Raw genomic sequence first — 72089 nt, 5'->3', positions numbered from 1 at the left:
CTGGCCTCATAAAATGAGTTAGAGAGGATTCCCTCTTTTTCTATTGTTTGGAATAGTTTCAGAAGGAATAGTATCAGCTCCTCTTTGTACCTATCATAGAATTCGGCTGTCTCAATTTCAGAATTTGTTATTGATCTATTCAGGGATTCGACTTCTTCCTGGTTTAATCTTGGGAGGGTATATGTTTCCAGGAATTTATCTATTTCTTCTAGATTTTCCAGTTTATTTGCATAAAGCTGTTTACACTATTCTTTGATGATAGTTTGTACTTCTGTGGGAACAGTGGTGATACCCCCTTTATCATTTTTTATTGTGTCTATTTGATTCTTCTCTCTTTTCTTCTTTATTAGTCTGGCTAGTGAGCTATCTATTTTGTCAATCTTTTCAAAAAACCAGCACCTGGATTCATTGAGTTTTTGAAGGATTTTTCGTGTCTCTGTCTCCTTCAGTTCTATTCTGATCTTAGTTATTTGTTGTCTTCTGCTGGCCTTTGAATTTGTTTGCTCTTGCTTTTCTAGTTATTTTAATTGTGATGTTAGGGTGTCGATTTTAGATCTTTCCCACTTCCTCCTGTGGGCATTTAATGTTATAAATTTCCCTCTAAACACTGCTTCAGCTGTGTCCCAGAGATTCTGATATGTTGTGTCTTTGTTCTCACTGGTTTCAAAGAACTTATTTATTTCTGCCTTAATTTCGTATTTTACCCAGTAGTTATTCAGGAGCAGGTTGTTCAGTTTCCATGTAGTTATAAGGTTTTGAGTGAGTTTCTTAATCTGGAGTTTTAATTTGATTGCACTGTGGTCTGAGAGACTGTTTGTTATGATTTCTGTTCTTTTGCATTTGCTAAGGAGTGTTTTACTTCCAATTATGTGGTCAATTTTAGAATAAGTGTGGTGTGTTGCTGAGAAGAATGTATATTCTGTTTATTTGGGGTGGAGAATTCTGTAGATGTCTGTTAGGTCCACTTGGTCCAGAGCTGAGTTCAAGTCCTGAAGATCCTTGTTAATTTTCTGTCTCATTGATCTGTCTAAAATTGACAGTGGGATGTTGAAGTCGCCCACTACTATTGTGTGTGAGTCTAAGTCTTTTTGTAGGTCTCTATGAGCTTGCTTTATGAATCTGGGTGCTCCTGTATTGGGTGCATATATATTTAGGATAGTTAGTTCTTTTTGTTCCATTGATCCCTTTACCATTATGTAATGCCCTTCTTTGTCTTTTTTTAATCTTTATTGGTTTAAAGTCTGTTTTATCAGAGACTAGGATTGAAACCCCTGCTTTTTTTTTTTTTTTTTTTTGCTTTGCATTTGCTTCATAAATATTCCTCTATCCCTTTATTTTGAGCCTATGTGTGCCTTTGCACATGAGATGGGTCTCCTGAATACAGCACACTGATGAGTCTTCACCATTTATCCAATTTGCCAGTCTGTGTCTTTTAATTGGGGCATTTAGCCCATTTACATTTAAGGTTAATATTGTTATGTGTGAATTTGATCCTGTAATTATGATGCTAGCTGATTATCTTGCCCATTAATTTATGCAGTGTCTTCATAGTGTCAATGGTCTTTACAATTTGGTATGTTTTTGCAGTGGCTGGTACCACTTTTTCCTTTCCATATTTAGCGCTTCCTTCAGGAGCTCTTGGAAGGCAGTCCTGGTGGTGACAAAATCTCTCATCATTTGCTTGTCTGTAAAGGATTTTATTTCTGCTCTGCTTATGAAGCTTAGTTTGGCTGGATATGAAATTCTGGGTTGAAAATTTTTTTCTTCAAGAATGTCAAATATTGGCCTCCACTCTCTTCTAGCTTGTAGGATTTCTGCTGAGAGACCCACTGTTAGTCTGATGGGCTTCCCTTTGTGGGTAACCCAATCTTTCTCTCTGGCTGCCCTTAACATTTTTTCCTTCATTTCAACCTCAGTGAATTTGTTAAGTATGTGTCTGGGGTTGCTCTTCTCAAGGAGTATCTTTGTGGCGTTCTCTGTATTTCCTGAATTTGAATGTTGCCCTGTCTTGCTAGGTTAGGGAAGTTCTGGATAATATCCTGAAGATTGTTTTCCAACGTGGTTCCATTCCCCCCATCACATTCAGGAACACCAATCATATGTAGGTTTGTTCTTTTCTCATAGTCCCATATTCCTTGGAGACTTTGTTCACTTCTTTTCATTCTTTTTTTCTCTAATCTTGTCTTCATGCTTTATTTCATTAAGTTGATCTCAATCTCTGATATCCGTTCTTCTTCTTGATCAATTTGGCTATTGATACTTCTGTATGCTTCATGAAATTCTCATGCTATGTTTTTCAGCTCCATCAGGTCATTTATGTTCTTCTCTAAACTGGTTATTCTAGTTAGCAATTCATCTAACCTTTTTTGAAGTTCTTAGCTTCCTTGCATTGGGTTAGAACATGCTCTTTTAGCTTGGAGGAGTTTGTTATTACCTACCTTCTGAAGCCTACTTCTGTCAATTTGTCAAACTCATTCTCTGTCCAGTTTTGTTCCCTTGCTGGTGAGGAGTTGTCATCCTTTGGAGGAGAAGAGACATTCTGGTTTTTGGAATTTTCAGCTTTTTGCACTGGTTTTTCCTCATCTTCGTGGATTTATCTACCTTTGATCTTCAATGTTGGTGTACTTCAGATGGGATTTCTGTGTATACATCCTTTTTGTTGATGTTGATGCTATTCCTTTCTGTTTGTTAGTTTTCCTTCTAACAGTGAGGCCCCTCTGCTGCAGATCTGCTGGAGTTTGCTGAAGGTCCACTCCAGACCCTGTTTTCCTGGGTATCACCAGTGGAGGCTGCAGAACAGCAAAGATTGCTCCCTGTTCCTTCCCCTGGAAGCTTCAGCCCAGAGGGGCACCTGCCAGACACCAGCCAGAGCTCTCCTGTGTGAGGTGTCTGTCGACCCCTGGTGGGAGACGTCTCCCAGTCAGGAGGCACTGGGCTCAGGGACCCACCTGAGGAGGCAGTCTGTCCGTTAGCAGAGCTCAAGCACTGTGCTGGGAGATTCATTGCTCTCTTCAGAGATGGGAGGCTGGAACATTGAAGTCTGCTGAAGCTGTGCCCACAGCTGCCCCTTCCCCAAGGTGCTCTGTACCAGGGAGATGGGAGTTTTATCTATAAGCTTCTGACTGGGACTGCTGCCTTTCTTTGAGGGATGCCCTGCCCAGAGAGGAGGAATCTAGAGAAGCAGTCTGGCTACAGCGGCTTTGCTGGACTATGGTGGGTTCTGCCCAGTTTGAACTTCCACGTGGCTTTGTTTACACTGTGGGGGGAAAACCTCCTACTCAAGCCTCAGTAATGGCTGACGCCCCTCCCCCCACCAAGCTCGAGCATCCCAGGTTGACTTCATACTGCTCTGCTGGCAGTGAGAATTTCAAGCCAGTAGATCTTAGCTTGCTTGGCTCCGTGGGGGTGGGATCCCCTGAGCTAGACTACTTGGCTCCCTGGCTTCAGCCCCCTTTCCAGGGGAGTGATTGGTTCTGTCTCCCTGGCGTTCCAGGTGCCACTGGGGTATGGGAAAAAAAAACTCCTGCAGCTAGCTCAGTGTCTGCTCAAACAGCCACCCAGTTTTTGCTTGAAACCCAGGGCCCTGGTGGTGTAAGCATCCAAGAGTATCTCCTGGTCTGTGAGTTGTGAAGACCATGGGAAAAGCATAGTATCTGGGCTGGAGTGTACCATTCCTCACGGCACGGTCCCTCACGGCTTCCCTTGGCTAGGGGAGGTAGTTTCCCAACCCCTTGAGCTTCCTGGGTGAGGCAATGCCCCCAACCTGCTTCATCTCACCGTCTGTGGGCTGCACCCACTCTCTAACCAGACCCAGTGAGATGAGCCCCATACCTCACTTGGAAATGCAGGAATCACCACTACCTTCTCTGCTGATCTCACTGGGAGCTGTAGACTGGAGCTGTTCCTATTCGGCCATCTTGCCAGCCACCCCGAATTTTCTTGTTCTTTAAAAATAAATTAGACTTATGAAAAATGAGTTTCTAAGATGGCTCAAAATTTAGATTATTATCATGTATAATATCATGATAATTATCATATATAATTCATTTGTGTACCTTTTATGACAATATTCTAATAGGTCTTAAGATGCCTTAGAGTACCTCCAACTTATGTGTTGCTAACACCTTGCATGACAGGTTCTCTTCTGAGCAGAGCTGACCGAGTGAGGAACGTGGAGCATATGTCTTCAAAGCCAACAAGAATACACTTTAGGACTAAGGATGAACCACTCAAGATCAGTATTTGTTGATTAGATTTGAAAGAAACTCATACAATAGTCTAGGGAGAGGTGTTTAAACACCTGAATTTACCTCAGATCTTTAAAGCAATAACCTAATTTTTAGCAACAGTAGCTCTTTCACAGGTGTACAAAGAATGTTTACTTCCATTGTACTAATTAGTTTTAAATTGAGAAAACATTTAGTAACTGGAAAAACAAAGAAGCTCCTATTTTTCTAGGACAGAAATAAAAGGAAGACTAACTACAATATTCAGCTTAACATTTCAAATTTTTTCATTGACTTCACTAAGCAATGTCTATTTGGTCTTGTTTTTCAAAAAGCACAATTCCCAGGTGTAACTAAGATAGTAAATATGTACACTTACTTTGCTAAGAAATAATTAAAGATGTCATTTGCCGTCAAAAACAAATGTATGCCTAATATTTAAATGTATGCTTGTTATTTTTGGTTAAATAAATATTTGTTCATGCCTTATTTTGGGATGTAGTTCTCTTCTAATACATCAGGAGAAAACTCTGAATTAAGGGATAACTCATCTTTTCTGCTAAAAAATTTAATAGCCTCTGCTTCAATTGATTTTAATAAGTTATAAAAAACTGCATTTTCTTTTTCAATTGCAACAATAACATGATAAAATAAATTACTACTTTAAAATGCATGGCACTGTATACCTTCTGAGCAAAAAAAAAAAAGGCATCTATTATACACAACATGCACTGACAGGAGTAGGTCTTTGATAAAAAAAAAACACACTGTAAAGTGCATTTTTTGCACCTAATGATTTAAATCAAAATTTAAGTAAAACTTACTGTGCTTACATTTTTCTTTTCCTCTCCCCAATTCCCATGGTACTTCTCTTCATGCTAAATAACCCAAATTTCTTTAGCTTTTCCTCAAAGGACCCATTTTCTAAACCAATCATTTTTAGTCATTCTCTTTGGACCTCTCTCCAAGATTTCTACAACTTGTTTCAAACAAAGATCCCACCGTTGGATCTTGTCCTCCCATAAAAACGTGATAAATGCTGATCATAGAAGGAACTCTTTAGGGTGGCTCCTTCTCATACATGGAAAAGTCTTGATCTGACAACTTCATTAACCATTAGCAAGCTGCTATGATTTCAATGTTCCACTCAAACTCATGTTGAAATTTAATTGTCATTGTAACGGTATTAAGAGGTGGGGTGTTTAAGAGGTGATTAGGCCATGAGGGCTCTACCCTCTTGAAGAGATTACTGCTGTTATCACAGGAATAGGTTAGTTATTGAAGGAGTGTGTTCTTGATAAAAAGGATTAGTTCAGATGAATGTTTCTCTCTAACTCATGGACTTACTTCTGCCTTCCATACTTCTGCCATGGGATGACACTTGCTGGATGCCAGTGCCATGCCCTTGGACTTCCCAGCCTCCAGAACTGTGAGCCACATAAGCATTTGTTTTTTTATAAATGACCCAGTCTGTGGTATTCTGTTACAGCAGTAGAAAACAGACAGGACACAAGCTAACACCTCCTCTGACTCGATTACTTGGTGATGGGGTAGAGTACCTAATTCTTTATTTCTCAAACACCTGTGTGTCAAGTCCTGTGCTAGACACTTTAACTGCCTTTTGAAATATTAAACAGTGCTATTATTCCTGTTATGAAAAGAGTTTAAGTAATCTCACCAAAGCCATAGAACCTATCAGTGGGAAAGTAGAGATGTGATTACAGGTTTAACTAAGTCTAAAGCTCACCATTACAACAAATATTCTTTATAGTCTCTGACGGGGTTCACACCATAACATGCCAGTCTGTCACAGAATTGTTTTGAGCTAAAGGTGACTGAGAAATATCAGACACAGAACAAGCTCTCTGCCCTCTGTCTCTCTATTAGGAAGGGCAAGATGATTGTTAATCACTGAAGACAATTCTATTCTCCTATCAGCCCAGAGGTGGGACCAGAGAAACCTATATAGCACATCTAAATAGTCCTTTGAGTTAGTTTCCCCATATATTTACCTTTCTGCAATTTACTGCCTCTAGAAGCTCAAAATTCCTTTCCTTTGTCTTGTTATTTCTCTACAAATTTATTATTTTTTACTAAGATGTTATATAAGCCCAAGTTTTAACCACCCCTTTGAGATACTTATCGCTGAGTTCTCCCACATGTGTGTGATGCATATGTTAATAAACTTCCGTTTGTTTTCTCTTGTTAATCTGTCTTTTGTCAGTCTGATTTGCAGGACCTTAGCTGGAGACACTAAAGGTAAAAAAAAAAACAACACATTTTTTCCCCTAAAATTCCCATGTTTAGTAACAGAGAAAATCCTACAGGAAATCCTCAACACTGAGAGCAAGTGCTGAAACTTTCCATGGTGAGAATGATTTCGTTGGGTTGGTCAGTGCTCACTGTTTTGCACCCCAAACACATCAGGAGAGGCACTGGCATAGAAGCAAAGTGCCTGAACCCTGGTGAGCATTTCCAAGGTAAGGATAAGCAAATGCTGCTCTGGTGCCCTCCCATGGACTGTACTATGTGAGGAGACACAGGCAGAAGGGCAACCACTTGAGTAGTGACTCAAGAGTTTAAATCCATGCACAACAAGACTGTGTGGTAATTTAGCGAAGGACAACAGATTAGCCGATTCATCTGGTCAACAAGTTAATGTACTGACATTTTTAAGTACATTCTATGATGTTTGCACAATGATGAAATTGTTGAACGACACATTTCTCAGAAGGTACCCTTGTCATTAAGTGATGCATGACTGTATATATCTTGCTGTCCATTATGTATTTTAGTAACATGTACTAAAACAATAAAAATAAAATAAAAAATGTGGAGAGTCTGTGAAACACTTCAAATGAATATTAGAAATCAAAATACTTCTTTTCAATAAAAAGGTGTTTGATCATTTAATCATTTGTGCTCTGCTGATCTGTTGCTCATGATATTTTGAATTGTTACATGATAAAGGTAAAAGGTATTGATAAACATAGGCTAATAGTATTTTGGATCAGAAAGACTACTATCAGCCACTCAATTTTACAAATAAGATAACTGAGGTTATAAGCTGTTAGACAGAATTTTTTTTATTCATTTTACTTAGAGACTTAGCCCAATATAAACAAGATGATACATAACTCAATTTTAAAAGAAACTCAACAAAATGCATACTTTTAATTACATTGTAAATGATTTCAAGATTATCATAAGGCATTTTTTTAAATAAAAATGTTGTAATCATTAGCCCTTAGTCCTTCTTTAATATCAAAATAAATTTCTGACTAACAGCATATACATTTGTAGGTACCTATCTCCCCTGATAGATGGAAGAATAATGCAGACATTTATGACATATCCACCTGGTTTTGTCTGCAGTATCATTGCAGTGAGGTCCATTTTATCTCAAAAAAAAAAAAAAAGAAAAAAAAAAGACTAAGCATCATTTTTCAAACTTTTGTCTCTCACTTAATTTCTTTAGCTATGTTAGTGTTCTTTAAATTACTAAATTTCTTGGACTCAAGATCTTTTTCTTGTATTATTCAAAATTAATAAAATTGATGATTCGTGATGGAAGCAGAAGCAACTTTCAGATTCAGTGTTTGGTTTACAAATTCCTCCTGATTTATAAACCATTCAGACTGAACCACTGCCTGGAGCTTTCCATTTTGTTGCTATTCTCCTCTGTCTTGCCCATGTTTGCTGCATCTTAGCTCTTGATATGCCCACTCTTCAAGTCTTTGCAGTCCTCTGAGTGTCCTTTTCCTACATCTTCTGTCCACTCTTTCATAGTACTCTTTTCCTGAGTTATGATTCTCTCTCTTCATGGCCAAACACCATGAAGCTCTCAGTGTTTAAAAGAGGGCCTTGGGAGTGAAACTGGATTTGAATTAGTCTGTACCATTTGCAAATGTGTGACTTGGAGAAATGTTTAACCTCTCTTTGCTTTTCTCATTTGAAAATAGCAATAAAAGTAGTACCTATTTCACATGATTGGGATAATTACATAAGTTGATCCATTTCTAGTTCATAGAAGAATGTTAGCATATATTCATTGCTCAGTAATCCATAAATTATCACCATTAGTATTATTTCTGATTATTGTTTCTTAACACAATCAGGAAGCAAATGAACCCTTACATAAATATTTACTTTTAATTCACTTTTATTCATCCCTTCAAACTTTTGTACCCCCAAATAAGTGTGGCCCCATGTGGTCTAATCTCTAAATGGTACAAATAAAAAAGATGCCATCTTCTAAGAGGGGGAAAAAAAAAAACCTTGAAAAGAATTTTGATTTTTACTTGAAAAACTTTTGGAGAATTTGAGTTTGGAAGAGGGAGTATGTTATTCCTATGGAGCCAAACATCTTGAAATTCCTTTCTCTCCACCTCTGCCATTCTCAATACTATTCCCATGGATGGCAGCTGCTCTTTCACATCTTTTGTTTTTATCACTGTATTTTTACAATCCTCAAGATTTCCTATGCCTAGACTGCCAGATTCTTTATTCCACCAGCCGAATACACCTTCTCTTATATATATTTATTTGCACTCTGCTTGTCCAGTTGTTCTTGAGCATAGCTGCAAACTGAAAAGACATGAGGTGTGTTTAAAATGCTGATATCTTAGCTCAAGTTTCAGAAATCTTGCAGTATGGTTATGTGCCACCATACTGTTTCAGTCATAATAATAATGTTTAAGTCAGCAACAGACAGCATTATATGTTGGTGGTCCCATAGGCTTATAATGCTGTATTTTGCTGTGCCTTTTTTTATGTCTAAATATATCTAGGTACACAAATACTTACCATTGCATTCCAATTGTCTACAGTATTGAGTACGGTAGTATGCTGCACAGCTTTGTAGCCCAGAAGCAATAGGCTAAACCACATAGCCTAGCTGTGTAGTAGGCTATACCATACTACATACTAGAGTTGTGTAAGTAGACACTGTCATGTTCACCCTTCAGTGAAATACCTAACAATGCATTTCTCAGAATATATACTCATCGCTGAGCGGCACCTGACTGTAATTGGCCTACGCACTGGAATTTTTCAAAGTTCTCTGGGTGATTTTAATATCCAGCCAGGGTTAAGAACCACTAGTTATTCTTTCTCCTCCTTTCGTCAGTGTAAATCTTCTAGTTTTTTCCTTTCTTCCCACACTAAAGCTCATGATAAAGTTCAGAAGCTGGGAGTGAGGAAATGTCAAGTGTTCAATGCCAGAATTTTCCTTAGGGAGACTGAGACAGGAAACAAACGCTGGATATTTATTCGTGTGAGATTTTGTCACTATTATACTTTCCCTCTTTTCTTTGATCCCTGAGGACCTAGGCCCTTTCTCCCCCTTATCTCTGCCACCTCTATTCATTGGCTGGAGCTCTCACACAACCATTGATTAGCTGAAGCACTGTTCAGATTCCCTCAGGAAACCTTATTCTGGTTGCCTCTATGGGTAAGTGACCCACATTCATAATGATGCTCGGATTTTGTAAAGGTCTTTATATAAAACCAAAGTATATGTTTTGAAAAGCAGCTAAGGTGCAAGTTTGAATAGTCTGTACTGGGGTGTGGCCAGGATAGGGACTCACTGTCTTCCATCTATTATCTGTGTAAGTTTGGGCATCACCTGCAAAATAGGGTTGATGACTTTTTATCTACTATACCACTGTATGGTAGAGATAAATAAATCATCATTTCATGTCTATTTCACTTTTTTGTTTTTTGAGACAGAGTTTCTCTCTTGTTGCCCAGGCTGGAGTGCAATGGTGTGATCTCAGCTCACTGCAACCTCCACCTCCTGGGTTCAAACAATTCTCCTGCCTCAGCCTCCTAAGTAGCTGGGATTACAGGCATGCACCACCATGACCGGCTAATTTTGTATTTTTAGTAGAGATGGGGTTTCTCCATGTTGGTCAGGCTGGTCTCAAACTCCCAACCTCAGGTGATCCGCCTGCCTTGGCCTCCCATACTGCTGGGATTACAGGCATGAGCCACCGTGCCCAGCATCTATTTCAGTTTTTATTGTGTATTACTTAGAGTCTTCCACAATAATTTACTGCAAACTTAGATTGTCATTTACTGTAAATTCACAGATTTGAATTTGCATCAGGTAAACTTTTTAAAAAAGACTCTTTTGCACAGGATTGTAATTTTCTAACACATTTCTTAAGGAAAATATGGACACCACATGGGACTCTGTGCTATTTTAGTTCCTAAGCACTCAGAACAGAGGCGGTGGGGGGATTCAGAGAAATGGCATAGAGTTCTAGAAACAGCTGTGTCATGTCTGTGTCATGCTGCCATAATGCCATAACACCCCCCAACACGCACACACACACACACACACACACACACGCACACTGCTTCCAACTTTTATATTCTTTCCTATTCTCTAGGAAATGTTGGGCACACATAGTTTGACTCTGCTCAAGTGTCACCTTCTCAAAGAGGACTCCCATGACCATCTATGCAAAACAAAGACTTCTTTCACTGCCCATCCCCTTCTCCTACTTCGTTTTTCTTCATAGGCCTTATTACTACCTGAGTGCATACACAATATTGATTAATGTTTCCTTCCATGCAAGATAAAGTCCAAGAGAACAGGCTGTTCTGTTGTCCTCACCTCTTGTTGCATCTCAACATTGGAGCAATGCCTCATGCTTAATAAGCATCCAATAAATATTTTTGAGTTAAAAAAGCTTCAAATTATAATCATTATAATAGTCTGAGTGTTTACCTATTATTTTAAACATAGAATCTAAGACCTAAGAAAGCTTCTGAAAGAAAATGGTGGAGCTATAATTGTATCCCTGATTACCTGCTTCAAAATCTACTGCTCTTGCAACAATAGCAGGCTGTCACCTTTACCCCTCAAACCTATCCTCCATTAGAGTTCCTGTTTATTTATCTTCTTTCTGTGGATTTCATCCTATGAGCTATGAAGGGGTGCCTAATAGTATTTGAGTCTAAAAAATGTGTATTACTTGGAAATTTTAACTGAAAACAATCTCTGAATAAAATGAAATTTAATATAATTAAATGTCTACAAAATGGAACATGTAAACTACTTAGTCAACTCGTTATTCTGTTCCTCAAATCTATTCTGTTACATAGAAATTAGGTTGAGCATGGGATATAAGCACATTAAAATACATATGATATGATCCGGGAAAACCTCCAAAAGTAAAAATGCCTAAAACCACCCATACTTCCTTGCCTGGTAATTGGAAGGGTCACACCTATTGCTAGATTTTACATCAAAATAACTCTGAGTAAAGGTTTTTCTTTGTTTGTTTTGTGTTTTCTATATGTGTGGATGCATGCATTTTGCTTTTGTTTTTTTTGTTTTTGTTTTTTGCTTTTTTTTTAGCTTTTAAGCATAATCTGATGCTTGGGCTTCTAATTCCTTGCATAAATCTTTTTATTAGAGGTTTTTTTTTTTTTTTTAACAAAATCCTTCTTTGGACTAATTAGGTGGAGTGGTGTATTAGTCCATTTTCACGCTGCTATAAAGAAATACCTGAGACTAGGTAGTTTATAAAGAAAAGAGGCTTAATCGACTCACAGTTCTGCATGGTTGGGGAGGCCTCAGAAAACTTAATATTATGGCAGAAGGCAGAGGGGAAGCAGGCACCTCTAACATGGCAGCAGGAGAGAGAGCAAGTGAAGGGGAAGTACCACACTTTAAAACCATCACATCTTAAGCTCTGTCATGAGAACAGTAAGGGGAAAAGCAGTCCCCATGATCCAGTCATTTTCCACCAGGCCCTTCCTTCAACACTTGGAGATTACAATTCAAGATGAGATTTGGGTGGGGACTCAGAGTCAAACCATATTAAGTGGTTAGCATTGGCAAATGACAGCAGTAGTGCTTAGGAGCTCATGTTCTGTGGTGCAGTGACTTCAGTTTAAATCTTGGCTACATCAATTATTTAACTTTGACCTTGGGCAAGTATCTCGACTTCTCTAAACCACATTTTCTCTTTATAAAAAAGTGAAAGCTGAGAGCGGTGACTCATGCCTGTAATCCCAGCACTTTGGGAGGCCAAGGTGGGCGGATCATGAGGTCAAGAGATCGAGACTATCCTGTCCAACATGGTGAAACCCCGTCTCGACTAAAAATACAAAAATTGGCTGGGCGTGGTGGTGCGCGACTGTAGTCCCAGCTACTCGGTAGGCTGAGGCAGGGGAATAGCTTGAACCCGGGAGGCAGAGGTTACAATGAGCCAAGATGGTGCCACTGCACTCCAGCCTGGTGACAGAGTGAGACTCCATCTTAAAAAAAAAAAAAAATAAATAAAGCGGAGATTAAAATAGCCACTAATCTCATAATGTTATTGTGAGAATTATGTAAAATAATATGTAGTAAGTATTTAGCATTGTTACTGGCACCCAAAAGTATTCAATGGCGTTAACTATTACTGTTTTCAGTATTAGTTTTATTACTATTAGTTATCATTATTAGTATTATCATTCTTTAACGTAGCAGATCCTCTTCATCTCATGAGAGCAACTAACACACTTTCTATCCCATTTTCTACAAGAAAGTTCATGAATTTAGTACTAGCTGATGCCAACTCCCAATTCTAGGATGGAAGAATGGCCAATCCTCTTTTCTGTGAGAAAGTCCTGTGCTCTCAGAGCATCTACTTCAAGCATGTATTTGGAACAGGATAATCACTTGTCTGACTGTTTAAAGAACAACCCCTGTAGCAGTCTCATGCCCACCAGGGTGCTGGGGGAACAGGAAGAAAGAGAATAAAAAAAAAGAAGACTCTTTTCTCTCAAAGTCCCCAACACCATTTCTTTAATACTTTTTTAGTTTATGAGATTTGACAAGGAAATAAAGGCATTGCCTCAGGCCATTCCAATTTCACAATGTAAGTATTCTTTTAAAATTGCTACATCTAGGGGAGTCTTTATATCCATGTCATTACTCAAGGAAAATTGTGAGGATACAGGTAAGAGTGTAAGAGAAATCTTATTAAAACATCACATGCAAAAAAAAAAAAAGAAAAAGAAAAAAAACTCCTTCCTCTCCACTTGAAAGACATCTCTTTCTACTTACTTTCTATCAGTCTTCAAAAATTTCATGAGACGTTGAATGATTAGTATCCTTCCAAATGCTTTGAAAAGGTATGGTACATAAAGGGAAAGAAAATAGAGCACCTTGCCAGTGGTAGTGTAATAGTCATAAGATACATATTGAAATTGAATGCATAATAAACCCACAAGGGTACTTAGATGAAAGAATAGAAAATGAAGGCATGGATCTGATTTACAACGGTATGTGAAACCAAGAATAGGAATAGTCTCCTGGAACTAGATCTCACTAAAAGAAAACTTTACTGAAAGTTTTGTGCTAGTTGACAGAAATAATCATATAGATGTGTGTGCATGAGAGCATGTGTGTGTATGTATAACCCCTTCAAGATCCTTAAGCAAATGACACTTAAAAACACACAAAACATAAACATATTTAGAGATAAACAGAAAAATTACATTAGATGAAAATAGTATTAGGGTGGCGGGTGGGAAAGCAGAGGAAACAAGGCTTTTCAAAAAGGAATTGTTATATTGTCTTCAGATGTCTTATTAACAGTGATGAAGTAATGTCTTCACAGTTCTGAAGGAAAATTGTTTTGAGTTTGGATTTCATTCTCTTTCAAAATGTCAGTTAGAAGTGAGTCATGAAATAAGAAATGTTTATCTCTATGTATATATCCTGAAAATGGACTCCAGTAAAATGGAAAGAAAAATGAAACTATAGGAACAAAATGCAAAGTAAAAGCAAACCAACAGTGGGAACAAATGCAGAAGAACTTCAAACACAGTTCCGGGAGGAGCACTGTGCCATGCAGCACCCCTAGAAGGCAATGGGCCCAGTAAGAACCATAATATACTCATGAAGAACATAATGAATTCCATTCAACAGGTAATTTGTTTATAAAGTTGCAAAATGGACAGGTGCAGTGGCTCACGCTTGTAATCCCAGCACTTTGGGAGGCCAAGGTGGGTGGATCATGAGGTCAGGAGATCGAGACCATCCCGGCTAATACGGTGAAACCCCATCTCCACTAAAAATACAAAAAATTAGCCAGGACCTGTAGTCCCAGCTACTCGGGAGGCTGAGACGGGAGAATGGCGTGAACCCAGGAGGCAGAGCTTGTGGTGAGCTGAGATCGCACCACTGCACTCCAGCCTGGGCAACGGGGCAAGACTCCGTCTCAAAAAAAAAAAAAAGTTGCAAGATATTAGTGATAACTTGAGAACGGTGCATGCTCCTTTTGCCAACAAAAGAAGACAATTAAAAATTCCAGAGAAAACAAAAACAAAAATTTAACCAATAAAGTAATTTTCCAAATAGGAAGCAAATGTTACACGAATTGAAAAACTGACCAACAGAGAAAATGACCTTCCATTTAACTTGGATGATTCAAGAAACACGCTCCTTAAACAAACAAATTCCCATAACTAGGACAGGCTTAGCAGCAGTGACATCTCCTTCTCTAGGTGTCCAATCACTTACTGGAATAAAATGAATATTATTTATTTAATCATAATGTTGCAAATGCTGTTTACACGTTTTCCATGATTAGAATCAATGACTACACAAAGTATATTACACTGAATTTCAGGTATACAGAACAGAAAGTACACAACACTCACACATAGCTGGCAGCAGTCTGCAAGTGGCAGGAAGAGAAAAGGGAAAGGCACTGAAAGAGTACTAATCTCCACTATATGAATGTAATATTTTGTATATTCGAAGGTAAGAGATACTGCCTAGTGTTTACAATAGGTTATTATACAGGTATCGAAGTATACAGGTATCTAAGTATATTTTAACATATTTAAATATTTTATGTATTTATATATAAATATATATTACATTTAATATATTTAAAATATATGTTTATATATATTTAATATATTTAAAATATTTTAAATATATTAAAATGTTATTTTAAATAGGTATTAAGTAGGATTAAAACTCTTAGAACTACTAGTTAGTAGTAATTGTAAGTTAATAATTAGAGAAACTGTTAAAATAACTTAGAGTGTGAAGCACACCTGCCAAGAGACAGTTTGCTCTAAACTGATGGGTTTGCTGGGATTATAGGGAAGTCCCAGGCAAGTCTGGACAAGTTTGTCATCCTAGAAGCACATGCAAGTTAATTTCCTCAGATTTAGCAGCAGGGAGTCAATATAAAAATTATAAATCAAGAAATAGAGATATCAGCATATTGTTTAAATGTACAGTGACATTCATAGCAGTGGTTAGCATACTGCTCTTTGAAGTCATACATACGTACGTGGGATTGTAGACCCAGCTCTACCAATTACTGGCTCCATGATGTTGAACAAGTTACTAACCTCTCATAATCGTATCTATCTCAGTAGATCATTGTGAAGATGATGTTAACAATGCATGCAAAGGGATAAACCAGCACCTGACACAGAATAGAGCTTCGAGAACTGTGTGTAACTATTATAGTCATCACTGATATTCTTTATGGAAGCCATTCACTGCATGCGCAAAAAATACTATATGAAAAGCATATTGAATGTTCAGTTAGTTGTTACACCTGTAAATATCTATGGAATTAATGTTGGGGCTTACATTGGCTGGCCAATGCACTAAAACATATTTGAAGTTATTACATCTGGTGTTCAGGTGGGGAGAGAGGGTGAAAGGACAAGCAGTATATTCAGTGACGAAGTTGCATGGTAGTTCAATTTAACTCACAAACATTAACTTCACCAGAGAGAGACAAAGGGTGAGAGAGAGAAAGAGGAGGGAGGGAGAGAGAGAGAGAGAAAGAGAGAGAGATTCAAGTAATGCTGACAACTACGCCAGCCATTTCTCCCAATGGTTTCTTGCTTCTGGCAGTAGATGAAATTACACATGCTATAACTAACATTGCTTGTTGGAAATTTGTGAAAAACATATGTGCATGGTTTTAAATTTTCTCCTATGAACGAAACTTAAAATATTTCCATAACCATGCACACATATGTTTGTTGCGGCACTATTCACAATAGCAAAGACTTGGAACCAACCCAAATGTCCAACAACAATAGACGGGATTAAGAAAATGTGGCACATATACACCATGGAATACTATGCAGCCATAAAAAATGATGAGTTCATGTCCTTTGTAGGGACATAGATGAAACTGGAAAACATCATTCTCAGTAAACTATCGCAAGGACAAAAAACCAAACACCACATGTTCTCACTCATAGGTGAGAATTGAACAATGAGAACTCATGGACACAGGAAGGGGAACATCACACACCAGGGACTGTTGTGGGGTGGGGGAGAGGGGAGGGACAGCATTAGGAGATATACCTAATGCTAAATGACGAGTTAATGGGTGCAGCAAACCAACACGGCACATGGATACATATGTAACAAACCTGCACATTGTGCACAGGTACCCTAAAACCTAAAGTATAATTAAAAATATATATATTTCCATAACCAGATAAATAAGTAGTATGACTCTGTCAACATTTTTGAGAAGAAATTGAGAAGAATTGGGGTTATAGTTTTTCTGTCAATGTTTGTCATTGACAGAGAAGAAGTGAGGGTTTTGTATGCTCATTTTATAGTTGTTTAAAGAAATTCCAAGAATAATTCACCCAGAAGTAATTTTTGACTTGTATACTGGCTTTAGAATTTGAGCTTGTATAAGATATAACTTTAATTTACAACTATTTTGCACCATGTGCATTTTAGTAGATATAGGTTATAATTTTATAAGAATAATAAATAATAAAATGATGCTTACAATAGCTTAGATCATGTAATGTGAGAAACTATTTGTAATAAATGCTAAGTAAGAAGATAGGAAGATATAAATTTTTATGTACACAATGGCTACAGGTAAATTAAAAGAGTGAATAGAAAAAAAGACTTAAAAATATATATAACAAAAAAACTATTGGCCAAGGCTGTGTTAAGGTGATAGGATTATGGGTGCTTTTATTTTATTTACCTGAGTTTGTAAAATTTAGAAAAATGATTTTAGAAACCTGTAAAAAAGCAGACACAAATAAATAATGACAGAATATACACAGGTGCTTTAACCAAAATCTATCTATGGAAATGATTCAGATATCAGAATCGTGCAATAGTCACAAATTTTAATGATTGGTCTTCTCCTCAGGAATTCCAGGCAACATTGTTTCACTACATCATACAGTTTACCTAAACTAGAAAATAACAATAACTTATGTAAAACTATTTGTATTTGACTTTGAAATACTTCCAACAAGCATTTCAGCCAGACATGTCCCCAGACCAATAGTATGAGCTATGTGCCTGCCCCAACCCCCACTTCTCTATGCTAACCAAATGCCTTTGCTACTTGACTAGACCACTATGTCCAAGTTCAGTTGGATCACACCATTATTCCAAAGCCATGGCCGTACCAATACCCCATAGTTGGATCTGAGCAACAGAAATTTGGCTTCTCAGGCAGACTTTGGCAGGCTATAGAAACACGTTTGAGTTTTCATCCAGGTTATATGCTGATTACCACAAAAAGATCCATTATTATGTGAATTAATATATAAAGTACATCAAATCTTATCGCAGAAACAGAACAACTGCAGACACTGAAAAGCCTATTAAATATGATGAGCTCATAAATTCAGCACATCTTGCTCTTTTCTTCATCCCCAATTTTGTAAAATGGTTTGTTTCATCATGATTGTATTTTTGCATTCAATCAACATTAATAATAAGAACTAAAATACATTTGGTCCTTTATATTTGCTAGGCATTTAATTAAGAATTTGGCATTTAATCATTATCTTGCTGATAAAAAACTTGAGGCTTAGGAAGGTTAATTAACTTGCCCAAGAAACTATTGAGAATTAGTGGATTCAAGACTTAAAATCTCATTTGCCCATAAAGCCTCAGCTTTTTAACAATTATGCTATAAGGCGTTCTATTAATTGAAGACCTACTAACTTCCAGGCTTTTCTAGGTGACAGAGGACACAAAGATGAATAAGAACCCTGACATTCAGGAGTTAAAAAAACGTATTTTTCTTCTTTCAGGAGTTTACAGGCAACAGGAGTCCATGATATCTCTCTCCACTCAATTCCCAAGGTTTCAGCAGAACAAGACCGACAGTTAAATACAGAAAGGGCTATTTAAGCCAAGTCTCATTATCCAGCGTAGGATTTGACTTGATATTAAGCACTTTTAAATGGTAGGTTCAGGTTAAGCATCCCTAATCCAAAAATTCAAAATCCAAAGTGCTCTAAAATCTGAAACTTTCTGAGCACTGCCATGATACTCAAAGGAAATGCTCACTGAAGCAATTCCAATTTTGCATTTTCAGATTAGGGATGCTCAACTGGTCAGTATAGGATGCAAAAATTTCAAAATATGAAAAAATCCCAAATCCGAAACGCTTCTGTTCCCAAGCATTTCAGATAAGGGGTACTCCACCTGAACCATCAATTCCGGAATCTCCAAATGGCTGTTCATGTGTGACTCTAGTGGCTCAATGACACGGCCCAATTTCCTACGACATCTTCTCCAATAAACAATGCCAGGGCCTGGCAGATGAAGGATGCAGTCATGTGTATCAGGAAACCCAATTCTGAGATGTACCCACTTCCCCTCGTGGGGCTTCGAGACTTGGCTCCCAGCTATGGAGTTACCTTTAGAGCAAGAACCATATTACATATCGCTGAGGAAACTTGAACAGAAAGTCCTACCATACACACCCAGTCACAGGCATGTTCACAGAGACTGCCTGGATAAATCTGCTGCCTTGATGACCTACCCACCTTCACTTCTCCTTCACTCCTCCAAACAGTAGCCAGAACAACACTTTTAAATGAGCATAATGCAAACTTGCAACTCCTCTGCTGAAAACCTTCGGAAGCTTTCCATTTGTTTATGGATTAAATCTGCAAGACTTTGTTGCAAACGCAGCAAGGGCTTGAGTGATCAAGACTTGTTCAGCGAGTCAGCAATTGATTACGAAGGGGCATCACCAAGCCCTACCCCCTCTGACTTCACTCCTTACTCACCACTCTCCAAGGATAATACCCTTGTTTCCATTCTCTTTTGCGGGGCTTCTGTGCATGCTGTTCCTAAATTCATTTTGCCCAGCCACCATCCCTAAATTAATTCGTAGGCCTTTCTTGGAGAAGTCTTTACTGTCCCCACAGATCAGGTTGAACATATTAATAAAATATTTTCTTGGAATGAAGAAATGTGGCTCATGTATCTACAAAAACTAAAATTTGCAGCTTCTCAGGATACTCTGCATCTCCTTCACAACCTTTACCCCAATTGCCTGCAACTTAGCAGTCATTTGCTTGAGAATTTAATGTTTTTCACTCATGATCCATTTCAACTTGGTGAAGACAGATCACATATATCTTGTTTGTTATTGAATCCCCAGTGCCAGGCACATAGTGCTCAAAAATTATTTGCTAAACTAATAAAGATTCACTAAAAAAGAATTTAAAAAGATTCCCTAAAAAAGACAGTCATCTTGTGTCTTTTTACCAAGAGCCAGACATGATCCAGGATGATCGGGACCCTTTCTCTTGCAAGCCTGTTACCTCTTGCAGCTTTCTAGCCTCCAGGGGAATATTTTCTCCTAACAGCACTGACTTTGAAATATCTGAAGTTTGATGGCACAGAGCTTTCCCCAAGAGTAGAAAGAAAGGCAGCCCTACACACTCTGTAACGGAGGAAATTGCTTGTGAAAGGCTACACAGTTCTTTAGAACCCCTCATGCATTCATTTCATTCACTCAACAGAGAAGCTGAGAGCTCCCTTTGTGCCTGGCACTAGTGGAATTCTGAGCATTCACAAAGAAAAGGCGGTTCTTGTCTTGAAAGAGCTTCTTGTGAAGAAGGAGAGACGGAAAACTAAGTCAGTGATGGCCACACAGCATGGCAATTCTGAGAGAGGACCTCAGAAGAGGGACACCTAAACTACCAAGAAACACTGAGGAAGAGGTAATCTGGAACCACCGCTAAGAAGATTTGGGGCCCCAGAGAAGAATGAACCAGCCACTAGATAAACATGTGCCAGGAGAACCCATGGTATAAAGCAATGTAAACAACGGGAGCAGTTTGTGAACGAGCCAGGGGGTGAGGGAAGAAAATGCAAGTCAGAAAAATGCAAGTTTAAAGATGCATGCCGAGTGGTGGACAGACCTGGTCAAGGCCCAGAGCAGGGAGGACACTTGGGATCCTGTTTTAAAGGTGATAGAAAGCTGCGAAGGCTTTTAAACCTGGAAGTGTGGCTGGAGGAGTCAGATTTGCATTTTAGAAACAGCACCTCAAAACAGTGTTAAATAGAGGGGAAGGGGAGCTATAAATAGACAAACGTCCTAAGAGAACTTCAGGAAACATTTGCGTATTTTGAGATACGAGTTGGAATGAAAAAATAATGATTTGTATATATTGAAAAATGAATATACTCCCCCTTTTTTGAGAAAATGTTTACATACATCATTTCCCTGGAAGTAAATTAGGAAATGAGGATAACGGTTCTGTAAAACCTAAAGACTGTTGGTGACTCATTATCCAATTAATTGATATGAATAAATTGGGCAAATCAAGCTAAATGAGAGTCAGTCACTGCATGTAAGCAGAGAACGAGTGACTGTTTTTTATTTTTGGTTTTATTTTGGTTTTCCTTTTTTAAAAAAATTATAAAATCAGGGATCTTGAGCCCCACAGAGGAGCAGTGGGTTAGGAATGTCCACTGAGTCTCTGACCCTCAGAAACAGGACATGGGATGATGTGGATTACGTGGACCTTGGAGTGGAAGTGATTCAGCTAGGTCTGGAAGTCTCTCTCGTCACCTTGGAGCCCACCCACAGCTACCATGTCACAGCAACCAGCCCTGCTGGCAGCAAGTGACACCATTCAACCCACCCTGGAATGCATTTTTTCAGATTAGAAAAGAGGAATAGAACCATTATCAGAAATGGAAACAATTAGGAGTTGCTTGTTTATAATTTTGGTTTTTAATCGCTGTGAAGCTTGTATTTAAAAGAATATGCTTCCCTTCTCAGCAATAACAGCACCTAAATTCACCAGATTCCTCCAAACCTGATGAAGAGGGACCAGCCCTCTTTACGCTCCCGTGAGTTGGAATAATATGTGAGCACCTCTTAAGAGGCTGTGAAGGTAAAATTCAGGAGAAGTATGAGCAAATTCTCACTACCAAATTGGCAGCCTCTTAAGAAATTCATGCCTGATCAGATTATTTCAGAAGATGGGACAAGGCCAAATAAACTATTCCTGAAACTTCTTTGCAAAACTGCAAGCTGAGTCTGAACTTGAGCAATGGCTGCTGTACACTTTTTGCAACTGATTTGATATCCAATTGCAGCTCCAATTTCGCATTCTGAGTACACTTAAAGATTCGTTTTTATGAAACTTGAAAGATCTTGAAACTTTCAGCTTGACACAGTCATATCTCTCATTTATTCTCATCCATTAAAAGCCTTGCCTTACTCAGGCAGATTACCCAAACAAAAATGCCTACATGCCAGTAGCGATATATGCCTTCAGTGGTAAGCAGGAAAGTGTTTTTCTGAGTACGGTTTTGAAAGAAGTATGTTTGAATGTGTGTAAATGTATGTGTGCTTTAAGTTACTCCATTAATTGTGTAAATTGTAATTGAATTGACCTTAGGGAATCTGGCCTTGAATTTGATGTTCTATTACAGTTAGAAAATTTACTTTGTTTACAAAAGAGTATTGTTTTGTGAACATGTAAATTGCAATAGTGGATTCTTTTTATGACAGTACTAGTGTTAAATATAGGTCCTGGTTCCAGGAACATCCTATGAATCATGAGTTAGAAAGGACCAAAAAATGTGATTATAATGACATAGATAATGTTTGTAGTCCTAGGTCTACAAATGTGTGGTGTGGAATAAAAACACACTAGAAATGGATCATTTAATGCTGTCATGTTATGTTAGAAAAATGCCTTGACTCAGCCTTAGGATACCCATGTGGAGCATTAATAAGATTAAACTGATCCACACAATCAACATCTCCCTAGAAAAACGTCCTAAATAAGTTACTATTCAGACAGTTGTTCTTGATAAGGTGATGTTGACTATTAGCTACACACACACACACACACACACACACACACACACAAACCCACCAGAAAAACCTATTGGTTAAAAGAAAAACTAGCTGATTATATTAAAGCAGACTACTACCTTGACAGAATATTAATAGTGTCTCAAAAGGAAGACATCAAGGGAAAGTGTTTATGGGATTTCAGGGCCTGAAATGAGTCATTTTAAGGCAAGGTGGAGTTTCTTCATCTGTTCTGGCTGCTATAACAAAATACCCTAAGTTGGTGGCTTATAAACAAGAGAAATTCATTTCTCACAGTTCTATAGGTTGGAAAATCTAAGATCAAAGTGCCGGCATAATCTGTGTCTGGTGAGGGCCCATTTCCTGATTCACTAAAAACAAATTCTCACTGCATTCACACATAGTGGAGGAGAAAACACAGCTCTCTGCAGCCTCTTTTAGAAGAACACTAATCCCATTAATGAGAGTGAAAGGGAACTATTTTTCCTTTAAATCCAACTTTAAGACTGAATAGTTTATTTTCTCTCTTCCTACATTTTATTATAAGCAGCTAGAAAAATCCACAGTTCCTTGAGCATTCTGCGAGGAAATCTGCTTACTATACCATTGAGTTTATTGGCTGTGCCTCCTCTTTTCCATGTTACTGCAATGACAGTTTCTGCCACAACCTTCAGGTCTTTGTGCCCTCACTGGCCTCCTTGAGCCTTGCCAGGCTTCTGCCTGCCACCTAATCACAAAGTCAATGCCACATATTTCAGGATTTATTAAAGCACCACACTTCTTCCAGGGCACAACAAAAGTTACTGGCATAAAATTACAACAATTTATGTGTATTTGTGTTCTGCCATCTTTATTGCCTTTAGCTGTTTGTCACCCCCTGGGGAGTCAAAACAATACCTGGGTTCTTCCATTTTGGGGAAAAAATGCCAACTTTTAGTCCACCTCCCATCGCCTCATTTTTCTTTATTGATCTAGGTGGAAGTGTATGCTCAGCTCTGCACAGGATGGGGAGAGAATATTGACCAGCCTACTTCATGTGCATTGCATTGTTCAATGTTCTTGAACACTATAGGCTCAGCTCCCCACTGGGACCCACTGACACTGGGGTAGGCAGAGGAACCAGAGTGCCAACTAGCTCTGCTTCATACTGCCCTGTTCGGCCTCATTGCCTCCAGGTAGGTGTGGAAGTTTGGGCTCCATAGGGCTCCTGTGACACCAAAGGTGAGGTGACAGTGGAGTGCTGGTAGACTAGCCTCAACTCATACCACCTCGTATAGTCTCATGGATGCCAGGAGAACATGAAGGCTCAGCTCCTGGCTGGGCTCCATGGATCCTGAAGGTGAATGGTGAAGTATAGTGGTGACTATCTCCTTGCACCTCCTCATTATGTCTCATTGTTGTTGCGTGGGTATGAAGTCTCAGCTCACCATCAGACCCTGTTGGCACGGCTTGGGGGTAATATCAGAGCACTGTCTGCTTCCACCGGACAGATAGAAGGACTACCTGCAAGTAGGACTTCTACCTGGAAAGGGATAGATTAGGTCTCCACTTTGTCTGCTGACAGCAGAGGAATCTGCGTATCACAACTTGAACTTACTTCCACAGGGTAGGAAGATGTCAAGGGACACCAGCTTTCTGTTCAGTTCCACTGAAATGGCAGGGAGGAATGCAATGTATTTATTGGTGTTTATTTGGCATAGGGCAGGTATTGCCAAAATAGTTTTCTGTTGTTAGGCTACCTTTTTCTCAGTCCTTTAGCTATGGACAACAAACCTGTTGGTGGCTCTGGGATGGAGATCTTTGAAGCTCCCTTTAGGAAATATATGGGAGGCAACAATAAAAACCACAATGATCAGTTGCCAAGTCATTCCTCAAGTCAAGAGGTCCCTAAGCAATCTACCCTCTTTCTGCATTTTAGAATGTTTGTTTTGTTACATCCATGTTTTTTTAGTTGTAAGGAGGATGGAGGGCTAACTCATCTTTGCCAAAAATGAGAGAGCCCAGGTATATTTTCAACTCCCCAGGAAGAGGCAAACAGCTAAAGAAAATAAAGATGGCAGAACACAGATCTATAAATTTAAAAAAGAAAAAAAAATGTATCTTCAAGTAACACATAAATGGGTTCACAACCACAAGGAAGAGAAGAGAGAATGATTATTTTGTTTATGGCCTTGAAGTCCTGGATGAATCTATGTCCTTTTCTTTAGGGTTCGTTAACTGGGAGGTAAGGAAAATTACAAGAATGGTACTAGGTATAAAGAGACTTTTCTCTAGTAGTTTTTTAACTACTGGTTTTAGCCTTTTGAGTTTCTGGCTTTAAACAGTATCGTGCAAACTGGTACCAAGATTTGTGTGGATCAGTCTGAACCCTGATGCTTTGGGCACTGTCTTAGTCCTTTTGGGATGCCATAGCAAAATACCCTAAAATACGTAGCTGATAAACTATAGAAAATCATTTCTCCAGTTCAGGAGACTGGGAAATCCAAGATCAAGCTGCTGACAGACTTAGTGTCTGGTGAGGGCCTGTTTCCTGGTGCATAGAAGGCACCATCTCACCATGTTCTCCCATGGGAGAAGGGTTAAGGCAGGTCTAAGAGCCTCTTTTATCAGAGCACAGTCATGTCCCAAAGGCCCACCTTCTGATACCATCACCTTGGTGATTAGAATTCAGCATATGAATCTGAGAGGGACACAAACATCCAGAACATAGCAGGCAGCAATAATTTTGCCAAAATAAGTGGAATTTTTTTCCACAAGTAGTCTTATATATGGAGAAGATTTTCATATTGGACTTATTTAAGAAGCAAAGAAACCAGTATGTCAATATCTCAATTAGTTATTCTCTGATTATGACTAGGAGAATCCTCAGGATTTCAAGAGGTCAACAGTGGAACACTTAATCTAAACATTTCATTTGCCCACTAGATCCTTCCCTATTAAGTTCACAGATGTGGTATCACAGAGAAGGGGAAAAAATGTTATTTGGTTAAAAGTCCAAGAGTGGTGGTTATAGACTAAGATGAAGAAATACCTAGAGATTACTAGTTTCTTGATTCTAAGAGAAAGGTTGTGTACTGGTAGCAGAGTTTGTGGTATCAATAAACAATCTGGCAGGTTGTCCTTTAACATTTACAGAAATTTCTACTTGTAAATTTGAGGGTAAAAATGGGAAAATAAAGGCTGAATTTCCCTTTGGAGCATTTTCAGTGTCTACCCACTTCAATATTTTCCTTCAGTTTCTAACTACCACAGTGCAATTGTTTTACCATTTTTTTCCTGCTTACATTGTTTACAGGTGTCTTTATTAATACCTCTCTACCCGTGTTCTTGTGAGAGAGTAGGGGACGTGCAGTTTCTTTATGCGTGAGACCACCAATTCATACTACACCTTATTCTAATTGTGCTTTAAGGCTATTTCAAGATGTTGAGTGAATGACTAGAGACCAGGCAACAGAGCTACTTCCCATTCCTGTTTTTGCTTTCATATTAAATCCCCTGGTTCTGGCTTAAAGTTGTTCAAAGAAATTGAAGATAGAGTTAGGGTCACATCTGCTCCTGGATCTATTCCTGAATGCTGTCTAAAGGTGTTAAAAAGCCTACTCCTGAAGTCACCAGTAGATTCGTCCTTTCTTTGCCTGTAGAACAAGATTACAGTACAATCTATTTTTACAGAACAGACTTTGAGGATGGCATCTTACAGCTCTTGCTCTACATCTACAGCTTTTCTAACCCCTCTAATCTTCCCTACAATTCAAGGTCTATTAGGTCACTCAGAATCTCCCCATTCTGACTTTTCCATTCAATTTTTATTTCTCTTTTTTTGCCTATGAGATTCCTATTAATACACGAGCCAAATAATGTAAATCTGAGATTTCTAAATAATCTACTATTAGAACAACTCCAAATTCTCTTGTAAATTCTGCCTCTATTTTGTGTGTATGCTTTAGAAAGTAGCTAACAATCGCTTTCAATTCAGACAAAGATCAGGTCTTAAAGTCAACCACAATAGAACTTGATCTGTTCTGAAGTGGGTTTAACTCTAAAAAACATTTGAGATTTGGGAGTTTCTTCTTGGCTAGAAGGGAAAGGAGATGAGTCAAGAGAGGGAGTGGGAATAAGGGTAATGTAGGAACCTAGGAAGGGGGAAGAGTGGAATAAAGGCAGTTATATTCAGATGGAAGTTCAGAAGGGTCCAAGAAAAACAGTTTTAAGGTTTTTATATTTCTAATTTGCCATGGCTAAGGAATCTTTTGAAAGCATCAATTTGAGAAACTAAATTTCTTTTGCTAGGTTCTTATGTCAATGAAAATTGCAGACCATTCTTTTTCTAAAATATCTCTCAAATGAATAGTTTTGTTGAAATTAAATGTTTGTCAAAATGTCCACTGTAATTGTAAATTATCCTTGGTAAAACTATTCCACTTAAATGTATAAACAAACGAACTATAGTGAAACTACATGATAGAAGCAAATTTCCCAACACTCTTCTGAGGTCCAGGGCCTCAAGGACCTTTACATAAAAGGTAATTCTCCCCTGAGGTCCCATAAGCCTTTCACACTGGGATCTCCCCGGCTGCATTGGGGCATGGACTTGGACTGAGACAGCCCCATGAAAGCAATGGTATTCTGGATATGTTGCTTATGCCCATTGTTCCTTGTATTAAATTTCCAGAGAAATAGAACCTACAGAATATATGTAAATACATATAGGGAGATGTATTATGAGGAATTGGTTCACACAATGATAGAGGCTGGGAAATCCCATAATCTGTGCTCTGCTGGCTAGAAGACTCAGAAAGCTGGTGGTGTAGTTCCAGCCCAAATCCAAATCCCGGAGAAACTGGAGAGCCAATAGTAAATCTGAGTTTGAGGCTCTGAGAGCCAGGGGCCAATAGAATATGTTATTAGAGTCTGAAGGCCCAAGAACCAGTAGTGCTGATGTGCTGGGTCAAGAGAAGATGGATGTCTCAGCTCAAAAACAGAGAGAATTTGTCCTTCTTCTGCCTTTTTGTTCTATTCAGGCCCTCAAATAATTGGATGAGACTCACCCACACTGATGAGAGTGATCTCCTTTACTCAGTCTACTGATGCAAAGGTTAATCCCTTCCAGCAACACCCTCATATACAAACCCAGAAATATGTCTTATCAACTATCTCGGCATTTCTTAGCTCAATCAAACTAACATATAAAACTACCCATCACACCCTAACCTAATATTTAGCCACCTCCAATTTCAAATGGAAGATCTGGAGTACAAAACTTGCCTTGACCCAAATGCTCATGGATAAAATAAGACAAGACTGAGGAAAGGTCTCATAAGAGTTTAATAGGAAACCCAAGGTAAAGTTTGTCTTATAAGAAGCCTGACATAAGGAGAACCTTTGAACTACTCAGGAGATGAACTCCTCAAACCTACACCCATCTTCTTTTTTCGATCATCTTCTTACATACATTCAGCAGAAAGTGTTGAGGACAGACCGAAAGACAGCAGTGTTTTTAGTCACAAGACAGCTTTTCTCAAAGGAAAAAAGATTTCACTTCTCATCAGATAATCAAAGAATTCAGAAACAAAGATTTCTTATTCCTAGGAAATATTTGGGAGCTGATTTTTTTTTTTTTTAATCACAGCTCTGACACACTAAGGAATCTATTATCCATTGCAATCAGAGACACTGTAGACAGGAAGCTCAAGGGGTCTTTGGGGAGTATGCTAATCCAATTCCAGGGTCTTGAGACACTATATTTTGGTAGAATCTAGAGGATTTTTCAAATGTTTAATCCCTAAAAAAATCACCAGAAAAACTGTCTATCAAGAAAGACCAAATTTATTAGGTGTAACACAGTAAAGCAGATCTTTATCATGATAATACGGTCTTACTAGTGTCTGAGCTGAGAAGGAGGATTTCAGGGGAGGGTATTTACAGAATATAGAGGGTGATTTTAAGGCAAGTCTTGCAAAAAGGCATACTGACTGGGATTCTGCAGATTTTATGATAGAATAGACCTGGATTGGTGGGCACAATGAGGGGAGAGTCTTCAAAGAGTTCTTGATGAACAAGCTGTTAGTCTTGATAAGTAATCTCTTTAGTTGGTTCAAGTCTTATCTTCTAGGAGCAGGCATTTCCTGAAGCAAGAAGCTAAATTATTTTTGCCTGGCCCCAATATTGTTTAGCACGAAAATAGGAAAGTAAGCTTGGTCAAAGAATTGTTTTGCACAGGAGAGTGAGTATGTTTGGTATCAATATTCATTGTTGTAGAGAAAAGTTCTGGAATAATCTCATTTGAAGATTTTTTAAATAAATGTCTTTCACTTATGACCCAAACTGCAAGATATTTCTTTTTACATTGTTATTATATAGTGTTAAGAGGCTGATCTGCAAAAAAAAAAAATGCTTAAGTAGTTAAAACAACAATAACATTAGCAAAAAAAAAAAAAAACAAGTGCTCTCAATCTTAAGAATATACGATCATGTCAACTTTGTATTAGCAGCTCAATGAGTAGGAAGAGAAAGATATGCATTCAACTTGAAAAGGAAATAAGATCAGATTTTTAAAAGTCTGTATCACACAAATGTATTGTTTGATTTGGGAAGCATGTTCCAAAAAATCTGTATATGTGGGAGAGTGTGTATATATTTGGGTATATGCAGTATGTCTCATCACACAAGAGCAAATGCAATGTGTGAACACAAGCACTTCTCTACAGATGGAGAGTGGGTGTGAGTGTTCATTTTTCCCTCAAACACTTATGGAGGGCACAGGCTATAGGCCAGGCTCTGTGACAGGCATTAATAATACTGAGATGAATGAGGAATGCCTGGCCTCAAAGAGCTCACAGTAAAGAAGAAGGCTTGGACCCATGTAAATGGATAATCATAAGAAAACATGAAAAGTTTAGTGGGTCTCCTGAGGAGAGAGTGACTAAGTCTAGATTCAGGGATGAGAGAATACTGACATTGGGGCCAAACACTGAATGATGAAGAGGAGTGAACTAAACAGAAGAGAGGGAGGGAGCAGAGTTTTTCAGGCAGCTGTGAAGCCTCCATATAGCAGAAATGTGTGTGAGTATCAACAGGCCCTCCTCTAACATTTGCCATGCCTAAGACAAGGATGCATGGAGGCCCCTGTATCATGTCTAAATATTTAAAAACTATAAATCAAGCTAAAAAACATACCATCTCTTACTTTGCAAATGTATCTTTATAACAACAAAATCAGAAGATATATATAAAGGTATAGCTTTATATTACTAAAATTGGGCAAAAAACCACAGGTAATTAACTTTAATTACTATTGGACATTTCTGGGGATGGACCAGCAATGTTTGGATGAGTAATAAAGACAATTCATAAATTATTATATATTTATTTTATGGTATTTTCTTACTTTCAATTCAGCAAAATCATTGTGTTGTTATAAACAAGCTTTTACGTACTTGTTTTCCATTAATAACAACTTACAGAATAAACAAATAAAATATAATTATATTCAAAATATTAAATATTAGATGTATTTTCATCAACAGCACAAACTAAATCAATACAAAAATAAAAATTACTTAACAAACTTAAAGTTTAAAATATAAAAATATATTTTAAAATATTAAAAATTATCTATTAAAATTAAAAGATAAAATAAAATTGTAGTTGGTGAACAAGTCACGTTGCTATTCAACTATTTGATATTAAAAAATTCACTTTGATATTCATCAAATACATAATCAAATATTTAATATCGATATATTAAATATATTTAGTTTAAATATTTAGTATATCATTTATCAAATATATTTTATCAAATATTCAAATATTTAATCAAAATATTTAAAGTTGAAAATTGTATTTCAAGTTTAAAAGTATTTTAATGAAATATATTTCATTAAAATTAAAAGCTATAATTAAAATGAGCATTTTCATTATTTAATTTCAAAAAATTTAAATTTTAATAATATTATTAAATATTTTTCCAAAAATTGAATCTTATACAATTCTAGTTTTTGTTTCCACCTCTTTGCCAATAAAAAGAATTGGTATCATGCTTCATACATGTTACACCTAAACCTCTATATAACAAATATAAGAGTAAGTTGAATTGTTTAACCTCGAAAAATGCTCCTTGGCTGCTGTGTACAGCTGTGGTGAGCTCAGCACTACTTATGAGTGCTTCCAGAAGTACAAACTGGAAGGCAAAGAGAAGCAAAACAGATGCTCAGAACTCTTGGGAAACAATACTTTCTTATGAAAGCATCAACTGCATTCATGCTATCTGACAAATTTAACATGTGGGGTCCAAAGCAGGGGTCCAGGGCAGGGGTCCCCTTTACCTAGCATTCAAATTACAAATGAAGGATAATGGTGACCAGATTATCAAGGGCCTCATGATCAATGCTAGAGAGTCATCTGGCAGTTTGTCTACTAAACAGGGAAGAGACAAATATACGACAGCTCTCTTTCACCGTTTTCCTCTCTGCTGCAGTCACATCAGCTCCTCTCTGAAGCAGAAATCTAGATGTTAACCCTAAAAGACGTCAAAAATCTACTTTGGAAGTACTCTGTCAAGACCTGAGTCCTCATGAAAGACAGAAAGAAGTCAAATGATATGTTTATAATGTCTTTTGAGAGTCTTCTGTATCTCCAGAAAGAAAGCCTCATTTGGAAAAAAAAATACGTATTTATAATCACACATATAAATTCTGTTACGTATCCACAGTGTGCTGGAAAAATTTTCTGACAAGTGATTTTGTTTCCCTCAGTTCTCCATAACTTTAATAAAGTGATCTATCTAAACCCCAATTTATGTCACATAACCTCCCTGCTAAAATACTCTTTAGGAGCCTCTATCACTTGCAAAAGAAAGTTCAAGTTCCTTACTATGGCATCTGTTTCTTCACCATATTTCAGCTGGACCACTAACAAAGGCCTCCTGGAAGATCTCTCAGCTTCTGCTTGTGCCCTGCTTAATCCATTCTCTCCCCAAACAGCCTGAATGAGAAATGAGATGATGTAGTGACCCCGGCTTCAAAGCCTATCAATAACTCTCTAATGCACATAAGATAAATATAATCTCCTTACTATCACCTACAAGAGGCTGTAAAATTTGGCTCTGCCTATATCTCAGACATCCACTGCCACTTCTTGCTCACTGTGCTATACCCTCTTTGGCTTTCTTTCACTTTCCAGAACATATTAAACTCTTTCCTACGTTAGAGCTTTTACTCTTGCTGTGGCCTCTCATGTGGAGATCTGGTTTTCTCTGGATCTCCACATGAGTTGCTCCTAAACAGTCCTCACCCGAACACCTCACTTAAAACACATTCCCAGTTTTTTTCTCTCTAGTACCTTGTCTTCTCATTTGCTTTCTTCATAGTATTGTTCACAATCTATATCCTCTTGATTTCTAATTTAGTAGCTGACATACACTCATTTTTAGTGCAGAAAACTTTTCTGATTTGTTCAGTGTTTTATTTCCAGCCTTCAGCACAAAACTAACTCATAAGAGGTATTGACAACATTTGTCAACATCTACTCAAATTGTTGTTTCTCTTTCTTCACCTGACTAACTTCTCCTGATTCTTTAACCCCAGCTCAGATACTATCTCTCGGAGACTAAATGTAGTACACTTCCCTTCTGCTTCCGTAGAATCCTCTGCCTTTTTCACATTATTTGCCACTCTTTATGGGCATGTCACCTTCATTTGTCTGCACTTTTAGCATGAGGAACTATACCTTATTTATCTTTTCTCTCCATAAGTTGTTTACGGTGTCTAGTATGCAGCTGTTCAGTAAATGCAGTTAAATTGAACTGAAAGGTTAAATGGAATTGAAATTGAAAGGCTACTAGCAAGGAGGTTGTATAAATTCCAAGGCCAGGCTGCCTCGAATCAAAACCCGGCTCTATCACTTACTTATTAAATCACCTTGGGAAAGACTTGAACTTGTGCCTCAGTTTCTTTTTTTTTCTTTTATTTTTTTGAGATGGAGTCTCGCTCTGTCGCCCAGGCTGGAGTGTAGTGGTGTGACCTTGACTCACTGCAAGCTCCACCTCCCGTGTTCACGCCATTCTCCTGCCTCAGCCTCCCGAGTAGCTGGGACTACAGGCTCCCGCCACCACGCCCAGCTAATTTGGTTTTTGTATTTTTAGTACAGAAGGGGTTTCACCGTGTTAGCAAGGATGGTTTCCATCTCCTGACCTCATGATCCACCCGCCTCGGCCTCCCAAAGTGCTGGGATTACAGGAGTGAGCCACCGCGCCCAGCCTTGGGCCTCAGTTTCTTAATCCATAAAATGGAGTAAAAGACAGGAGCTATTTCATAGATTGTTGTGAAGATTAAATTACTTAATACATGTATTTAAGTGTTACATGTTTAGTCAGCGTTTAATAAATGTTAGCTGTGCTTTCATATGAAATGTTTCTCAAAATCCTTTTCCCTTTCTAGGACAACTGGAACAAATAAAAGAAGTTCTTCCAATATCTTTTCTCATGTAACAGTAATGAACTTTAGTTTATGGCAAATTTGTGATTATCTTGGCACCAGCCTCTTTTCTAATTGGGCACACATACATAAATCGTGACTTTAGCTGCTTGACTGTTGTGTAACTTAAGGAGTATGTATATTGCCAGTCTGTGCCACTTGGCAGCTTAAAAATTTTAATTTAATTTATTTAAAAAGGGAGAAATGCATACATGTGAGACTAGTACTATGTAAATATGCTTAAATTTATCCCCATATGTTTTATTCAAAATGTTTTACACTGTTAAGTAGAAAATGAAAACAGATCTGATCATATATCACCTCCCTGCTCAAAATTTTTCTATAGGTTCCAGAATAGGAAAAAAAGTTTAAAATACCTAAAAAGACCCTTAAAAAAATAAAATGAGCAAAGGCAGTGAAACAATAACTTTAAAAGACAGAGAAAGGCCAAATAATCTTATAAAATAAAGTTTATTAGTAATCAAAGAAAAGCAAATCAAATCCATGTTACATCTTTTATCTACCAAGTGGTAATATTTTGTAAAATGAATGTTCAGTGTAGGCAAGAATGCAAGGAAATCCACACTCCTACACCGTATTGCTGGGAAAGCAAATTGGGTTTAAGCTGTAGAAAAAAAAAATTGGAAATACGTACCAAGAGCCTTTAAAAATTCACAAGTTGTGAACTTAAAATTTATTTTCCACAAATAGCGTGAGAAAATAATCAAAAGTTTTTAAAAAGTTATGATAGAAGATGGCCAAATAGGAACAGCTCTGGTCTACAGCTCCCAGCCTGAGCGACCCAGAAGACAGGTGATTTCTGCATTTCTGTTAGAGGTACCAGTTTCATCTCACTAGGGAGTGCCAAACAGTGGGCGCAGGACAGTCGGTGAAGCGCACTGTGCTCCAGCCGAAGCAGGGCGAGTCATTGCATCACTCGGGAAGCGCAAGGGGTCAGGGAGTTCCCTTTCCTAGTCAAAGAAAGGAGTAACAGATGCCACCTGGAATATCGGGTCAGTCCCACCCTAATACTGCGCTTTTCCAATGGGCCTGGAAAACGGCACACTAGGAGATTGTGTCCCACACATGGCTCAGAGGGTCCTATGCCCACGGAGTCTCGCTGATTGCTAGCACAGCAGTCTGAGATCAAGCTGCAAGGCTGCAGCGAGGCTGGGGGAGGGGTGCCCGCCATTGCCCAGGCTTGCTTAGGTAAACAAAGCAGCCAGGAAGCTCGAACTGGGTGGAGCCCACCACAGCTCAAGGAGGCCTGCCTGCCTCTGTAGGCTCCACCTCTGGGGGCAGGGCACAGACAAACAAAAAGTCAGCGGGAACCTCCACAGACTTAAATGTCCCTTTCTGACTGACAGCTTTGAAGAGAGTAGTGGTTCTCCCAGCACGCAGCTGGAGATCTAAGAACGGACAGACTGCCTCCTAAAGTGGGTACCTCACCACTGAGCAGCCTAATTGGGAGGCACCCCCCCAGTAGGGACAGACTGACACCTCACTCGGCCGGGTACTCCTCTGAGACAAAACTTTCAGAGGAACTATCAGACAGCTGAATTTGTGGTCTCACGAAAATCCGCTCTTCTGCAGCCACCGCTGCTGACACCCAGCCAAACAGGGTCTGGAGTGGACTTCTAGTAAACTCCAACAGACCTGCAGCTGAGGGTCCTGTCTGGTAGAAGGAAAACTAACAAACAGAAAGGACATCCACACCAAAAACCCATCTGTACATCACCATCATCAAAGACCAAAAGTAGATAAAACCACAAAGATGGGGAAAAAACAGAGCAGAAAAACGGGAAACTCTAAAAAGCAGAGCACCTCTCCTCCTCCAAAGGAACGCAGTTCCTCACCAGCAACGGAACAAAGCTGGATGGAGGATGACTTTGATGAGTTGAGAGAAGAAGGCTTCAGACGATCAAACTACTCTGAGCTATGGGAGGAAATTCAAAACAACAGCAAAGAAGTTAAAAACTTTGAAAAAAATTAGAAGAATGGGTAACTAGAATAACCAATGGAGAGAAGGGCTTAAAGGAGCTGATGGAGCTGAAAGCCAAGTTTCGAGAACTACGCGAAGATTGCAGAAGCCTCAGTAGCAGATGTGATCAACTGGAAGAAAGGGTATTGCTGATGGAAGATGAAATGAATGAAATGAAGCGAGAAGGGAAGTTTAGAGAAAAAAGAATAAAAAGAAATGAACAAAGCCTCCAAGAAATTTGGGACTATGTGAAAAGACCAAACCTACGTCTGATTGGTGTACCTGAAAATGATGGGGAGAATGGAACCAAGTTGGAAAACACTCTGCAAGATATTATCCAGGAGAACTTCCCCAATCTAGCAAGGCAGGCCAACATTCAGATTCAGGAAATACACAGAATGCCACAAAGATACTCCTCGAGAAGAGCAACTCCAAGACACATAATTGTCAGATTCACCAAAGTTGAAATGAAGGAAAAAATGTTAAGGGCAGCCAGAGAGAAAGGTTGGGTTACCCGCAAGGGGAAGCCCAACAGACTAACAGCTGATCTCTCAGCAGAAACTCTACAAACCAGAAGAGAGTGGGGGCCGATATTCAACATTCTTAAAGAAAAGAATTTTCAACCCAGAATTTCATATCCAGCCAAACTAAGCTTCATAAGTGAAGGAGAAATAAAAGACTTTACAGACAAGCAAACACTGAGTGATTCTGTCACCACCAGGCCTGCCCTAAAAGAGCTCCTGAAGGAAGCACTAAACATGGAAAGGAACAACCGGTACCAGCCCCTGCAAAAACATGCCAAATTGTAAAGACCATCGAGGCTAGGAAGAAACTGCATCAACTAATGAGCAAAATAACCAACTAACATCATAATGACAGGATCAGATTCACACATAACAATATTAACATTAAATGTAAATGGGCTAAATGCTCCAATTAAAAGACACAGATTGGCAAACTGGATAAGGAGTCAGGACCCATCAGTGTGCTGTATTCAGGAAACCCATCTCACGTGCAGAGACACACATAGACTCAAAATAAAGGGATGGAGGAAGATCTATCAAGCAAAAGGAAAACAAAAAAAGGCAGGGGTTGCAATCCTAGTCTCTGATAAAATAGACTTTAAACCAACAAAGATCAAAAGAGACAAAGAAGGTCATTACATGATGGTAAAGGAATCAATTCAACAAGAAGAGCTAACTATCCTAAATATATATACACCCAACACAGGAGCACCCAGATTCATAAAGCAAGTCCTGAGTGACCTACAAAGGGACTTAAACTCCCACACAATGATAATGGGAGATTTTAACACCCCACTGTCAACATTAGACAGATCAACGAGACAGAAAGTTAACAAGGATACCCAGGAATTGAACTCAGCTCTGCACCAAGCAGACCTAATAGACATCTAAATAACTCTCCACCCCAAATCAATAGAATATACATTTTTTTCAGCACCACACCACACCTATTCCAAAATTGACCACATAGTTGGAAGCAAAGCTCTCCTCACCAAATGTAAAAGAACAGAAATTATAACAAACTGTCTCTCAGACCACAGTGCAATCAAACTACAACTCAGGATTAAGAAACTCACTCAAAACCGCTCAACTACATGGAAACTGAACAACCTACTCCTGAATGACTACTGGGTTCATAACGAAATGAAGGCAGAAATAAAGATGTTCTTTGAAACCAATGAGAACAAAGACACAACATACCAGAATCTCTGGGACATGTTCAAAGCAGTGTGTAGAGGGAAATTTATAGCACTAAATGCCCACAAAAGCAAGCAGGAAAGATCCAAAATTGACACCCTAACATCACAATTAAAAGAACTAGAAAAGCAAGAGCAAACACATTCAAAAGCTAGCAGAAGGCAAGAAATAACTAAAATCAGAGCAGAACTGAAGGAAATAGAGACACAAAAAACCCTTCAAAAAATTAATGAATCCAGGAGCTGGTTTTTTGAAAAGATCAAGAAATTCATAGACTGCTAGCAAGACTAATAGAGAAAAAAAGAGAGAAGAATCAAATAGACACAATAAAAAATGATAAAGGGGATATCACCACCGATCCCACAGAAATACAATCTACCATCAGAGAATACTACAAACACCTCTACGCAAATAAACTAGAAAATCTAGAAGAAATGGATAAATTCCTCGACAAATACACCCTCCCAAGACTAAACCAGGAAGAAGTTGAATCTCTGAATAGACCAATAACAGGCTCTGAAATTGTGGCAATAATCAACAGCTTACCAACCAAAAAGAGTCCAGGACCTGATGGATTCACAGCCGAATTCTACCAAAGGTACAAGCAGGAACTGGTACCATTCCTTCTGAAGCTATTCCAATCAATAGAAAAAGAGGGAATCCTCCCTAACACATTTTATGAGGCCAGCATCATCCTGATACCAAAGCCTGGCAGAGACACAACCAAAAAAGAGAATTTCAGACCAATATCCTTGATGAACATTGATGCAATAATCCTCAATAAAATACTGGCAAACCGAATCCAGCAGCACATCAAAAACTTATCCACCATGATCAAGGGGGCTTCATCCCTGGGATGCAAGGCTGGTTCAACATACGCAAATCAATAAATGTAATCCAGCATATAAACAGAACCAAAGACAAAAACCACATGATTATCTCAATAGATGCAGAAAAGGCCTTTGACAAAATTCAACAATGCTTCATGCTAAAAACTCTCAATAAATTAGGTATTGATGGGACGTATCTCAAAATAATAAGAGCTATCTATGACAAACCCACAACCAATATCATACTGAATGGGCAAAAACTGGAAGCATTCCCTTTGAAAACTGGCACAAGACAGGGATGCCCTCTCTCACCACTCCTATTCAACATAGTGCTGGAAGTTCTGGCCAGGGTAGTCAGGCAGGAGAAGGAAATAAAGGGTATCCAATTAGGAAAAGAGGAAGTCAAATTGTCCCTGTTTGCAGATGACATGATTGTATATCTAGAAAACCCCATTGTCTCAGCCCAAAATCTCCTTAAGCTGATTAGCAACTTCAGCAAAGTCTCAGGATACAAAATCAATGTACAAAAATCACAAGCATTCTTGTACACCAATAACAGACAAACAGAGAGCCAAATCATGAGTGAACTCCCACTCACAATTGCTTCAAAGAGAATAAAATACCTAGCAATCCAACTTACAAGGGATGTGAAGGACCTCTTCAAGGAGAACTACAAAGCACTGATCAATGAAATAAAAGAGGATACAAACAAATAGAAGAACATTCCATGCTCATGGGTTGGAAGAATCAATATCGTGAAAATGGCCATACTGCCCAAGGTAATTTATAGATTCAATGCCATCCCCATCAAGCTACCTATGACTTTCTTCACAGAATTGGAAAAAACTACTTTAAAGTTCATATGGAACCAAAAAAGAGCCCGCATCGCCAAGTCAATCCTAAGCCAAAAGAACAAAGCTGGAGGTATCACGCTACCTGACTTCAAACTATACTACAAGGCTACAGTAACCAAAACAGCATGGCATTGGTACCACAACAGAGACATAGATCAATGGAACAGAACAGAGCCCTCAGAAATAATGCCACATTATCTACAACTATCTGATCTTTGACAAACCTGACAAAAACAAGCAATGGGGAAAGGATTCCCTATTTAATCAATGGTGCTGGGAAAACTGGCTAGCCGTATGTAGAAAGCTGAAACTGGATCCCTTCCTTACACCTTATACAAAAATTAATTCAAGATGGATTAAAGACTTACATGTTAGACCTAAAACCATAAAAACCCTAGAAGAAAGCCTAGGCAATACCATTCAGGACATAGGCGTGGGCAAGGACTTCTTGTCTAAAACACCAAAAGCTATGGCAACAAAAGCCAAAATTGACAAATGGGATCTCATTAAACTAAAGAGCTTCTGCACAGCAAAAGAAACTACCATCAGAGTGAACAGGCAACCTACAGAATGGGAGAAAATTTTTGCAACCTACTCATCTGACAAAGGGCTAATATCCAGAATCTACAATGAACTCTAACAAATTTACAAGAAAAAAACAAACAACCCCATCAAAAAGTGGGCGAAGGACATGAACAGACACTTCTCAAAAGAAGACATTTATGCAGCCAAAAAACACATGAAAAAATGCTCATCATCACTGGCCATCAGAGAAATGCAAATCAAAACCACAATGAGATACCATCTCACACCAGTTAGAATGGCCATCATTAAAAAGTCAGGAAACAACAGGTGCTGGAGACGATGTGGAGAAATAGGAACACTTTTACACTGTTGGTAGGACTGTAAACTAGTTCAACCATTGTGGAAGTCAGTGTGGCAATTCCTCAGGGATCTAGAACTAGAAATACCATTTGACCCAGCCATCCCATTACTGGGTATATACCCAAAGGACTATAAATCATGCTGCTATAAAGACACATTCACATGTATGTTTATTGCGGCACTATTCACAATAGCAAAGAGTTGGAACCAACCCAAATGTCCAACAACAATAGACTGGATTAAGAAAATGTGGCACATATACACCATGGAATACTATGCAGCCACAAAAATGACGAGTTCATGTCCTTTGTAGGGACATGGATGAAACTGGAAAACATCATTCTCAGTAAACTATCGCAAGGACAAAAAACCAAACACTGCCTGTTCTCACTCATAGGTGGGAATTGAACAATGAGAACTCATGGACACAGGAAGGGGAACATCACACTCCGAGGACTGTTGTGGGTTGGGCGGAGGGGGGAGGACAGCATTAGGAGATATACCTAATGCCAAATGACGAGTTAATGGGTGCAGCAAACCAACACGGCACATGGATGCATATGTAACAAACCTGCACATTGTGCACATGTACCCTAAAACCTAAAATATAATAATAAAACTAAAAAAAAAAAAAAGAAATTTGGAAGCTAAAAGGCAATGGGCCAATATAGGCAAAATGCAAAAAGAAAAAAACTGTCAACCAAGAATCCTATATCTGCCAAAACTGTTCCTCAGTACAATGGTTCCTGAAAAAGTTAAAAATGGAATTACCATATATTGTGTTTTGAAGGTGTCCCCCAAATACATGTCCTAGAAACTTAATGCCCAATGCAACAGTGTTGGGAGGTAACATCAAATGGGAAGTGTTTAGATTATGAGTGCTCCACCCTCATAAATGGATTAATGCCAAGTATAAAAAGGCTTGAGGCATGAGTTTGATCTCTTTCTCTCCCTCATTCTAGCTTTGTCCTTCTGCTATGGTATGATGCTGCAAGAATGCCCTCACCAAGTGTTGGCCCCTAGATCTTGAACTTCCCTGCCTTCAGAATTGTGAACCAATGAATTTCTCTTCATTATAATTACCCAACTATGGTATTTCATTATAGCAGCACAAAAAGGACTAAGATGCCTCATAATCCAGAAATTCCACTTCTGGATATATGCCCACAAGAATTAAAAGCAGTAGCAGTAGGCCAGGTACAGTAGCTCATGCCTGTAATCACAGCACTTTGGGAGGCCAAGGCAGGTGAATCACTTGAGATCAGAGGTTCAAGATCAGCCTGGTGAACTTGGTGAAACCCCATCTCTACTAAAAATACAAAAAAATTAGCAGGGCATGGTGGCGTGTGCCTGTACTCCCAGCTACTTGGGAGGTGGAGGTGGGAAAATTGTTTCAACCCAGGAGGCAGAGGCTGTAGTGAGCCAAGATTGTGCCACTGCACTCCAGCCTGGGCAACAAAGTGAGACTCTGTCTCAAAAAAAAAAAAAAAAAAGAAAATTCTGATATGCTACCTCATGAATGAACCTTTGAGGACATTATGCTAAGTGAAATCATCCAGTCACAAAAGACAGACACTGTATGATTCCACTAATATAAGGTATTTTGAGTAGTTAAATCAGAAAGACAAAAAGTAAAAATGTCACAGGCTCTTCGGGGTGTCGCTTCACCAGCTGGAAACCTCTGCAGCTAGTGGTGCCTTTGCCCAAGTTTTGTTCTGGCCCACTGATCCCACTCAGCCCAGCAGGCTGCGCTTGGCTCATGCTTCCAGCCTGGATTCCGTGCCTGCCAAGGGCAAGCAGGGAGTTGAGGGGTGTGTGAGTGAGTGAGCATGGGGTCCAGCCACTGCGCACAGGCCAGGTGTGGGCACTGGCTCCCTGTGAAGCTGCAGCTGGACCAGGCATACCATAAGCAGCTTCCACGGCTGACATCGGGGAATGTGGTGACACCCAGAAGCTTGGAAATGCCAGGAACTACACAGCCCTAAAAGGGTGTCACAGCCCTGGCTGGGGGAACTCCTAGGTCCGGACTCCCCAAAGTGCCACAGTTCTTCTCCCCCTCTCTCTTCTATCCTTGTTGCCCACAACACGTTGAGCAAAGACCATGTTTTGGCACGTGTTACAGCTTTTTTAGCTCTGCCATTCAACGAGTCCTGCGTTCTTGTCCTGTGTCCAGGAAGAATGAGGTACACAGACAAGTGGAGGGTGAGCAAGATGAAGAGGAGCTTTATTAAGGACAACTCAAAGAAGACCAGCAGTGGGTTGCTCCTCTCTGTAGCCAGCATGTCCCAACAAGTGTTCCGCTCTCGGCAGAGAACGTAGCTCTTCTCTGCAGACAGGTTGTCCCACGGTCTCCCTGCTCTCAGCAGAGAGGAGACCCTAGAGTGAACAGTTCCTTTTTGTAGCTACCGGTCCCAGCATCTCTTCTGGTCCGGCTGTGTCTGGAGCTTTTTATGGACCTCAGAGGGGAGGAAGTGTGTGCCTATGGAGGAGTGTGTGCAGACCCGGAAAAAGCACCACAAGGTCCCTCTCCAGTCCACAGGACCTGCAGCCCAGCCCCCAGGCTTCAGGCCCTCCCTGGCTGGAAGGTAAGGCTTCATGAGGGACCCACCCTCTTACATCCAGGAGCCTTTCTGCCTCTTGCTGTGGTTCATGATGCCCAGGCTGTTTGTGACAAGGGGCGCCTGCAGGCCAGTACTGAGCTGCCCTCAGGTCCCCCAGGGCCTCCCTCCTGTGATCGTCAGTGCCCAAAGTCTGGAGGCGGCCAAGGTGGCAGGGGGCTGGTGTGTCAGCGCTGCCCCAAGCATACGCACACCCAGCCAGGCTGCAACAGAGCCCAGTCTTGGCCTCAACCTTGCTCCGAGATCAGAGTGGGTGCTGCGGGTAGGGAGAGGCCAGGCAGCAGGTGCAGACACCTCTGAGCCTTTGGGGGAAATGGGGAGACCTTCCTGGGCCCCCAAGAGTGCAGTGATACCTCGGTCCACACCTGCAGCCAGGCGGCTGCAGCTGCACCCTGAAGAGCAGGGCTCCTGCCTGCTGCCTGTTCCCAACAGCACAAGGAGGCCCAGGTCCACAGCTGCAACTTAGGTGACTGCAGCCGTGCCTGCGAGAATGAGGTTCCTGCCTGCCCCCTGCTCCTGCCGGCTCCACGGAGCTTGGCACCACCCCAGGCTCATCTCGACCTTAGGGCTCCTCTCTACCTGTCCCTCTGTGACCCACCGCATGGCTCCCCAACATGAGGGCAACTCCGCCTGGCCTCACTGTGGTTGCTCTGAGGGCAGTGGGCTCTGGGGGTCTTCCAGGGGCAGGCTCTGGGGACTGCTCACCTCCTCGCTGGATTTTTTCTTCAGTGGCCGCAGACAAGATGCAGGTAGCGCGGTGGCCCGGGCTAATCCTGCACAAACGAAGCCTATGCTCTCAGGGCCAGCCCCACGAGTCTCGGCTGTGGCTTTGGCTGTGCCTTTGTGCTGGTAGGAGCTGGGAGCAGGCAGGAACCTCACTCTCCCAGGCGCAGCTGCAGCCGCCTAAGTTGCAGCTGCTAACCTGGGCCTCCCTATGCTCTTGGTATTCGTGGGCTCCCGGGATGCCGCAGGGAGAGGAGTTGCGGCAGTGGTGGAGGCTCTGGCTTGGGAGTGGGTCTTGCCCTGCCATGTAAGTGTGGGGGGGATGGCAGTCGGCTGTCTCAGAGATGTGGGGCACAGGGGACACAGGTCACAGGGGTCCCACCACCGCCACTGCTGCTCCCATAGTGGCTCCTGCCGCCACCGGTGGTGCCTCCCCACTGCAGCCAGCCTGATGGCAGCAGCTGCACCGGATGGCCCACCACTGTGATCAGATTGGTGGTTATCAAGGGTTCTGCCAAGAGGTTGGAGAGAGGAGATAATGAAGAGTTATTGTTTAATAGATACAGAATTTCTGTTATACAGTATGAAAAGAGTTTGGAAATGGATGGTGATGATGGTTGTACAGTATTATAAATGTATTGAATACTATTGAACTATACACTAAAATGATTAAAATTATAAATTTTATGTTATGTACATTTACCACAATGAAAAAATTAAAAAAAATCAGTATGCCACTATCATTTAATGACAATAATGTAATACTATGGTAGAACTTAGAAAAACAATGCATGTTGAGTTATGACCTCTATCGGTTAATGACAATTTGTATTTAATGTCCTATTATGCTGGAAGGCATCCTTACTCAGACTTCAGTCTAAATGCCAAATTTATCTCAGCTGTGTTTCTGTCACTCCCCATAGTGATCATGGATCCCAGCAGTTTGTTCCAGGCTGCAGAGAGTATCAGACACAAACTTTGCGTGCTACTGAGATTTCCTCCCCTGTTGCTGTGACCAGGCTGCCAAGGATATCAGCTATCCATAACCACTCTTACTCCAAATTGAAGTATTGAACCTGAATGGCTTTCATGCCTCACATGCCAAGCCTATGAATGCTGATTTGCCCTCCAATTCTGCATATGTATGAAATACCACACCTTATAGTGCAGAATCTGGTTTTCCAGTCTATCACTGAGGGACTGGATCACTTCATTCAAAACCGAATTGTTGTCAGTGGAACTTAACCATGGGAAACAGAAGACAGGATGAAGCCAGGCAGATAAAGTTTCCTTCCTTTTACCTTTCCATGAACTACTGAAGATTCCTCCATCCAGCCTTCCAGAGAAGTCCAAGTGTTTAGCTAGAACATCTGCTGAGCAACATATATCTCATAGCAGCTGGACATAAGCAGTAGTCAGTATGGTAACCAACCATATCACATTGCTTTTGTGTTAGTCTGTTTTGTATTGCTACAAAGGAATACTTGAAACTGAGTAATTTATAAAGAGAAGAGGTTTATTTGGCTCAGTTTTGCAGCCTGTACAAACATGGCACTAGCATCTGCTTGGCTTCTGGTGAGCCTTCAGGAAGATTTTACTCATGGCAGAAGGTAAAGGGGGAGCAGGAGCGTTCTGTGGCAAGAGAGGGGGCAAAGGAAAGAAGAGAGGGTCCTAGATTCTTTTTAACAATCAGATGTTGCAGTAACTAATAGTACAAGAACTCACTAGTTACCATGGGAAGAGCACCAAGCCATTCACAAGTCATCTGCCTCCACGACCCCAACACCTGCCATTAGGCCCTATCTTCCACACTGGGGGTCACATTTCAACATGAGATTTGGAGGGGACAAAGATCCAAACTGTATCAGCTTCAAACTCCTCCATTCCTCACTTCCTTTTCTCCTTACCCCACTTGCACCTCCCACATAAGCATCTACACTGTTTTCTAGAGCTCTGTTTTCTAGAGAATCTGAAATTTAGCTAATAATATATTTATTTCCAGGAATCCATATATATTAGTTTCCTGTCCCTCTGATAACAAATTACCACAAGCTCTACCATGGAAATTTACTCTTTCAAAGCTCCGGAGGCCCGAAATCCAAAATCATTGTGTCAGCAGGCTTATACTCCCTCTGAAGGATCCGGGACAAAATCTCTTCTTTGCCTCTCTCAGCTTCTGGTGGCTTCAGGAGTTCCTTGGCCTGTAGCCACACAACTCCAGTCTCTGCCTTTATGATCACATTGCCTCCTCCTCTTCAAAAATTCCTGTCTCTCTCTCTCTCTTAGAAAGATACATGTTGTGGCATTTAATGCCAGAATAATCCAGGATAAATGCTCGCTCTCAAGATCTTTAATTTAATCAATCACATCCTTAGCCATGTAAAGTAATATTCACAGGTCCCAGAATTAGTACATGGACATATTTTTTTGGAGGGCACTGTTTAGCTCACTACACCATGAAAACAAATATGATTTTGCTTCTAGTCACAAATCAATTATATAATAGGAACTGGGAGTATTTTTCAGTACTAGATACTTTTTGTAAATTTTGCAGATCGTGATACTTTTCTGGCAGCATAATTAGATATACATTTATTTCAACAAAATGCAAAAGTCAAGCACAAGAAAAAGAAAATTAAACAATACAAAAGTTTTTATTCACTAAAATATTAGGGTCATATCAACTGCTCCAATATGCACAATAGATAATGTCTGCCTTTGAAATGCACAGTAAGTGTTTTCAAGTCGTTTGGAAAAAAAGTGGTTTGGAGGAAAAGAAATTCTAATTTTTAAAGCAACATTTTTAAGGTAACTGCTTCAGGTTTTTCTCCTTCTTTATAGTGTTTTTCTTTACACAAAAAGTTTTGCCTTCATTTCTGCCTTTTTAAAAAAATAAAGAAAGCTAGTGTGAAGGGTTACTGTGTGTGTGGTGGGGGTGGGGGTGTGGAAAGGAGGAGGAGGTGGCAGCTCTCTAAAGTGAACAGCTGTGGTGTGCCTGAGCTGAGGGTGGCCGCTAATGCTACACTGCATAAGATCTCAGCATAAATTCCAGCTGTGATCACATACTCTCCTCTTCCATCCAGTGTGTACAAAAGGAATTGTTATCATTTGCATATTTGAATTCCACATGCACTTTTATTTATTTGTAAGTATCTTCAATTTTTCTTCTTCAATTTACCTTATAAAAATAGGCTCCCTTCTTTGGGCTGGGGGGGATAATCCTGGCACAAAATAATATGATGTGTTTATATTTGAGGTTCTAAATATAATTCAGACCATGCTCATCTATCATTGTCTCATTTATCATTTATTCTTTGTACTATAGTTACAATTATGAACATCTAGGAGAAAAGCAGATTTGCTGACTCCTAAATACCTCTGGGTTTTCTCCTTGCTTACTGAGCAGTTATAAATAAAATACATTTAACTCACTGGGTTGTAGATTTCTGCTATGCGATTTTCAATTTACAGGTATAAGCTAGTTATCATTAGAAGCTGATAACAAACTGTGTGAGCAGAGTCATTTAGGAAGGAAATGCTTCTATTTTTGACATCTTTATATTAATTCATAATTTAATAAATATATTTTATAACTTAAGTTTCTCATATTACCTAAAATGACTGTGATTATAGGTAGGTTACCCTTTCTTAACTCCTGGAACTCAAGTATCAACAAGTTCAATTTTATAAAACAGACATGTCTTTGTCTCATCTCTTGTTATTTTCATGTAGCAACCTCACTGTACATTTATTGGGAGTGCACCTAAGTGCTTTGAACCAATCTTACACAGGCCATTATAATCAGCCTTCTCAATCCCCCTCATGAATATTTGAGTAAGTTGTTTCCAACAGAGTGCAAAACACCACATGACAACATTGGAGGCCCCAACTTCTTTGGTAAATGATGATATTTTATTACAACAGTCCTACCTTCAAAGAGAGTTTTGGGAACCTGGAATGCTTGGTGGTATACCTGGGCCATGCATATGTTGACCCTTGAACAACTAGAGGGCTAGGGCCACAAACAACTGTGCTTTCAAATATCCACATACAACTTTTGACTCCCCAAAAGCTTAACTACTAATAGCCTACTGTGACTGCAGTCTTATTGACAACATAAGCGATCAATTAACACATATTTTGTATGTTACATCTATTATATACTGTGTTCTTAAAATAAGCTAGAGAAAAGAAAATGTTGCTAAGAAAAACTAAGAAAATTATAAGGAAGAGAGAATATATTTACTAAGTAAAAGTGGATCATCATAAAGGTCTTCATTCTTATCACCTTCATGTTGAGTAGGCTGAGGAGAAGGAGGAAGAGAAAGGGTTGGTTTGCTGTCTTGGGGTTGGCAAAGGTGGAGAAAACCCATATATAAGTAAACTAGCACAGTTCAAACCCACGTTGTTCAAAGGTTAACTGTATACGTACATGTTGATTTTGTCCAAGCGATTGTAAGCCACTGGAAGACAAGAATTATATCTTTTTCAATTTCCAATTCACAACAGTGTTCTCCATATAGTAGATACTTAAATTATTAGTTAGTGACCATGTAGTTGGGAGACACATAGGGAAGGTTGGTTAGAAACCAAAATTGGAAGATTCAATTTATTTCCTTATAAAACATATTAGCTAATGGGATCCCAAATTATGTATCATTCCTAGAAGACAATTTCTGGCAATATTCCATAAAATCTTTAAAATTGTTTATATCATTTGACCTAAAAATGAATGTTATAAATAAATTCTAAGAAAATTAACAGACAATAACAAAAGTAAAAATGTGTAAAAATGTTCAGTTCAGCATTGTTTATAATAATAAAAACATTAGAAAAAACTTAAAGTCCAATAATAAGGGACTTCTTATAGTGTATACCATCAATGGATTACTGTGCACTCACAAAAATGATGTACAATATATTTGTTGACATGGAGAGCACTTTAAGTATTCAAGGTAGATGACTACAAAGCAAGAATTCGTTTCCACAGAATGTAAGAAAATCAAGGCTTCATATGTGAAAACAGGATTAATTAAATCAATTAATAAAATCTATCACATCAACAGGCTAAAGAAGAAAAATTATATGACCATATCATAGATGCAGAAAAAGCATTTGATAAAAATACAACACTCCTTCATGACAAAACTCTTAGCAAACTAGGAATAGACAGGAACGTCCCCAATTTGATAAAGAACATCTATAAAAAACTTACAACTAACATTATATTTAATGGGGATAAACTAGATATTTTCCTCCTAATGTCAAGAACAAGTCAAGGATATCCCCTCTTACCTCTTCTATTCAACATTCTACTTAATGCAATAAGACAAGAAAAAAAAAGATATAAAGATTGGGAAGGAAATAAAGCTGTTTTTGTCCACAAAAGATATGACTGTCTATGTAGAAAATTCCAAAGAATCAACAAAAATCTCCTGAACTAAAAGCAATTAAAGCAGTTGTAGGATAAAATGTTAGTATACAAAAGGCAATTGATTTCTTATATGACAGTGATGAACAACTGGAATTTAAAATTAAAACACAACACTTTTTACAATAATACCAAAATAAATAAATCAGTTTATTAATTAGATACGCATCTAACAAAATATGTACAAGATGTATATAAGAAAAACTACAAAACTTGGATTAAAAAATCAAGGAAGACCTAAATAAATGAAGAGATACCCCATGTTCATGGATAGGAAGACTCAATATTGTAAAGATGTCAATTCTTCCCAAAATGATCTACAGATTCAACACAATTTTAATGAAAAGCACAGCAGGTTATTTTATAAATATTAACAAATCGATTCTAAAGTTTATATAGAAACGCAAAGCACCTGGGATAGCCACGACAATATTGAAGGAGAAGAAAAAATTCAGAGGCCCAACACTATCTGACTCACTGTATTACTATACAGGAATACACAGTTAGACATATACACACTAAGAATTCCTATAAAGCTAAAGCATGGTACTGACAAAAAACATTGCTGAAGCAACTGGGCATTCTCATGCAGAAATATGAATGTAGACAACAAACTTACACCTATTTAAAAAACTAACTCATAGACCTAAATGCAAACACAAACCAATTTCTGTAAATTCAAAAATACTCTAAAAAAGTCTATTAATTATTTTGAAAAATTGATTAAGATCTAAATTGAGATGTTTCAAAGGCATGATATCTTAGTGATAGATTTATTTCAGCTTTAATGGTGAAATTTAAAATTAAATGTCAACCATTTATTTTGAAAAAGAGGAAATTGGAATTTGCAGTTCATATAAATTAACTTAAACTTTCTTATCATAAACCGCTGGAAAACTAAACAAAATGTGCAAAACAACTGTTTTCAGACGTTGGACAACAGGCAGAGCAGGTCTCTGATCCCAGGGAGAAGGGAAGCAAAGGAGGTAAATGCTAAGATTACCCTGGCTGTCTGCCTAGGGGAACTTTCTAAACCACACAGTGCAAGAAAAAAGGACCCACGCAGAGTATGACAGGATGGCTGAGTTGAGGAGATTGATCAGAGTTTGAGAAGTCTGAAGCAGCTGGAATTGCAGAGCAAAATCATGGAGATAGGGGAGTCACATAGAAAAAGAGCTCCATAAATATGCATGGGGTTCCCTTTAGTCGGTTGCTGAATTCTAAACTGTATGTGTGGTGTAAAACTCCACAAGGCCTGACAAAGATAAACTGAACAATTCCCTTAACTCACAGAGGACCGGGAGACATTTGAGTTCAGATCACGCAAAGCAGAAACTTCACTAAACTACCAGGGCATTCTGTGGAGATCCCACAGTGGTCACAATTTAGAAATATAGCTAACTATTAATAATTTCATATTAAAGGTTACTCTAGACCCACCCTAAGTAAGATTTTTTTTTAAGTGTAAAAAGTCAAGCTAATTTGTAAAAAACTGACTGTTGGAATGAGGTTCTACACTCTCTAAAGAAGGACAACAAAATGCAAGTATACAACAACTTGATATTCAAAGTATACAACATTCAATTTAAAACGACTAGTGCTCTATACCACTGTAGGGTGGCTATGGTTAATAATAATATATAATTTCAAAAAGCTAAAAGGATGCTATTGAACATTCTCAAGACAAATAAATGATAAATGTTTGCGATGATAGATATGCTAATTACACTGATTTGATCACTATACATTACATGTATTCTAGATATCACTATGTACCTCCATGAATATGTACAGTTATTAATTATCAATTAACAATTATTATCAATTAATAACTGTACATATTCATGGTCATTGATTGTCAATTAATTGTCAATTAATAACTGTACATATTATTTGTTGTGAGTAGTATTATTTCTTGTGAGTAGTATTGTTTGTTGTCAATCAGTCATTGTACATATTCATGATCAATTAAAAAATAAAAATTTTTAAAAACCTCAAAAAAACACTAGATATGCAAAGAAACAGAAAAATGTTCCATAGCCAGGGGGAAAATTATGTCATTAGAACCAGACTCATAAATGACAATTCAGATGAAATTAACGAAGACATTAAATAGCTATTATAAATATGTTCAAGGATTTATAGGAAAGCATTAACATAATGAGGAGATAAATAAAAAATATATAAAAAGAACTAAGCAGAATTTGCAAAGCTAAGAAAAGCCTCAAAAACGTCACAGAATGAGATTTACAGCAGATTATATACTGCAGAAGAAAAGATCAGTAAACTTAAACGCATAGCAAAAAGAATAGAGAGAAATAGCATAGAGAGAGGAAAGAAAGATAAACAAAACAAACAGTATCAGTGACTTGTGGGGTAGTATTAAGCATTCTAATAGGTTTGTAATTTTAGTGCCAGAAGGAGAGAGTCAGCAAAATATCTGGAGAAATACTGACAGAAATATTTTCAAATTTGATGAGAAATATAGACCCAGAGATCCAAGAACCTCAAAGAACCCTGAGCAGGAAAAACATCAAAAGACTCACAACAAAGCACATCACAATCAAATTGTTGAAATCCAGTGATGAAAAGAAAATCTTAAGGAGAGCCAAAGAAAAAAACGTAAACTACGTAGAAAGCAATAAGCATAAGAATGATCACAGACTTCTCAAAAATAATGCAAGCCAAAATATAATGGAATGGAATCCTGAAAGTGCTAAAAGGAAAATAAAACTTCCAATCTAGAATTCAATACCCAATGAAAATATCTTTCAAAAAGGAAGATTAAGACTTTTTCAGGGAAACAAAAGCTGAGATAGTGTGTCACCAACAGACAGGCATTATAAGGAATGTTAAAGGAATTTTTTCAGGCTAGAAGAAAAGTGATATCAGGTGGAAATTCAGATCTATACAGAGGACTTGTGATCCCTAGAAATGCTAAATATTTGGGTAAAGACTAATCTATAGTGGCATTGATTGCTGGGCCTAGAGGAAAGATAGACTGCAAATGGGTGCGAGAAAACATTTGGGACAATAGATAGGTTCATTATCTTGATTGTGGTAATGGTTGCACACAGGTATATATGTCAAAACCCATAAAATCTTACACTATATATGCCATTTACTTTACATTAGTTATAGCATACAAAGCTGTAACAAAATAAAAATAAGGGGAGACAATTTACCATGAAACATTTGACTTTGAGGAAACATGTTATCATGATCAGTAGGAAAAGCTCTTACCATTCCTAAAATATACTACCACAACAGTATCATGTTGTAACAACCTGGGAATGGCCAAATAGGGGTATTTAAGCACGACATCTGATTTCCTAGATCTGGAGAAATTATTATGAAGTGGAAATTTCTACTACATGTTGCTAAATTCAATAGTCAATTCTCCATCCTCACCATACATGGGCTCTTACCAGAACTTGACAAGTCAATAATTCCGTTTTCCTGGAAAGATTATCTTTACTTGGTTTCCATATTTACCTTTACTTCACTGATGACTTCTCCTTAGCCTCCTTTGCTTTGGTCAATCTACTATCTAAAGGGTGGAATGCCCTGGTTCTTGGGCCACTTCTCTTTGTATAACCCCTCTTTTTGGTTGCCTCATCAAGTATTATTGCTTTAAATATTAACAAAATATTGATAACTTCCCATTTATATGTCCAGCCTGGACCTCACCAAGAGAACATATGCAAATTAATTACTCCACACCTCCATTATTCTGCTTAATAGAGATTTCAAACAACATTCCCCAAAATAAAAACCTTGGTGTTTCTCCCCTTTCCCAAGTGCTCCACTCAATTTTCCTCATTTTAGTACATTTCCACATTGTTCCAGTTGCTTACAACAAATAGCTTGCTTTGTCCCTTATCTGATCTGTCAGGAAATCCCACTGGCTCTACTATCAAATACATCATGTATCTAACAACTCACCACCTTTATAGCACCATCAGCTGTCACTCAGATTATTACAATAGCCTCCTAACTAGCTTTCTTGGTTTTGCCAAAGTCCCCTCAATCTATCATTAATACGCTGAGCATAAAAATGTACATGATTTACCTTATATCTCTGTCCTGGTCTTCTATTCCTCCTATTCTTCCTTTTCCCCAAAACTCCATTTCAGTCACATTGGCCCACTAGCTGCTTTTAAGATACGGCAAAAAGACTCATTTCAGGGACTTTGCCCTTTCTCCAGGTACCTGCATTTTTTGGTTTTTGTTTCTATTTTGTTTTTGCTTATTTCCTTTTATCAAATCTCAGTCAAATCTTTTCTGATGTTCCTATTTAAAACTGGACCAGGTAATAGGGGATTAAGATGTCCAATAGGAGGCAGGACTAGCTTGCAGCTCCCACTTGGGACAGACAGAGCAGTGTGTGGAGACTCATATCATGAACTTTTGCTCCAAGAACTACCACAGAAACATACTAGGAAATCTGAAAGACTACACAGACCATTTGAAAGAACTGGATCATGGCTGCAAGCTCCCTGAGATACTGAAAAACTGTGAGTCTGCTCGCCTTCTCAGCGGGGAGACTTGTGGTATAGGGCAAGTTCTCAGCCCTAGTCATTTAGTCACTGGCTGCCTGGAAATACACTCAGTGCTGTTGGGGGAGCACAGTGGGAGTGACACTGGCCTTTAAGACTGCAGGCTGCGTGGGAGCAGGGTGAGGCCTGTTGCTGCTGGCTTTCCTCCACTTCCCCGGAGACCTGTATGACTCAGCAGAGGCAGCCATAATCCTCCTGGAAACATAATTCCATTGGCCTGGGAACTATACCCCCATATCCCACAGCAGCTGCAGCAAGCCCCACCCAAGGAGTGGCTGAGCTCAGACAGGCTTATTCCTGCCCCACCTGATGGTCTTTCTCTACCTCCCCCACCCCCTGGTTGCTGAAAACAAAAGGACATAATCTCTTGGGAGCTCTAAGGCCCTGCCCACTGCCTGTGAAACCTGAATACTTAACCAGATAACCCTAGGGCAAGTTTGCATGTTTCCTATAGTACCACAGCTGGTGCACTCTTGAAAGCACTGCCTCCTGGCTGGAGGCCAACCAACAAAAAACTAGCACACTAAACAAAAACACAACCAAGGGCCCTCACAGAGTCCACTTCACTTCCCTGCTACCTCCACCGGAGCAGGTGCTGGAATCCACAGCTGAAAGACCTGAAGATGGATCACATCACAGGACTCTTTGCAGACACTCCCAGTACTAACTTGAAGCCCGGTAGCTCTGCTGGGTGGCTAGACCCAGAAGAGGGAAAACAACCACTGAAATTTGGCTCTCAGGAAGCCCCGACCCTAGGGAAAGGGAAAGAACATCACATCAAGGGAACACCACATGGAATAAAAGAATTGGAACAGCAGCCCTTGAACTCCAGATCTTCCCTCTGACATATACAAATACAATGACATAGTATACCCAAATGAGAAAAAAGTAGAAAAACAATTCTGGTAATATGACAAAACAAGGTTCTTTAACACCCAAAAGATAGCACCAGCTTACCAGCAATGGATCCAAACCAAGAAAAAAATCTCTAAATTGCCAGAAAAAGAATTCAGAAGGTCAGTTATTAAGCTAATTAAGGAGGCACCAGAGAAAGGTGAAGTCCAACTTAAAGAAATCAAAAGCATAATACAGGATATGAAAGGAAAAATATTCAGTGAAATATATAGCGTAAATAAAAAATCACAACATTTGGAAATCAAGGACACAGAGAAATGCAAAATGCACTGGAAAGTCTCAACAATAGAATCAAATAAGCAGAAGAAAGAACTTCGGAGCTTGAAGACAAGGCTTTCAAATTAACCCAGTCTGTCAAAGACAATGAAAAAAAAAATGAACAAAGCTGCCAAGAAGTTTGGGACCATGTTAACCATCCAAACCTAAGAATAGTTGGTGTTCCCAAGGAAAAAGAGAAATCTAAAAGTTTAGAAACCGTATTTGAGGGAATAATCAAATAAAACTTCCCAAGCCTCGCTAGAAATCTAGACATCCAAATAAAAGAAGCTCAAAGAACACCTGGAAAATGCATGGCAAACAGATCATCATCTAGGCACATAGTCATCAGGTTATCTAAAGTTGAGACAAAGAAAAGAATCTCAAGAGCTGTGAGGCAAAAGCATCAGGTAACCTACAAAGGAAAACCTATCAGATTAACAGCAGATTTCTCAGCAGAAACCCTACAAGCTAGAAGGGATTGGGGTCCTATTTTTAGCCTCCTGAAATAAGACAATTATCAGCAAGAATTTTGTATCCAGCAAAACTAAGCTTTATAAATGAAGGAAAGATGCAATCTTTTCTAGGCAAACAAATGCTGAGAGAATTCACCACTACCAAGCCAGCACTATAAGAACTGCTAAAAGGAGCTCTAAATCTTGAAACAAATCCTCAAAGTACCCCAAAGTAGAATCTCCTTAAAGCATAAATCTCACAGCACCTACGTAACAATAACACAATGAAAAAAGAAAAAGCTATTCAGGCAACAAATAGCACAATAAATAGAATAGTATCTTGCATCTCAATACTAACATTGAATGTAAATGGCCTGAAGTTTCCATTTAAAAGATACAGAATAGCAGAATGGATAAGAATTCATCAGCCAAGTTTATGCTGTCTTCAGACTCACCTGACACATAAGGACTTAAAGTACAGTGGTGGAAAAAGATATTCAATGCAAATGGACACCAAAATAAAGCAGAAGCAGCTATTCTTATGTCAGACAAAACAAACTTTAAAGCAACAGCAGTTAAAAAGTCAAAGAGGGACATTATATAATGATAAAATGACTAGTCCAACAGGAAAATCACAATCTTAAATGTATATGCACCTAACACTAGAGCTCCCAAATCTATAAAACACTTACTAGTAGACCTAAGAAATGAGATTGACATCAACACAATAAAAGTGGGGGGGCTTTAATATTCCACTAGACAGGTTATCAAGATGGAAAGTCAACAAAGAACAAATAGACTTAAACTATACCCTACAACCAGGGACTTAACAGATATTTACAGAACATTGTACCCAACAATTACAGAATATAAATTCTATTTATCAGCACGTGGAACATTCTCAAAAACAGACTCAATGATAGGCCATAAAACAAGTCTCTGTAAATGTAAGAAAATTAAAATTATATCAAGTACTCTCAGTGATCACAGTGGAATTAAAATGAAAAATTAATTCCAAAAGGAACCCTCAAAACCATGCAAATACATGGACATGAAATAACCTGCTGCTGAATGATTGTTGGGTTAATAATGAAATCAAGATGGAAATGTAAAAATTCTTTGAACTAAACAATAATAGTGACACAACCTATCAAAACCTCTGGGATATGGCAAAAGCAGTGCTAAGAGGAAAGTTCATAGCATTAAGTGCCTACATAAAAAAGTCTGAAAGAGCAAAAACAGGCAATCTAAGATCACATCTCATGGAACTGGAGAAACAAGAACAATCTGTACCCAAATCCAGAAGAAGAAAACAAATAAGGAAGATAAGAGCAGAACTAAATGAATTGGAAACAAAAAAAAAAAGATAAATGAAACAAAAAGCTGGTTCTTTGAAAGATAAATAAAATTGATAGATCATTAGCAAGATTAACCAAGAAAAGAAGAGAGAAGATCCAAATAAGCTCAATTAGAAATGAAACAGGAAATATTACTACTGATACCACAGAAATGCAAAAGATTATTCAAAGCTACTACAAATACCTTTATGCACATAGACTAGAAAACCTAGATGAGACAGATAAATTCCTGGAAAGATATGACCCTCCTAGATTAAACCAGGTAGATATAGAAACTCTGAAGAGACCAATAACAAGCCGCAAGATTGAAATGATAATAAAAAAATTGCCAACAAAAAAAGTACAGGACCAGAAAGATTCACAGCTGAATTCTATCAGACATTCAAAGAAGAATTGGTACCAATCTTATTGACACTATTCTAAAGGATAAAGAAAGAGGGAATCCTCCCTAAATCAATCTATGAAGCCAGTATCACCCTAATAACAAAACCAGGGAAGGGCATAACAAAAAAAGAAAACTACAAAGTAATATCCCTGATGAACATAAATGCAAAAATCCTCAACAAAATACTAGCTAATCAAATCCAACATCATATCAAAAACATAATCCACAATGATCAAGTGGGCTTCATACCAGGGGTGCAGGGATGATTTAACATATGCAAGTCAATAAATGTAATACACCACATAAAGAGAATTAAAAACAAAAATTACATGATCATCTCAATAGATGCAGAAAAAACATTTGACAAAATCCAGCATTGCTTTATGATTAAAGCCCTTAGCAAAATCAGCATAGAAGGATATACCTTAAGGTAATAAAAGCCATCTATGACAAACACACAGCCAACATTATACTGAATGGGGAAACGTTGAAAGCATTCCCCCTGAGAACTGGAACAAGACAAGGATGCCCACTTTCACCTGTTCTATTCAACATAGTACTGGAAGTTCTAGCCAGAACAATCAGACAAGAGAAAGAAGTAAAGGGCATCCAGGCAGGGCGTGGTGGTTCATGCCTGTAATCCCAGCACTTTGGGAGGCCAAGGCGGGTGGATCACGAGGTCAGGAGATCAAGACCATCTTGGCTAACGTAGTGAAACCCCGTCTCTACTAAAAATACAAAAAATTAGCCGGGCATGGTGGCGGGTGCCTGTAGTCCCAGCTACTCAGGAGGCTGAGGCAGGAGAATGGCATGAACCTGGGAGGTGGAGTTTGCAATAAGCCAAGATAGCACCACTGCAGTCTGGCCTGGGCGAAAGAGCAAGACTCCATCTCAAAAAAAAAAAAAAAAAAGAAATAAAGGGCATCCAAATCCGTAAAGAGGAGGTCAAACTGTTGCTGTTTGTTGATAATATGATCATATACCTAGAAAACCCTAAAGGCTTTTCCAGAAAGCTCCTAGAACTGATAAATGAATTCTGCAAAGTTTCAGGATACACAATTAATGTACACAAATTAGTAGCTGTGCTATACAACAACAGCGACCAACCTGAGAATCAAATCAAGTATTCAGCCCCTTTTACAATAGCTGCAAAAAAGAAATCATAGGTGACACAAACAAATGGAAACACATCACTTGCTCATGGATGGGTAAAATCAATATTGTGAAAATGACCATACTGCCAAAAGCAATCCACAAATTCACTGCAATTCTCATCAAAATACCACCATTATTTTCACAGAACTAGAAAAAAAAATCCTAAAATTTATATGGAACCAAAAAGGAGCCTGCATAGCCAAAGCAAGACTAAGAAAAAAGAACACATCTGGAGGCATCTGATTACCTGACTTCAAACTATACTATAAGGCCATAGTCACCAAAACAGCATGGCACTGCTATAAAAATAGGCATATAGACAAATGAAACAGAATAGAGAACACAGGAGTAAACCCAAATACTTACAGCCAATTGATAGTCTATAAAGCAAACAAGAACATAAATTGAGGAAAGGACACACTATTCAACAAATGGTGCTGGGATAATTGGCAAGCCACGTGTAGAAGAATGAAACTCAATCCTCATCTCTAACCTTATACAAAAATCAACTCAAGATGAATCAAGGACTTAAATACAAGACCTGAAAGGATAAAAATTGTAGAATATAACATTGGAAAAACTTTTCTAGACATTGGCTTAGGCAAAGACTTCATGACCAAGAAACCAAAAGCAAATGCAACAAAAAGAAAGAGAAATAGATGGGACTTAATTAAACTAAAAAGCTTCTGCATGGCAAAGGAAATAATCAGCAGAGTTAACAGACAACCCACAGAGTGGGAGAAAATCTTTAAAATCTATACATTTGCCAAAGGACTAATATCCAGAATCCACAAAGAACTCAAACAAATCAGCAAGAAAAAAAAAATCCCATAAAAAAGTGGGCTAAGGACATGCATAGACAATTCTCAAAAGAAGATATACAAACGCCCAACAGGTGTATGGAAAAATGCTCAACATCACTAACTAACAGGGAAATTCAAATCCAAACCATGAGATATCACCTTATTTCTACAAGAATGGCCATAATAAAAATATAATAGATATTGACATGGATGTGGTGAAAAGGGAACACTTTTACACTGTTGGTGGGAATGTAAACTAGTAAAACTACTATAGAAAACAGTGTGGAGATGCCTTAAAGAACTAAAAGTAGATCTACCATTTGATCCAACAATCCCACTACTAGGTGTCTATCCAAAGGAAAAGTCATTATATGAAAAACGTACTTCCACATGCATGTTTATAGCAGCACAATTTAAAATTGCAAAAATGTGGAACCATCCCAAATGCCCATCAATCAATGAGTGGATAAAGAAAATATGGTATATATACCATGGAATACTACTCAGCCATTAAAGGGAACAAAATAATGGCATTCGCAGAAACCTGGATGGAATTGGAGACCATTTTTCCAAGTTAAGTAACTCAGGAATGGAAAACCAAAACCAAACATCATATGTTCTCACCCATAAGTGGGGGCTAAGCTATGTAGACACAAAGCCATAAGAATGATACAATAGACTTGTGAACTCAGGGGAAAGGCTGGAAGAGGGGTGAGGGATAAATGACTACACATCAGATACAGTGTACACTACTTGGGTGATGGGTGCACCAAAATCTCAGAAATCACCACTCAATAACTCACTCATGTAATCAAACACCATCTGTTCCCCAAAAAACCTATTGAAATAAAAAATAAATTTAAAAAAAGAAAACTGGAGCCAGACCCTTATCCCTCACAATTCCTAAGAAACCCCTCCTCTACTCCCATTTTCATTCTTTCCAAGGTGCTTATCATCTTATGTACTTTTCAATTTACTTATCTTACTATTTATCTTTCCTTTCTATAATGTAAACTCTCTTATTGCAGATTTCTTTTTCTGTTGTGTTCACTGCTATATTCTTGGCCTTGAAAAGTAGATCATGGTGTACATTTAATAAATAATTTTTGGCCAGCAGCGGTGGCTCATGCCTGTAATCCCAGCACTTTGGGGGGGCCGAGGGGGGTGGATCACCTGAGGTCAGGAGTTCAAGACCAGCCTTGCCAACATGGTGAAACCCCGCTCTACTAAAAATACAAAAAATTACCTGGGTGTGGTGGCAGGCACCTATAGTCCCAGCTACTTGGGAGGCTGAGACAGGAGAATTGCTTGAACCCAGGAGGCAGAGGTTGCAGTGAGCCGAGATCACGCCATTGCACTCCAGCCTGGGCAACAAGAATGAAACTCTGTCTCAAAAAAAAATAAATACATAAAATGTAAATAATTTTTTCAGTGAATGCATGAATGAGTGAATGAAGCTGGCACTAATAATATAGAATGATACTGTTTTATATTCTTAGTACCATAAATGTACCTATAAGTAGTTTCATCTTTTAATTCTCATGTTCTCGAAAAATGATTTAAAAGAACACTATTTTTCAGGATTTAAGGATCTCACTTGTGTGATTGTTAGGTTTTAAATTCTGAATAAAGGTGAAGCTGAACTGCCATGTTCAACACTGGCAAGAAAGGGAGAGCTTTCTAATGGAAGCACCATTGGTTCTTGAACCACTGGGACCCAAGCAAACTTCAGTGTAATAAAACGATACTGTTGTTTCTTGTGTAGTTGGTTGCCGATGCTTTTTTCCCTTATTTTGAACCTGGTATATAAAGTAAAATGTGACATGGATATTTTTTCCATGAGTATATGGCAGACATCAGTACATATACAGAAAGCAGACAGATAGATAATAGTCAAGGGAGGTATCTCTGCTTCACAGACTTCATTTTTATACCATAAAATTATATTTATAGACATTCTTCAATTTTATAAAATAAAAAATCTTTTCAAACCAAAGCGTATGCCAATATTCCACAGATTGTTTTAATGATTTACATTGTCATAACTATTAGTACCTCTTCTCATGCACTCTGTTTTGCTTCTTTTGAAAGTCAAAGAATTAACTAATTTTTGGGGAGAGGCTGGATTCCTTTCTGACATTTAAATACAAATGTATACTTTTCTTAGTACATCTAAGAGACTTAATGATGAAAATTTTTATTTGTTAGGGGTGTAACAGGAAAGATAAAATCAGTAATTTTTCTCTTCTCTTTTAGGACAAACTTGGTCAACACTTGTAATATAAACAGGTTGGCTTCAAAGTGCTCTTTTGTTACCTAAGGGTTTCCTTGTTCAAAGAGTTAACTCTTATTTATTTGGCTTTTTAAAAAGCTAATTTCCTCCCAACTCCAATATATCTGACTTTAATTGCTGTCAGTCGAGAAAAATGATGAGACAAGTCTCACTCATTTTAGGAGGTTTATTTGCCAAAGTTACGGATGCGTGCCTGGGAGACAGGTCTATGAATTTCTCTGAAGATAATTTTGAGGGCTCCAAATTTACAAAGGAAATGAGGGGATATTGAGAAGTACACAGTTTTCCTGTAAGAGGGGGATAGGGAAAATTAGTCATTCATGCCTTTGTCTGGCTCAGGGAATCTACTTTTTTTACATAAGATAACATAGACAAAATGGGGGCAGGGGATATGCATTTGTGTCTGGTGGGCTATCAATTTACATTGCCATGGTAAAATTTTAACAGAAACACCTTAGGGTAAAGATCTTGGAGCTCACTAGGAATTTCCTTGTGGGCAAAATATTGGGTTAGGCATATAGCTTTTCATCTTATAGGCATCTTATTTAGGAACCAAAAAGTGGGAGGCAGATTTGCATGACCCAGTTCCCAGCTTAATTTTTTCCTTTGGCTTAATGAGCTTGGGGTCCCAAGATTTAATTTCCTTTCACATTGACAATATTTGTAATCAAAATGGTTTATCTTAAATTAATATACCTATTCTACTTGAATACATTTAGTAGGCTATGTTTTCTTTTTTTTTAAAAAAAATTCTGCTTTCACTGGAACTTGATTTCTCTTTTTTTTTTTCTAAGTATAAACCTGGTTATCTCTGAGGATAATTAAGAAAATTATACCTAAAAAGAGTAATGTGCAATACCTTTTACCTTCGTGAATTCAATAATTTTATTAAAGCCTTCAGGCTTATTCTCTTCACATGTGTTTCTTTTTAAAAATAGTTTTTGAGCTAAAGGAGGTTTATAAAAGCCATACCTCAGCAAACTCGGTAGTAGTAAAATACAATGTTATCAATTTGGTTATTAACTAGATTGCAGTGAATTAGTTTTTTAAAAGCTTACTGGTAAAGTCTACAGTAAACAAATGTTCATAGTGTTGCATTGAGCATCCAGACAACAAAGTTTTAGCCCTCTTTTCCCACCAGGCCTGTTGTTAAAACTGGGCTTAAGACCCAATATCAGGCCTCTTAATGCTGATTAGCTTCCCTGTGTTGGTCCCCACTTGCTTGTCCAAAAATGAGCCTCTTTCAGGTCCCTTAGTTCACTGGTTGAGATGCTGAGGTCCCACCCAATTTTTGCAAAATTTACCAGAGCCATAGCTTATTCCTATATCCCTGCCTCTCTGCTAGGATTTTGTCACATGTGAATGAAATTCTCAAGGATAGTTCCTAGGTCACTTGACTCTCAAATATTTACTGATATCAAGATTTTTTTTTTTTTTTTTTTTTTTTTTGGCTCAACCAATCCCACAGACTGAATTTCCAGAATTAGCTGAGAGAATATTCTACTCTTCATTTACTATATTTAACACACCCTGCTATCCTCTTCAGAACTACCTGTGCTAGTTGGGTCAGTTCTCCCAATTTTTCTCTAGCTTTAGTAAGAAGGTCTTTGGCCTCTACTTTTCTCCCTATGCTGCTAGGACATAGCATTCCAGATGCTCCTGTGCTGTACAATAATGGACCAGGGTCCATTTGCAAGACCTACTGTACTCCTTACTTCTACTCACAGACGTGCCATACTGTCTCGATGCTCCTGCTGAGACAGTCAAGTATAAAGGGGTTCCTGGAGAATTTCCAACCAGCCTGGGCACGGGGAGAACTGGGTGGAGCCCTGGGAAGTTCACGCCTTTTGCAGGGTGGGAGGATCCTGGCCTCTCCTGTTCAGGGGTGGGAACCTGGGATTCAATCTGTGAGGTGGGGACCTGCTAATGGGAATCTCTCTCATTTTGCTGAGTTTTTTTTTCCTTTTTCACCCAATAAATTCCATTTTTCCCACCTTTCTATGTGTCCGTGAGCCTAACCTTTCCTGGTTGTGTGACAAGAACCCTGTTTTTAGCCAAACAAAGGAGAAAGTCCTACCACAATGCTATGACCATTTTTCATAGATCTCTCTGCTGGCTTCTCTTTGTTTATCAAGTATGCTAGTGTTTCTCAGGATTCTGTCTTTGATCTCTTTTTTTTCATTCTCTGTGGGTACTGTATATAATCTGGTGATTTTAATGACACCATGGACTGCTAAACCTTCATCTTTAGCCTTGATCTCTCTCATGTTCTCCACATCCAATTGGGTATATGCATCTCTGCCTGGATCTTCATGCCACCAACGCAGTTCCCTGAATTCAATACTATTTCATTTCACCTTTCTGAGCCTTCTAAATGCTGATGAATCTGCTGCAAATGCTTCCCTCTGTCGTTTCAATACACAATTCAAAGGCCATCTATTTTGAGAAAATGTCCCTGAAGCTGATCACTACACCCTCCATGTTTGGCTGGCAAAGAATGCAGATGTTGAGGATGAGTAGTTTTAAACAGTCATGGGACAGGGAAGAATTCTTGCATGACCAGTAAAAATTGAGTGTGTATGACTTTGTGGAACCATAATATATGCCAAGAAAGAGATAATTTTGCCATATTTTACCATTGCTTTTGGTAATAATTATTAGAGCTTAGTAATAAAGTAACTAATAAGAATGTATTGAATTGAATAATAGGGAATTCAATAGAGATTAGAAACCAAATCTCATACCAATACTTTAAAATGCAGTTACCATTTTTATGCCATAACTTACTGAGTTTATAAAGATTTCTTCTATTCTTTATGGTAACTTATAAAAGTATATAAATTAGGGTTCTCCAGAGAAACAGAATCAATAGGAGATAGATAGATAGATAGATAGATAGATAGATAGATAGATAGATGATAGATAGATAGAGATAAGGATAGAGATAAGGATAGATACATACATACATACGTACGTACATACATACATATGTAGCTATCTAAGAGGATATTTATCATGGGAATTAGCTCACATGGTTATGGAAGAAAAGAAGTCTCATGATATTCCATCTGCAAGTGCTTGAGCAAGTCACTTAATACTTTTTTTAACTCAGTTTCTCATCTGTAAAAGTGAATAGTCTAGTGTTTTAGGCCACTTCTAATTCTGAAATTCTTTTAAGACTACATCAGCATGGAACGAAGGCATGAAGCTGGAGACTCAGGAAAATCATTGGTATAATTAATCTGAGTCTGAAGGCTTGAGAACTAGGGGAGGGGTGGGATGGTGGAGTTTGCTGGTAAAAGTTCCAGGGGCAAAAGTTCAAGAAATTAGGAGCTCTGATCCAAGGTCAGGAGAAGATGGATGCCCCAGCTCAAGAAGAGAGAGGGAGAGAATTAGCTTTTCCTCCACCTTTTTGTTCTATCTCGGCCCTCAATGGCTTGGACGATGCCGGCCCACATTGGGTGAGGGTAGATCTTCTTTACTCAGTCTACAGATTCAAATGCTAGTCTCTGCCAGGAAGACCCTTACAGAAACACCCAGAAACAATATTTAACAGTTATCTGGGTTTCCCTTAGTCCAGTCAAGTTGACACATAAAATTAACCATCATAATATGCATTCACTAGAAGGAAGAACAAAAATTATTTTAAATATACGTTACTAAAAAACTGCTTGTAAAATATCTATACATAAAAAGAATTTCAGGTGATATTTTTAAAGTGTGAAAAGGTTCAATTATATTCTTCGTAATATTTAGGGCAAAACTTGTTGTAATATTTAGCAACAAAATTTGTTTGGCCAGCTGGCCCTGATTAACCAAAATTATATTTCACATGAGGCTGTCATGGCAATGAACATTATTGTCTCAGCTGGTTAGACACAACATATGATTCTCCTAACAATGGAAACCTGGAATACAATAATAATCATAGCCAAAAGTAACAACTCAATGACATGATAAAAAGACATAGGTATAAATTTGATATTTTCTTTGGAAATGGCAGCAACTGGTGTCATAGTATTAATCATAACGCAGTTGTTTGTGATAATCATAGTAATGTCTAAGATCAATGAATATACATATTGGTAACAAATGTGCATAAAATAACTAATAATCTTATCTAGCAGCCAGGTATGGTAGAATGAGTCAGACCTGGCAATTAGGAAATCCAGAAGCCAATATAAACTTTGATTCTAACTATATGCTTGAGCAAGTCACTTATTTTTTTATCTCAGTTTCTTGTCGTAAAAGTGAATGGTCTAGTACTTTAGGTCACTTCTAATTCTGAAATTCTTTTATTTTACGACTACATCAGCATGGAACCAAGGCATGAATCAGGAAAGTGGAAAGGCCAATTTAAGATATTTTTATAAATTTATCTGTCTATCTTCTCTTGGCTTTTCAACAATCTCCTGAGAGATTAGGAATGGAAAGACATCATGAGACTGAAAGGAAGTGGAAACTCAGGGGAGGGGTTTGCAGTGCTTTGTTTTAAGTATTTGAAGCTTCATGGCTGAATCAGTTTTGATTTGGTCCATTTTGTAGAAACTTATCACCACCACAGTAAGAAAAAATGAGTAAGCTCCAGTCACTCTAGCAAAGACAGATTGTTTATGTCCACAGGCCTGAGGCTATCACAGCTACCTCTCTCTAAAACCATGTGGGCTGGTCGTCAAGCTACTGTCTCTCAATTACATGTCTACTCTTCCAGTCTATGTTTTGTGATGCTGGGGTTTGGGACTCTGAAAACTACATACTTCCTTTGTCAGTGGGTTTTCTATAAGGGCCCCCCCAAAATGAGCACCAGACAAAGAATGAAAGTGTGGCAGGGGTAAAGGGATTTCTTTCTTTCTTTTCTTTTTTTTTTTTTTTTCTATTTCTTGCTCTTCCTATCAGCATGCCCACAGTAACGCTCTTTATTGCAGCAGCAGCAGTTTGGTTCGCCTCTAGGTTCTTTCAGCAGTCTCAGAACTAGTCCCATGTTGCTACCCCCACATTACCCCCAACAATTCTGTCCACCTCCTCCTCAAAGGTGTGAGCTCCAGTTCCTCAAAGCTGCTAGCTCTGACTATTCTATCCATTTTCTGTGTTCCCTCAGCCCAAGAGGTGGTGCTCCCTGTGGTTGTCTTTTTTGTGTTTCTTGGTATTTCATTTTGCTCTTTTATTCCCTCAACACCTGTGTAACCACCTCCCAGTATTAAATTCCCACTCTTGAAGTACCCACTGTAGTGTCAGTTTTTAAGACTTGGCTCTTGCTGATACACCACATGTGATTTGAAAATTATCTTCACTTGTCAGTGATTTTTTTCACTACAACCAGCACTTTCAATAGAGAAGGATGAATGGACATTTCTACTACCAACTCCAGAAGACTCATAAAGGGTGATGATCAGACTCCCTTTCATTAGCTCCCATAACATTTATCAGTATTTATGTTTCCAAACTATTAACATTCATGACTAACAGATTCAGGCTTCTTCAGATTTTATCTCTCAAAACCTACTACAGTCACCATAATTCAGTAAGGGATAAAGGAAGGACCAATTTTACTGGGAGAAATGATCAAAACATGGAAATGTAGACTCTTGTCTAAGGTTTCAGAGCAACTCAGCAGAAAAGTGAGAAATTTATTCAAGTATTTGGAATCTAGATCAGACTATATCAAATTGCTTCAAAAAGTTGATTCTTAAGGAATTCTATAATAAAACTCGGGGAAGCATTTTTCAAGTTTTTCTGACAATGAGGGAACAAATTTTTAATATATTTTGATCATATTAATTGTTATATAATAGTTATTTGTTATATAATGTTATTATATAACATATTAACTGTCATATAATAGTACTATATATTTTTGTTTCTGTTTCTGTTTTTGTTTTTCTGAGACAGGGTCTCACTTTGTCACCCAGGCTGGAGTGAAGTGGTGTGATCCTGGGTCACTACAGCCTCGACCTCCTGGGCTCAAGTGATCCCTCCCACTTCAGCCCCTGAAGTAGCTGGGACTATGGGCATGTGCCTCCAGGCCTGGCTAATTTTTTGTATTTTTTGTAGAGACAGGATTTCACCATGTTGTCCAGGCTGGTCTGGGACTTCCAAGCTCAAGCAACCCACCCACCTTAGCCTCCCAAAGTGCTGGGGTTACAGGTGAGAGTCACTGTGCCTGGCTAGTACTGTATAGTTAACAATGCACTTTCACAAACTGATTCCCATTGACTTCATCTCATAACTTTAGGATGTTGACAATGTCAAGTTTTATTTGCATTTTATCGATGAGAAAACTGAGATTACAAGAGGTTATAATGATTTACTCAACATCTAAGTAAATAACCTAATAAGTAAATATTCCAAACGCATGTAAGAAGCAGGTAGATAGCCCTATCTACCCCAAGTACAATAATCTGTCCACTATATTAAACTGCCTAGTTAATATTATGTATATTTATGCTGGTAGCATTATGTGATAACTCTTTATTCTCTTTAGAAGAAGAAACAACCATTACAATTAACACATGCCATAAGAAAAGAATTCTATTCCTCATTTAATTATGTTATAATCAATAATATTTTAACTTACCAAAAGCAGAAGAGTATCAACTGAGTTCAAATTACCATAATGAACAATAAGAGAAAAAGTTACTCTGTTACTATAAGAAACCATTATTAAGCAAAAAAATTAAGGCAAACCAGTCTTTCCAATTCCTTTTAGAAAATAACTTTACTTTGCCTGGGCAGTGTGTTATTAGCATCTGAAAGAAAATTGGAATTGTGCTCTAAGCAGTAGATTCAAAGTTAATGTGCAAAGGATACTGCCTCTTTGTAATTCATTCAATAATACAATACTTTATCGAATAAAGACAGCCATTTAGACTTTACATATTGAGCAATTGTTCATCTGCAAAATGTCAGAATGCCAAAAAAACCAAAGGAGCAAGTTACAAAGGACTTCTACTTTCTCGGATAAGACCTTAAAGCAATATACAGTATTTCTCAGATTAATAGATATATATTAATATTAATAGCAATGGCAAAGTCATACTGTTCCCAATTCAATAGCGAAAGCTAAATCTGGAAGGACCTCAGTTTATATTTTCAGGGGTTCAATATGAATGTTTAAGAGATGCAGCTCAAGTAGCAGCCATGATATTTTATTTTGAGCCATTGTCTATGATAAGAAACAGCAGTCCAATAAAAAATCTTCTTATCTTTTTACTTTGAACAATGTTGATAGTTTTAAGTAAATGAAAGTAATAGTCAACAACTATGGTAGCAACAGGTGCATTCGATAGTGTGAATTACATTGTGTATTTTATCTGCCACACTTGATCCTGTGATTCAAAGATAGTGTGGACTATGCATGAGATTCCAAGCCCTGACTGAATTCAGGGCCCAAAGTGTCCCAGGTTTCTCAATTTTGAGCCTTTGCTAGTACATGTTCAAGCCTTTGTAGCTGTATTTACTCCCACTCCTTGCCACTAGCCTGTTGTATACTGGTACTTAATCCAGGATAGAAGGGTTCCCTCCTGCTATAGTTTGAATGTGTCCCTCAAAGTTCATGTGTTGGAAACTTAATACCCAATGCAACAGTGTTGAGACATGAGACCTTTAAGAGGTGATTAGGTCATGAGGGCTCTGCTGTCATGAATAGGTTAATGCTATTATTGCAGGAATGGGTTAGTTATTGTGGGAGTAGGTTCCTGGTAAAAGGATGAGTTCAGCCCTCTTCCCTTCTCTCTTCTTTGTGCTCTCTTGCCCTTCAACCTTCCATCATGGAATTATACAGTAAAAAGGACCTCACCACATGGGGGACCCTTGATCTTAGAATTCCCAGCCTCCAGAACTGTATGAAATTAATTTCTGTTCTTTATAAGTTACACAGACTCAGGTACTCTGTTATAGCAACACAAAATGGACTAAAACAGAAAATGGGTACCAGAAGTGGAGCTGCTGCTATATAAGCACTTGAAAATGTGGAAGAGACTTTAAAACTGAGAAATGGTTAGAGGCTGGAGGAATTTGGAGAAGAAGGCTAGATAAAGCCTAGATTGTTGTGAATGGAATCTGAAGGGTAGAAGAGCTATAGAGAGAGCCTAAATCTTCCTAGTGATTACTTAAGTGGTTGTGATCATAATGCTTGTAGAAATATGAGCAGTAAAGGCCATTCTGATGAGATCTCAGATGGAAATTAGAAACAAGGTATTGGAAACTAGGGTAAAGGATGTCTTTGCTGAATAGTTGCAAAGAACTTGGCAAAATTATGTCCATGCCCTAGAACTTAGTGGAAGGCAGAAATTAGGAGTAATCAACTAGGATATCTGGCAGAAGAAGTATCTAAGAAGCAAAATATTCAAGGTGCTACATGGCTTTGTAAACCAAAAATAAAATTTGAAGTCCCCCTGCAACCATCTGAATGGACTTCCTCTCTGGCCAGGACACTGTAAAATTTAACCTGGAAGACTGGTTCAGGCCATGATGGGAAGTAAGGGTTGGACACGCTTTCTTATACCCATCCAGCCTTAACATCAACACCAATCTTAAGTCCGATAAGAAATATTTATAGTCTTCTCTCTAAAGCCCACTACTTGGAGGCTTCATCTGCATGATAAAACTTGGTCTCCACAACCCCTTATAGAAACCCAGACATTCCTTCCTACTGATAGTAACTCTTTCAACCAATTGCCAATCAGAATATGTTTAAATCTACCTATGACCTGGAAGTCCCCTGTTCAAGTTGTCCCACCCTTTCAGATTGAACCAGTGTCAGTCTTACATTTATTAATTGATGTGTTATGTCTCCCTAAAATGTATAAAAAGAAGTTGTACCCTGACCAGCTTGAGCATCATGAAATACGGATTGAAGGAAGCCAAGTTCTGTTCTATTAGTCAAGATAATGGGAGAAAAATCCCAAAGGTATTTCAGATATCTTCGGGGCAAGCTAGAACCTTGAAGGTAAGATTTCCAGAGACGTGTTTGTGGGACCTCAACATTCACTGCTCTGTGTCACCTCAAGACTCTGTTCCCCACATTCTGGTACAGTGTCCCTCAGCTGTCCCAGCCATGGCTCAAGTGTGCCCACATACTGATTGACCCACTGCTCTGGAAGGTACAAGGTGTCCATGTGGTGCTAATTCTGCAAGCGTAAACAATGCAAGAGCAGTCTCAGCTATTCTGTTATAGGAGCACAAAATGAACTAAGACACCTGCCAACACTTAGGAATTTGACTGTGAGAATTGCACCTCTTCCTCCCCTATGCATGCCTTACTGATTTTGAAAAACTCTGCTAACTGGAAAATGGTAAGCTGTTTCCCTTCTCCAAATTTTGTGAGAAGAAGATACTGCTGGAGAAACTCAGGAAATCCTCTGTAAGATTATAACAAATCTACTTTGTGTGGGCTTTGGAGATTACCATACCTGTTATAAGTGTTCGGTTTTCACTTACAGAAGCAAGACAGCACGATGCAAGTGTGAGTGGGGAACAGGTAGTGGTATGCTGCCTTGGGTGTCCTGGGGCTGGGATAAGATAATTACACAGGACAGCCTGGAAAAACTATAGCTTATCTGATGCTGTTTTTGTCCAGATTCTGGAATGCTGGGGGAGAAGGAGGGGAGTATAGGAAGCTTTGCAAATGTACTGTTCAGAGAGCTCCCTTCAAATCTTGAGAGTCTTCGGACCAGAGCTCATCTATTGGGGTACAGGGGAAGTAGTCCCTCTCTCTAAATACATTCTCCAAAAGTAAAGCCTTTTGAAAAATAAGGCAATATGTCAACCTAATTAAAGTTAATGAAAAAAGATGTTAGAAGAAAGTGAGATTGAGAGGTTCACAAAGAAATTAATAAAAGGGTGGCATAATTTTTAATTTACTTACCTCACAACAAACTATAAGACAGGCTTTGCCTAACCCTGTCCCCAGACTCCTACCCTCTGATGTTAGAACCAGGTCATGCTCCAGAGAATACTCAATGCTCAAAGACCTAGGTCTGAATATAAAGCTTATGGTGCTGACAATTTTAGCACAGGTGTGTGGGTTTTGCAGAAGGTGAACAGGCATTAGAAAGGGGGAACAATTTCTCAATTGCATAAGTGTCAGCAAAGCCTTCAGATAAAGGTGATCCAGCCACTACTCTGAAATGTCTACTCACACTAGGGATGCAGGATTTGCTGCCCCAAGATTTAGCAACTGGGTCTTGCTTGAATCACTGGGTTTGAGTTTTCCTCCTGAAGGTGGATTTTTACCTAGTGGGGAACTTCAAGATGTATATAAACTATTAATAGTTCATTGTTTTTAGGCTGGGACATCCTAGGGACCATGGACATAGAAGTTCTGTGATAATGTCACATCAGCTAGGCTGGGGTAGAGCAAGAGAAGGAATATGGAAAGAAAGATCCTGGGACTCAGGTAGTCTATAATAACAGCAAGAGCAGTGAAAACATCTAATCTCACTCTTCTCTATCAGGTTCTTCTTCTCTTCGAGGCATGGTGCCAAGAGCTTTATGTGCATTTATTATATCACTGAATCCTCACAACTCTGAAAGAAGATTTTTTTTTTTTTTTTTTTTTGAGATGGAGTTTCGTTCTCGTTGCCCAGGCTGGAGTGCAATGGCACGATCTCGGCTCACTGCAACCTCTGCCATCCAGGTTCAAGTGATTCTCCTGCCTCAGCCTCCCTAGTAGCTGGGATTACAGGCATGTGCCACCACGCCGGGCTAATTTTGTATTTTTAGTAGAGACGGGGTTTCTCCATGTTGGTCAGGCTGGTCTCGAACTCCCGACCTCAGGTGATCCATTTGCCTCGGCCTCCCAAAGTGGTTGGAATACAGACATGAGCCACTGCACCCAGACTGAAAGAAGAATTTTTAAATCTCCATTTCACAGATGAGGAAATAGTGGCACATACTCTTCAAAGTCACAAAAATGGAAAATTGCAGCACTGGGACTAGAACTCAATAATCCCCAGCTCATGCCTTTGGCCTGTACCTCCACTCCAGTCCTTACCATCTTCTCTGGGAGAGTGTCATTGCCAAATAGGAAAGGAAGTGTTGATAAGAAGAAAGCTGAAGTCTTAAGCGGAGGGAGCTGAAAGGGATTTTGACAGCTGAACTAGTAGCAAGGTTCTAGAACCAGGCATTGAAAGAAAGGGAAAGGGAGCCAAATTATAAAATGCATGTGGAAAGGAAAGTACAGTAATTTGGGAAAACTTGGTTTTGAGGAAGGAACCAGCTCAGGAAACCATCATTCTCAGCAAACTATCGCAAGGACAAAAAACCAAACACCGCATGTTCTCACTCATAGGTGGGAATTGAACAATGAGAACACATGGACACAGGAAGGGGAGCATCACACACCGGGGCCTGTTGTGGGGTGGGGGGAGGGGGGAGGGATAGCATTAGGAGATATAGCTAATGTTAAATGACAAGTTAATGGGTGCAGCACACCAACATGGCACATGTGTACATATGTAACTAACCTGCACGTTGTGCACATGTACCCTAAAACTTGAAGTATAATAAGAAAAAAAGCAAAGCCCGGTTTGTATACCTTTTAGCTACCACACTAACATATTATGAGGCAATATTCACAAATACTCAAAATCACTAACAAAAGTGTTGCTTCTAGAAAGACCTGAGTCAGAAAGAAGTATTTCTAAGGTCTACAGAAATTGATTTGCAAATATTTTGCAACTTACAAATACACTTAGGAGGGAAGGTCTAATTTGTTCCCATTTGTATTTTGTAAATGTGCAGATTGTTAAAATATCTGTAACTGGTTTTGTTCAAGCGTTTTGACTCGTACTCTTAAAGAAAAATTAAACTATACTAGCTCTCTTTTTGTACCAGGCATTTTATTCTTGTCACTAACGGTAGCAACTTCCTACCTAGAGGAAATCTTGTGATTTACATACCATTACAGGGTAAAGTCATTGACTTTTTAAAATTTACAATGTTGAAAACTTATGGAAGCCCAATCACTTTTTAACATATTATTTATTATAGCTTTTGGATTTATTTCTCCTCTTTTCTGTAACTTTGGCTTTTTACATGAATTGTCATGTTTCT

Source organism: Symphalangus syndactylus, chromosome 12 (genome assembly GCF_028878055.3).
Source record: "Symphalangus syndactylus isolate Jambi chromosome 12, NHGRI_mSymSyn1-v2.1_pri, whole genome shotgun sequence".
Classification (NCBI taxonomy): Eukaryota; Metazoa; Chordata; class Mammalia; order Primates; family Hylobatidae; genus Symphalangus; species Symphalangus syndactylus.
The sequence above is the reverse complement of the archived record's forward strand: the minus strand, read 5'-3'. Positions refer to the sequence as shown.